Consider the following 72,089-nt stretch of genomic DNA (forward strand, 5'->3'; position numbering starts at 1 on the left):
AGTCAAAGATAATTGAAGTTGTTGGTAAGTTTATTGCTAAGGTGGCGAGATATGAAAGGTCCCCAATAACGATGACGAAAGGGCAACGTATCTATCGGGGTTATAATAAGACTAGTCCGACTGAAAAAGTTGAAGTTGACTTGCTGGAGATGTGACAAAACTGTCTACTTTGAAAAGGAATTGAAAAGTCATTTTAGCTAATAAATGCCAAAGGGTCTGACACGGATACGCGTCGAACTATGACTTTGGCTTCGAGAGCTTTTTAGGTACATAAATGTGGGTAATATGTGGTTGGATCATCATCTCGATTGTTCATTGTTTGAAGTGTCTTCAAAAACTTCGGAGAGTTTGAACACAGTTTATAATCGTTAATATACATATGATGTTCTAACACAGTTTTGAAGTCAAAGTATAGCTTTGAAAGATGTAGGAATCTAAGAGTGATGTCTTCTGTTAAATCATGACTTGGATTTTGATTTGTCAAAATCAGAATGCGTAATCAAATTTGGGTGAGAATGGTTGTTTTGATTTCTATACAAGAATGTATATTGTTATGAGATTTTGGGAGTATAGTTGATGATTTGCTTAATCAGATTCGAAAAATGTAACATATTAATTGTGAATTTATATATCTCTCGGGTATTACCTACCCATTAAAAAAAATTCACAATTAATATTTTGTACAACAGAATTTTATTACAGTCTTTATGAAAATATATATGTGCATATTTTCTTCAGAGATAACATAGATTTAATGACTTAATATTAAATTAAACTCATTTGATTTACGGTTGAAACTAGAACTGAATAATCCCTAAAGACTTTAGAAATTACATAACTTTTACGGAGTATTTATTCAATAAAATTGAAATTATGAATTAATACTTCGTTATTTGTTGGTCTTTGTGGAATTCTTGTGAATTTTGCAAGGTACGAATAATGTTATTTGAAAAGTTTCGAGTACATCGACGATGAAAGTGAAAAATCAAACTTATATTTGAATAATTCATTTGATTTATTATGAATTGGGATTTATTGAATTGAGGTAGAGATTGTAGTTAATGATGGTTAAGTTGTGGACGAAGGACGTACATTATTGCATATTAGTAACATGAATTAACCGAGTAGTTAAGATTCACACATAATAGCTTAGTACGGAAATATTTATTATGGTCTAAAAATTTTTATATATAAGACATACATATAAATCCTTCAGTGGAAATGAGTTAATACTTCATAACTCATTGATATGACATACTTGTTGTTGATTTATAATGATGTCCAAGGTGATTCTTGAACTGACGGAGTTTGTGATGTTATAGGTGCTGCTGATTCTGACAACGCTGATGGCACTGACTGTACTGGTGATGTTCATGGTACTGTTGATGCTGTTGGTAAATCAAGTCTAGCTTGTAAACCACACATCATTCTTGTCAGGGTTTCTACTCTTCCTTCTATCATTTGGGTTCACTCATCTAATTTATGGTTAGGGCTAGAATAGATAATCTCTAAGACTTTAGAGACTACATAATCGTCGCAAAATGTTTCTCCAACGAAGATATGAATCAATACATCATCGTTTGTTGTTGTTGGTATTCCTTGGTTTCTATAGAGTGTATGTCATTGGTACTCGTAGGATATAGGTTGTGATGTTGAAGTATGGGATGAGGATGTTACTGTTGGTGGTGGTGATGGTACTGTTGGTGTTGCTGATGGTGGTACTGGTTATGCTGCTGGTGCTGCTGTTGGTGTTTGTAACCCTTGCACCATATTCTCTAAAGCCACTACTCGAGCGCGAAGCTCGTTGACTTCTTCTATTACACCGGGGTGATTGTCGGTTCGAACGAGCGGATAAATAAAATCTAGAATTTGATGTAGTATATAATCGTGACGAGATACTCTGGAAATGAGAGAGAAAATGGTGTTTCGGACCGGTTCGCCGGTAAGTGCTTCAGGTTCATCGCCAAGAGGGCAATGTGGTGGATGGAAGGGATCACCTTCTTCTTGTCTCCAATTATTGAGGAGGCTACGAACCTATCCCCAATTCATCCAGAATAGATGATGGCTAATTGGTTGATCCATTCCGGTCACACTGCTTTCGGAGCTTGAGTGGGATTCCATATCAGAATTCGAGGGACTTGAACTAATGACGAATTCCATTTCGTTCGATTGAATAAAGGATTTTTCGATATGAAATGATTTTTCGGCTATCGGGTGGTATTCTAATTACATAGAATATCTATATATGTAGCGCAAAAGATTTCGTAGATTACGGAGGAATTTACGGGATATGTCAGGAAAAGTTTACAGTAACAGATACGCTAAGATATGGATTAGCAGATACGCTAAGATATGAATTTTGTCTATATACTATTCATGCAATCAATGCAGTAAGACGTGTCTAGACAAAGAATGATAAGCAGGCAATTTCCGACAAAAATGATAAGCAAAACTTTTGACATGCAGACACGGTCGAAGTCCAGGCTCACTAATTCATCCTAACGACTATCAGTTAGACACACTAATGCAGACCTGGTTCGCTAAGACCACCGCTCTGATACCAACTGAAAGGACCCGTTCATATACATTATAAACGATTCACAATAGTTGATTACATCGCGAGGTATTTGACCTCTATATGATACATTTTACAAACATTGCATTCGTTTTTAAAAGACAAACTTTCTTTACAATGAAAGTTGACGGCATGCACACCATTTCATAATACATCCAACTATAATTGACATAATAATAATCTTGATGAACTCAATGACTCGAATGCAACGTCTTTCAAAATATGCCATGAATGACTCCAAGTAATATCCTTAAAATGAGCTAATGCACAGTGGAAGATTTCTTTAATACCTGAGAATAAACATGCTTTAAAGTGTCAACCAAAAGGTTGGTGAGTTCATAGGTTTATCATAACAATCATTTCAATATATAAATAGACCACAAGATTTCCGTTTATAAAAATATGTAAACTCGCAAGTGTATAAAAGTATTCTATAAGTTGTAGGCACCCGGTAACAAGCCTTAACGTTCATGTTTTACCCTCTGAAGTACACCAGATCATGTGTGTTTAAAATAACCTCGAAGTACTAAAGCATCCCATAGTCAGGATGGGGTTTGTCAGGCCCAATAGATCTATCTTTAGGATTCGCGCCAACCGTACATAGACAAGTAATTTAATGTAACCAAGCTAAGGGTATATTTCTGGTTTAAACCCACGTAGAATTAGTTTTAGTACTTGTGCCTATATCGTAAAACATTTATAAAAACAGCGCATGTATTCTCAGTCCCAAAAATATATATAAAAGGGAGCAAATGAAACTCACCATACTGTATTTCGTAGTAAAATTACATATAACGTCATTTAACAAGTGCAAGGTTGGCCTCGGATTCACGAACCTATATTAATTATACATATTTATATGTAGGTCAATATTTGTCTAACAATTTTTGGTCAAGTCATAGTGTACCACAATCATAATGCTCGAGACTAATATGCAAAAGTCAACAAAAGTCAACTAGACCCAAAATGACTTCTAAAATTTATACGTGTTTATTATATAACTTAACTATAGTCGTTTTATATATTTAAATATATTTATTAGATTTTATAATAATAAAATTCATTTATTAAAAAAAATTTATATTAACGTTTATATATGATAAAATATACTTTTATATATCTTAAGTAGTAAAATTTATAAAGTTCACTTAATATCGTAAAACTATAGTGGTAAGTATTATTAATGTAATTATATTACGCGTGGTGAAAAATATCTTTGTATCCCCTATTTATTTGATAAAATAATATTGATCATAATAATAATAAGTAAAAGTTGTATTATTTTGTAATAATAATTATTATTATTCTATAAAAAAATAACAATATTTATATTTACTAAAAATGTTATTATGATAAAATGATAATACTAACATAATAGTAATAATGATATTTTATAATAACAATGATATTTCTATTAAAATAATAACGACGATAGTAATAATAATCATTTTAACAATAATACTAAAATTCAGTTGACTATAACTTCTAATCCGTTCATCAAAACCATTCGATATCTAAATGAAAAGTTCTTAATTTTTCGCTAGCTTTCCAATGACATGCATATCATATACCCTATCTCAGTAGCATATGTATCTAATTCAAGATTCAACAAACCTATCTAAGGACAATATCGAATGTACAAGCATGCATAATTCTATATACTCGAGCACTAGTCAGGGATACACTATTGATATATAAAAGTTAAGTTATGAGTGCTCACGTATCAATATTGAGATTAAATATTGCAGGAAAGTACGTAGACACAACGGAGATGATAAACACTAGATTGACCTCACGAGCATACCCATGAACCATACCCATCACCTCCATAGCTATAACCCATAATTTCCTTAGCTTCGACTCATTAAAAAAAACTATTTTGAAATCACTCTTACATCACTCCGTCGTAATATTTTATGTATACTAATAATATCTTGAAATAATACAGAGCAAATATATATATATATATATATATATATATATATATATATATATATATATATATATATATATATATATATATATGTGTGTGTGTGTGTGTGTAAATCGATTGAGAGAGTTTAGAGAAATATATTTTCAAGTTTCTATGAAATAATGAAACCTATTGAATTCTATTTATAATAGATTTTTGAATTATTAAAGTGAATTATTAAAGTATGAATTATTAAAATGAATTATTAAAGTATGAATTATTAAAGTGAATTATTAAAGTGAATTATTAAAGTATGAATTATTAAAGTAAATTATTAAAGTATAAATTATTAAAGTGAATTATTAAAGTTAAAGTAAAGTAAAAGTAAAGTAAAGGTAAAGTTAAAGTATAGTAAAAGCATAAAAACTATGTATGTATAATACGCCTATAAATATATATAATATTAATTTAAATCGTTATATATATTTAATGAAATAAAATATAAATATCGTTATATTTATTATACTGGTTAAGTAATGAGTTGTCAAAAGTGATTCTAGATATTTATAAAAGTTATATACGTTTTAATAATAAAGTTCTTTTTAAACTGAAAACGTTTTTGTACGTTTGAAAATAGATTAATAGAATATTATGGAAACCAATTCTCCACTAGCTTTTGTCTAACTTTCGTAAATGACACTTTTTATTTTTATTTATAAATAGCTTTACAAATTATTCTGAATATCGTTAAGAGAAATAGATTTTCTCAAATCATAGTGGACCTCTCAACAGAGACTTGTAATCATAATTCAATGTTTATGATAATTCAATCATTTAATATATATTTTTAATTTCGTCGATAATCATATTGAAACAAATACGTTCATATAAAGCATATATACGTTTAAATACTTTGTTGACATTTTCAATTTATAACATATACACATATACATACATATTCATATATGTTCATTTAATGGTTCATGAATCATTAGAATTTGGTCGAGGTTTAAATGAATGTATAAACATAGTTTAAAATCCTTGAGATTTATCTTAACAAACATTGCTTATCGTGTCAGAATAATATAAAGATAAAGTTTAAATTTAGTCAGAAATTTCCGGGTCGTCACATAATACAAGCAATTTATTTGGTGTGGGTGTAGATAAGAAGGATATCGAGTTTATGGCGGATGTGTTTGGTTGTAAAATGGGATCCTTTCCTATGACTTATCTCGGGTTACCCATTGGTGCAAACATGAAAAAGTTATCAAGTTGGAAATCGGTGATTGAGAAGTTTGAAAAAAGGTTATCAGATTGGAAAGCGCGTACAATTTCTTTCGGTGGATGTTTAACTCTCGTGAATGCGGTTCTTAATAGTTTTTCGTTGTACTTCTTTTCGCTCTACCGTACCCGCCCTCCGTGCTTAAAAAACTTGAGTGTGTAAGACGTAAATATTTTTTGGGTGGGTCGGGTGATGTTTTAAAATTTTTGTGGGTCAAATGGGATGATGTCATTTGTCCTCGGGCGGATGGCGGACTAAATTTGGGTTCTCTTAATTGTAAAACTTAGCGTTAATCGGCAAGTGGTGGTGGAGGTTTCACACCGAAACCACTTCCTTGTGGGTTAAGGTTATCAAAAGTATTTACGGGATTTCGGGGCTTCTTAATATGGGTGGGAATTTTTTATCTACTAATTCTACTTGGAGTAATATTGTTAAAGCAGGGCTCGAGATAAACAACGCGGGTGTCGATTTTACAAATTCTTTTGCAAGGGTGATTGGAAATGGCAACAACACAAAATTTTGGGAGGATGTTTGGCTAAAGGACAAACCGCTTAAGGATATTTTCAAGGGATTGGTGCGGCTCGAATCAAACCCCCATATCTCGGTCTCTAACCGTATTCAATTCATTGATGGTTCGGTCATTTGTTCATGGGAATGGTCCCAGTCGATTTCGGGGCGCACAAAAGACGAGTTGGATAATTTAACTCTACTACTTTCATCGATAGTAATGAATCCGGATAAAGAGGACTCCTTTTCATGAAAGCTAAGTGGTTGCGGTTCTTTTTCTAGAAAAAAAATTAACAAAGCTTATTATGGAAAAAATATATCCTTCAAGTAATGCAAACTCGATGACTATGAGAAATAATTTTGTTCCAAAAAAGGGGAAGGATGGCGTGGTTGAAAATAAATGGGGTACCTGCTCATTGTTGGTCCAAAGATACATTTTGTTAAATTGCTGAATAGTAGGGAACACCCTACGAATTGGAGAACTGTGAACTCGAAGGGCACCAAATCTTATCATATGGTAGGGTACTTATCAAGCTGTTCAACCCTGAGATGGTTAAAGACTCAATAACACTTAAGCATAGATCGTCCTTTTACTTCATAAATGTGATGGAAGAATCAAAACACTTTCCTAAATGGATGGAAGTGGATGAAGATGATAGTGAAGAATGTTCGAGATCTGAGTCATCTTGTTCCGAAGAATGTTATGGTTCATTGGACTCTGATGATGATGCAACAGACAATGATGAAGATTGGGTCCCACCAATCGGGGAACACGACACCGAGAATGTAGCAAAAACTGATGGTGATGATGTCTTTGTCAACCCAAGGTTTGTATACTCTGACAAGGTGGCCGGTGATGTGAAGGAGGATAACAATTCCGATGAGAAAAATCAAGATTCCGGTGAAGAAGACCAAGAGTCTAGATGTCATGGGATGGATAAATTGTTTGGGGAAAATGAAGAGGCTGTAGCAGAAACCATTAGTAATTCGGCTACAAACCCTAGTCCCAAGAGAGATAAGGTAAACAATTGCTGTGATAATATTACGGATCCTGGTGATACGCATATCCATGGCGCGTGTGACAGCATTAATTCGGTTGGTATTAATATTCATTCTTCTAAGAATCCAGCTGTGGGCCTGACTCAAAATACCGGACATCCTTTTAGGCTCAGTTCATGTGGGGCTTGTCATCTAGTTGGTCTAGACTCGTGTGGGCCTTGTCATGGTAACGTTCTAAATGATGATGGTCTTATTAGATCAGGTGGCCAAGGAAAAAATACCCAACCCATGGAAAACAAAGATAAATCGCGATGTACACAACAAAGTGTTAATTCTGAAGAGGTCTCCCTCTGCAATGGCTGCTACTGGGACGCGATTGGCAACTGGAAAGCATCCTCCAGACTGTTGCGTCTAAAGAACATGGCTAGAAGTGGGGTGGATATCTCCAAAGACAATCGCTATAAGTGCAAAAGGTGTCGTAACAAATTGAAAGCAAAGGTAAAAGCAAAATCAAAGTTGTATGTGAGCAATCCTCAAAGGGCGGTTCAAGTGGTGCAGGAGTATCGGAGGAACATTCAATCAACAATGAGGAGCTAAAAGCATTCGGGGAACAAATCGGGTTGAGGTGGCCAAACCTCAACCTTATGTAAGTCTTTCTTGTGTATCTCGTTTGTTGTAGTTATTGATGAAGATTATTTCATTAAACATTCGCGGTTTTGGGGTCAAGGGTAAATTTGGGTGGGTTAAAGAAATTTGTTGTAAAGAAAGGCCGGATTGTAACGACCCGCCAAAATCGCTATTGATGCAGTACGTTATTCACCGGTTTCATTGCGAGGTATTGACCTCTATATGATACGTTTTGTAAACATTGCATTCTTTTAAAAAGGCACACCATAAATGAATATCTAAATCCAAGGTTTTCGACATCTGATGATTTCTACATATAGACATTCACCGTAAATAATAGTTTACAATAATACATCCGTTGACAATGCAGTCAAAATAAGATACATGGTGATGATTTTGTGAATGCAAAGTTTTCTCGAATAAAGCATGTATGACTCCATGCACATAACTTTTATAATGTATAAGCAAACAGCGGAAGACTTCTAGGGACCTGAGTATAAATATGCTAAAAGTGTCAACACAAAAGTTGGTGAGTTCATAGTTTTAATATTGCGCATAATCTGTATATAAAGGTGGACCACAAGATTTCAGTTATTTCATCCAAAACATTTATCAAAATATTCTACGAATTTGAGCACTCTGGTAACTAAACTTAACGTATATATAATAAGTACCCCTGTTTAAACATACATGCAACCAACATGTACAATACACGCAAACCAACGTGTACTAAACTCAAATAGCATACGTCCGTTTATAGTTCAGTTTAAGGTCTCTATACCTGGAATGGATGGGGATGTCAAGCCCCATGGATCCATATATAACTATTCACGCCCACCAGTTCTTCTAACCGGCAGTTACTAGTTACCAAAGCTAAGGGATTTTTGGTTCAAACTCGGTGTAGAATTTAGTATGTACTTGTGTCCATTACGTTTAAGATAAAGTGCATGTATTCTCAGCCCAAAAATATAGATTGCAAAAGCAATTAAAAATGGAGCAAATGAAACTCACCTGAAATCTTCAAAAATAAATCACAGAGATGTGACCGAAAATCGGAATGCAAGTAACCGTAGACCTCAACCTAGAGAACATATGTTGGTCAATAAATGTCTAACAATCTAGGTCAGTCCATAGGGCTCGTATAGTCCTATTGCTCAAGTCCGACTCATAAATTTAGCAAACTTTAGCAAAAGTCAACAACAGTCAACACAAGTCAAATGTAAGTCAAACGCAAGTCAAACACAGTCAACATGGTCAACACAAATAAATAATCTCATAATATTACCCAAGTTGGTCAAATAATCAAACATAAGTCAAACTTAAGTTATCTATTTTTACTTAGAAAAAAAATATTATTTACTTATATGTACTTTTTTAGGTATTTTGCAGCTGATTCCGGGTCACACCAACTTTGATATAATACCTTAGGTCATGACCATTGAAAAGTATATCATCCCACCTTTCTATAGACAGTTTATTTGACAAAAATGGAGTTACGGTTTTAAAGTTATGACCTCGCGAAAACAGTCTCTCGAAACATAAAATGCTGATAAAAATGTATGTTCAAAATCAGCAACGATTATCCATTTTCTCGCTTCTTTTAAACCTGTTTAGACTTAACAAAATTATACATATAATATATCGTTTTAAAGCATGTCGTAAATAATTTCAATATCAATAAATAGTTTTTATCCAAACTTAACTGATTTCAACTTACGAGTTCGCAAACTAGACCCCAGAGTCATTTTTGACACTTTACCAAAACTAAAAGTCAGCCCCAACATCCTGTTTTCATGCTCGTTTTAAACTAGTTTTGACTCAACAAAATCATACATATCTTATATTATTTTGAAGCATCTCATATCTACTTTCTGATTTAATTATTAGCTTTCACCATAACTTAATCATTTACAATTTACGAGCCTACAAAGTGAGCCCGAGAGTCATTTTGACACTTTCACTAAAATAATAAAAATTTTCCATTTACAACTCAAATTCCAAACCATAATACTTGAGCATGTAAAAATCTTGTCATAAGTTTAAAAATGATATTTTAGACGTGTTACATACCTTTGATCCTCGAAATTTCCCATATTGGTCAAAGTAGACGCGTATGACCCAAATGGGTCATAAATACCCATTTTGATCAAAACATGGCAAAACTCATTTTTAAAACATTACAAGCTTCAAACTTACTTAAATTGATATATCGGACGTGTCCAAGTTGCCCGTTACTCATTTCGATACTTTTTGGCTTAAATGGGTCAAGTGTCCAAACGGACGGTTTAAATTACATGGTTTATACTTATACAAAATTATCACTTTAGAATACCGAACACTATATGAAATAGTTAATATAAGTGTATTAAGTTCGTACAAAAAGTCTCCAGTCTCTAGCATTGGTCATTATTTTTATAACCCGAAACATTTGCAAAAACACACGTTTAAAATCGTATTTACAGCAGCCACTTCTGTGATTTTTATAAAAATCATCGCAACTCCAAATCAGTCACTGCCAAGTGGAGATGTGGCGTTTTTAAGTGGAGAATCTACCCAATTTTTCGTATAGTCTCATTCGACCCAGAACAGCCCCAGAAACAGCAAACGTACCAGCTGGTCGAATCAGTTTTTAACAGCACTTTTAATAAAATGTACAAAACTTTGAACGAGTGTATAGGGTTCAAGAAAAATCGAAATGACCCGATTCTTAAGTCTAAATTTAATAGCCTTTCGACGTCTACAATCCTATCAACCCAGGTTTTTAATTACACCTCGTTAACCATGTCAAAAACGTACTTTTTCAGCCTATCCCGAAATGTACCTTATTTTAATCATAACTTTTGACCCGTTCGCCCAATTTACGCAATATCTATATGAAAATTTAACTACTTTTCAAGTGTAATTCATCTAACAACTTATCATAATCAGTTACTAAGATTTACCTGCTCAGAATCGGATAAGCAGTTACGAATTTTTATATCAAAATCTATTTACGCGTAGTTTTTGATCCGTTAATCGAAATCAAACGATTCTTAAACCAAAAGTTATTAATTTTTCAAGCTCTTTTAAAATATCATCATGTCAAGAACAGGCTGTAAATTCAATTTTTCCAGAATCCCAATTTTAAATACGAATTTTCAATCCGAAATCAATTAATCATAACTTTTGATCTAGAAATTGAAATCACATGATATCTTAATGAAAAGTTATTAATTTTTCAAGAGCAATACATTTATACACATATCATAAACTGAAAATATCATGTTCATATCAGTATCATACTGTGACGACCCAGAAATTTCTGAACAAATTTAAACTTTATTCTTTATATGTTTCCGACACGATAAGCAAAGTTTGTTGAGTTGAATCTCAAGGATTTTAAAAGATTTTCATACATTCATTTAACCTCGACCAAATTCCAATGATTCATGAACCATTATATGAACGGATTTGATTATATATGTATATATGTATATATTATAACTTGAAAACGTTAACAAAGTATTAGACGTATAATACTTTACATGAACGTAATTGTTTTAAAATATATTCAAATGATTATCGATGGAATTAGAAGATGATATCAAATGATTGATTTATCAGATACATTGATTACGAGTCTCTGTTAAGAGGTCCACTTTGATTTAGAAAACCTTTCCTTTTTAACGATATTCGGAATAAATGGTAAAGTGATCTTCGAGTAAGGACAAAGTGTCAAGTAGTGAGAGCAAGTCAGATTGGTGGAAATTTTTGTTAAATTCTAATACATGCCTTACAATAATTGTCTCATGACTTTTGATAAGATAAATTAATTAACCTTCATATTAAGTATTGTGTAAGTGAAATTAAAGAATAGATATTGACAAGTTAAATAGATCGACATTTTACATTAAGATGATTCCTTACGTTTGATTTTCCTTTAGACTTAATTCTACGAGTAGTGATTAAACTGGAAGTTAAACCCTTGAAACCTGATATAATTTATATATGATTTTTACTTTCATAAACGAAAATGTCATTTTGATATAATAGACTTTTTAAGAACGTCTTATGACATAATAACTTCTACTAATATAACCTTTGTGATAAAATGATTTGGAATATTAAGTAATTGGAATATTAAAATGTCTGTGTAAACATTTTTTTTTATATAAATAAAGTATATCAATTTTAAACTTTAAAAATACAAATGTTACGAAATAATATTTCTTATTACTTAAACGATTTCAAGATATATAAATTTGAATATTATTAGTTTTGAAAAACTATATATTATAAATTGTCCCAAATTTATATTTCGAAATGAAAATATAAAAATATATATATATTAACTTAGTCATAAAACATCCTGATTTAAAATAATATATTTTGATAAACAACGAGTTACTGATTTATAGAAGCAAATGACCACAACGCTCAATTTTATAAATCACATTTTTTATAAGGTAATTTATTGATGAGTAAGTCAAATTATAAATAAGGGTATAAGTCGCGTAACGTAAAAGGCTAGTTTTCTAAACGTACGAAAATGCGTTTGAAAAACCGAAAGTGGTACATAAGTCGAGTGACAACGTATGACTCATTGGAACTAAAATTACAAATTAACTATGCACGAGAATATAATATAATATTTAATTAATTCTAAAGATTAAATATATTATTTATTAAATAATATATATATTAAACATAAGAGAGTGTCGGCATACATGATTGATCGATGTGAGCTGTAGAAGACTCTCATGCGATCGCATGGAATCTTCTACACTAAGCCATGTGATCGCATGGTGAACAGGTACCAGAATTATTGAGTTCCTTTCGCATGATGCAGTGTTTGTGTGTGTGTGTGTGTGTATATATATATATATATATATATATATATATATATATATATATATATATATATATATATATATATATATCCTTCTGCTATCGAATTCTCACACACATACATAGATAATCAATTACTCTGTAATACATATTATTATTGATCATTACTTTTATTATTTTTAGTACTAGTATTATTAATGAGTGTTATTATTAGTATTATACATAAAATATTACGATGGAGTGCTGTCCGAGTGATTTCAAAAAATGATTTTTCGAGTGGGATAGGGCTAAGAAAATTATGGGTTATAGCTATGGAGGTTATGGGTAATGTTCGAGGGCATGCTCGTGAGGTCAACCTAGTGTTTATCATCCCCGTTGCGTTTACGTACCTTTTCTGCAATATTGAATCTCAATATTGATATGTGAGTACTCATAATTTAATTTTTACATACTAATAGTGTATCCCTGACTAGTGCTTGAGTATATAGGATTATGCACGAGTATATAGGATTATGCATGCTTGTACTTTTGATATTGCCATTAGATAGGTTATGTTAAATTCTGAATTAGTTACATATGTGGTTAAGATAAGATATAAGATATGCATGTTGTTGGAAAGCTAGCGAAAAATTAAGAACTTTTCATTTAGATATCGAATGGTTTCGATGAACGAATTAGAAGTTATAGTCAATTGAATTTTTGTATTATTATTAAAAATGATTATTATTATCGTCGTTATTAGTTTTTATCTAATTATTATTATTATTATTATTATTATTATTATTATTATTATTATTATTATTATTATTATTATTATTATTATTATCATCATTATCCATAAAAAGTATTATCATTAAAAATTGTTATTTTATTATTATTACTATCGTTATTATTGTTAAAGTTATAATTATATTATTATCGTAATATTTATTACCATTAGTACTATTATAAGTAGAAACTAATATTATTAACACCTAATTATTATAATTACTATTATTATCATTAATATGAACGCGATATAAAAGACGATTAAAAGTTATTAAATGAATCAATTAGGAAATAATGAGTATGAGTATCATGATGAAATTAAAATATTGTAGGATATGAAATTAGATAAAATTATCGTTCTTATTATTTTTATCATTACTATTATTATTAAAAGTATCGTTAGTATTAAAACTATCATTTTAACAAAAATTATCATTTTAATATAAATATCATTGTTATTATTATTATCATTTTAAATAAAATTATTATTTTAAAGTCAATATTAAAAAGTATCGTAAATATTAAAGTTATCATAATTAGAATTATCATTTTATCATAATATCCTTTTTAGTAAATATTGATATTCTTATTAATAGAATAATAATTATTATTATTACAAAATAATACAACCTTTACTTATTATTATTATCAATGTTATTTTATAAAATAAATATGTAATACAAATAATATAATTACCTTAATAAAACCTATCATAATATATTATGATATTAAATGAACGTTATAAATTTTATTACTTAAGATATATAAAAGTATATTTTTATATAAAGTTTTATTTATCAATAAATGAATTGTATTATTTACTCTAATAAATCTTTTAAAAATATTTAAAAATATATAACGACGATATTTAAACTATATAATAATCATGTATAAATTTTGGAAATCATTTTGAGTCAAATTACCTTTTGTTGACTTTTGCATATTAGTCTCGAGCATTAGGATTGTGGTACACTAAGACTTGACCTAATTTGTTAAAAAAAATATTGACCAACATATAAATATATATACTTAATTTAGGTTCGTGAATCCGAGGCCAACCTTGCACTTGTTCAGTGCCGTCATATGCATTATTGCTACGAAATACAGTTTTGTGAGTTTCATTTGCTCTCTTTTTTTAAATGCTTTTGCAATATATATTTTTGGGACTGAGAATACATGCGCTGTTTTTATAAATGTTTGACGAAATGGACACAAGTACTAAAAACTACATTCTATGCTTGGATTATCGAAATCGAATATCACCCCCTTTAGCTTGGTAACCTAAGAATTAGGGAACAGTACCCCTAATTGACACGAATCCTAAAGATAGATCTATGGGCCTAACAAACCCCATCCGAGGTACGGATGCTTTAGTACATCAATTATTATACAGACGAGAGGATTCTGTTATACAGACGAGAGGATTCTATTTTGGGGATATTCTACATGCATTATGTTAATGTCGGTTACCAAGTGTTCACCATATGAATGATTTTGCCTTAATGCAGCCGAGAGGATTCTGCTTGAGGATTATGTTTATGAAAAATGAAAATCTTGTGGTCTATTATATTATTGGAAATGGTTTTACCTTTATGTAGACGAGAGGATTCTGATATTGGAATTATGTTTAATAAAAATATTGTGGTTTATTAAAATAATGGAAATGAATGATTATTATAAACTAATGAACTCACCAACCTTTTGATTGACACTTGAAAGAATGTTTATTCTCAGGTTTGAAAGAAATCTTCCGCTGTGCAATTGCTCATTTTAAAGATATTACTTGGAGTCATTCATGGCATATTTCAAAAGACGTTGCATTCAAGTCGTTGAATTCAGTAAAGATTATGATTAAGTAAATGACAGATTAAATCATTTATAGATGGATATTATGAAATGGTATGCATGCTTGTCAACTTTCGATGTAATGAAAGTTTGTCTTTCAAAAAGAATGAAATATTTGTAAAATGTATCATATAGAGGTCAAATACCTCGCAATGTAATCATATGTTATTGTATTCGTTCTTATGGATTAGGACGGGTCTTTACACATACCATTCAATTTCGTGATCATTCATAAAAACGAGTTAAAACTTCAATTAAACATAACATGACCATACGGTAACGAAAATTCAAAATTCCAAAGCCCAAACTTATTAGTTTTTCAAGAGGATTCTGATTATCTCATAATATTATACATTTAACAAGTTCAAGTTTCTGACCTCACACAAAACAAATTCGTGATTCATCAAAAAGTCATCAAACGATCAAATTAACGAATAATATCATGCATACATACAAGGACTTGAGCACTAGATACTATATCTACCCTAAAATGTAACAAAAATATGAAAACCCAAAAATTATAGTTTTTGAAACTTACCCTAATCAAGAAATTGTTGGTATAGACGTGTAGAGCTCTTCGAGAGGAGTCCGAATATGTAAACGATTTTATGATCAAGTGATTTCTTGAAGGTGTTCTTGAGGAAAGAAGATCGATGATGATGATGAATAGTGGATGGGTGTTCTTGTATGTGTGTGTACATATGATTGAAGTGAAAAGAATTTGATATTTAGATGGATAGATATGTCACGGATATATATCTATCTCAATAATAGGTATCACGGATGTAATAATTAATAAACACGGGTATTAAATGTGTAGTCACGAGTAAATAGATATATCACGGGTCTAATAATTAAATAAACACGGTTTATAGATTTTAGTAGTCACGAGTTTAATAGTAAGAAAAATAGTTATTATATATAGTCACATGTGATAAATAAATTTTTATCCGTTAGCTAAAACTCAATGTATTTTATCTTAATATGATTCAATAATTGGTTAATTTTATATTTATAAAAAAACATCTATATATATTGTTTGAAACCTTTTATATTTAATTCCAATCAATTATTAAGAATATAATTAAATATCATTTCTATATTTAAATTATATAATAAAGTAATTATAATGTTCATGATCATGTGTTATGTAATTTATGGGAGTAGTTGGCAAGTGAGTCACGAATTTTGAATCTATTATCTAATATATAATAGTATAATAATAACATGAATTATTAGTTTGAATTTTTAAACCAAATTATTAATTTGAATTATTAACTCAATTATTAGTTTGAATTATTAGTGTATAAATTTATTTATCTAGAAACCTTCGTATAATACGCTTATAAATACTTGTTGAATAGAAATATAAGTATTATCATCCTACTTAATTAAAATGAATTTTTTTTAAAAAAAAAAAACTCAATTGTTATATAACATAATTATTTAAATTAATAATGATACATTTTGTTGTTTTAAAATATATTTTTCCCGTTTTCACTAATCGTAGTGTTTAATTTATAACTAGTATATTCTAAAAAAAATTGAGTGAAAAAATCATTGAATCTAACAAATGATGGATAAGTTTTTAATGGAAAGTTAACGAAAAAAGTTGGGTTATTACACAGATATTGCGGTATTTCAAGAAACGAAGTGTAGAAACTTAAGAGATAGTTGGGTGCGTAATCTGTGGGGTAAAGATAGTTGTGGTTTTATTCAAAAAGACGTCATTGGGAACTCGGGGGGACTACTAATGGTTTGGGATACATCGAGCTTTATTGTGGAGGAGGCGGTTACCAACGAATTTTTCATAGCTATTAGGGGAAAATGGTGCGGGTCGGGTCATGAATCAATTGTTGTGAACGTCTATGGTCCACATAATGATGAAAAGAAAAAAAAAGATGTGGAGTGCCTTAGAGGACATTATTTAAAAGATCGAGTCCGCTTGGGTGGTATGCGGGGATTTCAATGAAGTAAGATGCCATGAGGATAGTTTGAATAGTGTTTTTCATCCCTCTAGGGCATCACGATTCAATGAATTCATTCTCAAGAACAATTTAATCGAGATACCGCTACTTGGGAAAAGGTTCACACGCATTAGTGACGACAGTTTGAAGTTTAGTAAACTAGATCGTTTTCGTGTAAATGATAAGTTTATTAGCCTTTGGGTTGATCTTTCAGTGGTTCCAATTGATCGTAGAGAGTCGGATCATTGTCCGATTATGCTTAGAGACCGGGTTATTGACTTCGAGCCTAAACCGTTTAAGTTGTTTGATGAGTGGTTTAATAAGGAAGGGGTGGACAAGGTTATTATGGAAGCTTGGGGGAAACCGGTAAGTAGTTCTAGAAAAGATTGTGTGTTTAGAGATAGATTGAAAAATGTTAAAAATGATTTAAAGATCTGGAGTAAAAGAGAATTTGGGAATTTAGAGGACGAAATTATTGAGTTAAAAAAGAGTGTTGCTATGTTGGAAGACTTAGCAGAGTCGGGGAAGATACGTGATGAGGATCATGCACGTTGGTTAGAAAATCGAATACGTTGGGTTGAGAAGGAAAAAACTAAAACCGGTATGTTAAAGCAAAAGGCTAGGATTCGTTGGATTTTAGATGGGGACGAGAACTCCAAATACTTCCACTCCGCCATTCGTAGAAAACTCAATAAATGCAATATCCAGGGATTGTGTATAAATGGGTCGTGGTGTGATGAACCACCTTTGATAAAACATACTGTTCTTGAGCATTTCAAGTCGATATTTGGGAGAAAAAATGTGCCCAGGCCGTCACTTGTGGGGGAAGTAGGTTTAAGGCGAAATGGGTTTGGTAGGCCTGGCAGTCTGACTCCAAGCAATTCTGTCCAACCCGTGTACAGGTCCTCATCGACATACACTCAGATGGGCTCGGCTGGTTTATTGAATTTAAATTCGAGTGGGCTGGCTACAGGTATTGGGCAGGGGAATTTTGTAGAAGAGGTGGGGGTCAGCTGTGATGCAGGGAGGAAAGGATATGATCTAAACAGATTATGTGAAACAGAATTGATGGCACTTGAGGAAAGGTTTAGTGAATTGGAAATTTGGGAAGCGGTTAAAGGTTGTGGTAGCTCTAAAGCCCCCGGCCCGGATGGTTTTATCATGGGGTTTTATAAGAAATTTTGGTACGTCATCAAAGAGGAACTAATCGAGGCAATTAATTTATTTTGGGATACTGGGGAAATTTCTAAGGGGTGCAATGCTTCCTTTATCACTTTGGTTCCCAAAAAGCAGGATCCACTCGGCTTAAGTGACTACCGCCCAATTAGTTTGATTGGTAGTTACTATAAAGTCATTGCGAAGATACTTTCAAACCGCCTCAAAAAGGTGGAACCAAATCTTGTGGGGACCTAGCAAAGCGCGTTTATAAAAGGGCGAAATATTCTAGATGGTGTGCTAATAGCAAATGAATCACTTGCATTCCTTAATCGCAAAAAAGAAAAGTGTTTTGTGTTCAAGGTGGATTTCAAAAAAGCCTTCGACTATCTCAATTGGGATTTCCTACTTGAAGTAATGAGTTTAATGGGATTTGGACCAAAATGGATGAAATGGATAATGGCATGCTTCAACTCAGCCTCCATTTCCATACTTGTTAATGGGTCACCGACATGCGAATTTAAACTTGAAAGGGATGTTCGACAAGGCGACCCACTATCCCCGTTTCTCTTCATTCTTGCGACGGAAGGCTTAAATGTGTTAGCCAAAAATGCGGTTGAGAAGAATGTATTCAAAAGGGGTGGAAATCGGGAATGATAAGATCATGGTCTCACATCTTCAATATGCAGACGATACGATCTTCTTTGGCACATGGAATGAGAGTAATATTCGCAACCTCATGAAGCTACTCAAGTGCTTTGAGCTTACTTCGGGCCTTAAGGTTAATTATCACAAGAGTAATCTAATTAGGGTTGGGGAGAATAATGTGGCGGTTGAGAATATGGCGAACTTGTTCGGTTGTAAGGTTGGGTCACTCCCCTTCATGTATCTTGGTCTCTCGGTTGGAGGTAATATGAGAAAGGAAGAAAATTGGAAGTCGGTCATAAATAAAGTTGAGAAAAGACTCGCGGATTGGAGATCCCGTACAGTGTCATTTGGTGGACGTTCGAATCTTGTGAAATCAGTTCTTAATAGTCTCCCGTTGTACTACTTCTCGCTCTTCCGCGCTTCGCCATGTGTGATTAAACATCTTTGTAAGACCCAAATAATTATGGTACATTGGGTTAAAATGATGTATGTATAGTGGGCGAAGCGTAGTGTAAATTAAAAGCTCAGAATCTGCTCAGACTGTTGTGCGCGCCGCGCACCATAAGGTGAGTGTGTCGCGCACCATGCCAGCGACAGAATTCTGCTTTTTCTATTTTTGAGTTTAATGAAGGGCATTTTGGTATTTTCACTTGAGGCCGGATCTGAAGCTTTATCAGCTGGATTAGATCTAACTTTGGATCATTTTGACATCCACCAAGCACTTTCATCAATCCTAGAGAGAGGGAGAGTTTTAGAGAGAGGAAGCTTCATTTGGAGAAGAAGGAGTTGGATTCTCACCAACGCTCGAGTGTTAAAGTTGTTCACCTCGTTCCTAGCTACGTTTTGGTTGTTGTGGTAAGTTCTAACTCCGAATTTCATTGTTTGATTTGATGTTCAAAGTTAGGGTTTGAACTTGGATTGTTGAGAAACCCATTTGAACTCTTGAAGTGAGTTCATTGATGCTTGTACTCGGGTTTATCTTTGTTGTTGGTGGGTTTTGGGTGGAAACCAACTTGGCCATGATTAGGACTTGAAATTGGGTTTAATCACTAGGTTTAGTGATTATGGAAGTGTTGAAACCTATTTTAGGGTATTTGAAAGACTAATTTTGAAATGAGTCAAAATTAGGGTTTATGGGTGATTTTGAGAATGATAAGTGTTTAACACTTGTATTTGGGTTTAATTGGCGTATTAGGACCATTTTCACTAGTGTTAGTGATTATTGGTTAGTTTGGGGGCGTTTTGTGCTTGGAAGTGCAATTGGTCAAAATTGCACTAAGTGTCGTTTAGAGTTGGTTTGTAAATCCACTCTAAGTGTGTTACTTGTATTGTGATATTGGAATATGTACATTCCATCGGCGAGTTGCGGATCATTCGGTAGCATTTATCAAGACGACAAGGTGACTGTTAATATCCTATGTACATATGTATGTGTAGGATGGGTGCGGGTCGGGTGAAGTGGTTCTCGGTTATTGAGCTCACTTCACATATAGGTGGATTTGATGGACTTGTGTAATAGGTCCAATTAGCAAGGTTGTGCGTTTTGGTTGACCACCCTTGGCGAGGTGCACACTTTGTGTGTACGTTATCACATGTGCTTGTGATGTGGATTATATAACCCCAATGGCGAAGGGTTGATATTGTGTTGTGGATTGGAATACCCCGATGATGTGGGTTGCGATTGGAGAAGTGGATCACGTATGGATGCGGATTCACGATGACACGTGTAGTTCGGTCATCTTATCGAGGAAGTGAGTCTCGTGTAGTTCGGATTCACGATGACGCGTGTAATTTGGTCATCTTATTGAGGTAGTGATCTCATGTGGTTGCGGATTCACTAAGGCTCGTGTAGTTCGGCCAACCTCGATGTTGTTGTGATAGTGAAGATAGTAGTCTCATGTGGTTGCGGATTTACTAAGGCTCGTGTAGTTCGGCCAATCTTCATTGCGGTAATTAACTTTTGGGTATTTTGGTTAAGTGGTTAACCTTGGGCGTTTATATATCGTTATATATATTGTCGTATTGTGGACTAATCGTTTTGCATTCTTTAGAATGACGATGCTAAACGAGATCGAGACGAATGACGAGGAGTTTAACTCTAGAGTTGCGGCCGCCGTTGTGGAACAAATGAGTGCATTTCGGGAAGAAATGGATAGGAGGTATTCCGAATTTCGAAATAGTGGTGAAATGGATCATTGTCTTAAGAGCTTCATGAGGACTAAACCTCTGAAGTATGACGGGAAACCGGATCATTTGGTAAGCACAACTTGGATCTCAGATGTCGAAGGGTGTTTTCGTACTATTGAATGCCCTCCCGAGAAAAATACAAGACTCGCTACTAGTTTGTTGCGGGGTAGGGCGAAGGATTGGTTGGATGGTAAGATTGATCTTGTCGGTGGTGAACCGTTTATGGCGTTATCGTGGGACGAGTTTAAGAAGGAATTCTTCGAGGAGTTCTGGACTTCGGACAACTTGTCGGAATTGCGTAATGAGCTGTGAAATTTGCAACAGGGTTCTATGGATTTGAATGCTCTTAAGACGACCTTTATGGCGAAGGCTCGTTTTTACCTGGAGTATTTGGGGAATGATCGTTTGTTGATGGAGGATTTCTATCGACCTTTGAATGATGACTTGAAGAATAAAATTAGCCGGGGTTACGCGAAGTCGTTTGCGGAGTTATTCGCGGTGGTGTAACGTCCCAATTATTTAAGGTAATATTTTATGTAATTCAAAATTGTTATTTATATATTGTTGGTATAATTTCATATAAATAAGTGGTTAATATTTAAGGTTTGTTAGTTAAGTTGGAAGGGACTAGAGATGCAAAGTTAGATAAAAGGACCTCTCATAATATGGTTTTGGTGGGGAGGGTAGAAAGTGCATATAAGGCAAAGTTAATTAGTAAAAGAGTTAAAATGCTGAAAATGGTATCAGTTGCAAAAAATAAAATACAGAGTGTTAGTGTGTGTGTGTGTGTGTGTGTGTGTGTGGTGATCCAAGCAAGAAGAGAAGGAGAAACCTTCTCTTGAATGAATAGGGTACATGCAATTGGAAATTTATGTAATCTAGTGTGCTCTAATCATCATAGCAAGTTACAATTCTTCAATTTCTTCTCCTTTTTTGTGCACAATTAAGGTTCTTAAATAACTAAAGACAAGGTATGAACTTTTATGTCTAAGTATCACTAGAATTGGGTGTTTTAGATGAATCTCAAGCTTAAAAGTTGTTGTATGTTGAGAATGTGCACACTTATATGATTAAAAACTAATTTGTAATTGATATTGGAAGTAAGTTCATGTATGAACTTGCATTTTGAGTGTATGTTGTGAATATGATGAATTTGATGTTATTTATAGCTTAGAATCAAGTCATGCACACTAGGTGTTTGATGAAATGCCTCAATGGAAATGCATATGAGATTTAGTTAATTTGTAAAGAAGAAAGTTTATGTGTGAATTGTTGATATTGTTATAAGCATTGGTATTTGGATGTATGGTGGTTTTAAGGTTGCTAGTAGTTAAAATGGGTTTATGTACATTTGATGTTTGATGAAATGTTTGAAAGAATTGCAAGTCATGATTGTAAGAGATGAACTAGAGAAATTGTGTAATTAAGGAAATAATGTTTGTATGGTAATGTTGTTATATTAAAAAAGTGAAAAGATAAGTTAAACATGTTATGTATGTAAGTGTTCATGTGAATGTTGGAGTAAAAAGGGGATTAAGTCAATGTCACACCCCCAAATAGGGCCAGGAGTATTTGTGACCATTTATATCATAACACAGTTGTATAAACGAGAACGACTCTATATGAGACGTTTTGAATAAAACATTCATTAATAAAACAGCGGAATCATTAAAAGTTTTTACATCAAATTCAAACTGACATAATAATAATAGTCTTAATGCAAAGTAAATGTAATGAAATGAAGACTCGATGTAGCAGCATTCAATTCATCAAGTTGCAGTCATGGCAATCATCTTATTCGTCACCTGAGACAAAACATGCTTAAAGTGTCAACCAAAAAAGTTGAGTGAAATTCATAGGTTTATATAATATGCATTAGACCACAAGATTTAGTTTAAGGTTGAATGATACCAAATATATCAATCTAAAAGTGTTGCTGCAGTTTGTAATATCGCGACTAAATAAAAGTTACCCCTTGACACCTTGTACTGTCAGTGTCGTTGAATCATTATTATGTAACCAAAGACCAGAGGTCAAATGGTTAGAGACGTTACTCTCAATAGGCATACTCATAATAATTAAGTTTGCGTTATACCAAGCAATTAACGATATTACGGTGAGGATTTGCATGACAAAGCAAGACAGCATAATAACATTTGAGTACTTGTATCTAAACATAAAATAGTTATAAAGCAAGCATGTGTCTCACCCCAAAATTTATAAACAGTTAAGTAAACAGTAAAAGTGGGGCTATGAAAATCACCTTAAATAGCAGTTGAAGTATTCCACGCAAGAAAGGAAAGTAAAGCAAGTAAGTGACCGGGATATCAACCTAGAGGTATAATGTTCGATTAGTAAATGTCTAATAGACCAAGTGTATGTTTATTAATATAATGAATTATATTAATAGTGACAGTCTAAAATAGGAAGGTTTCAACTTATGGAAAGTTTATAAGTTCAGGTTATATTCATTAGTAAGACGTTGTACAACTTTACTCAAACTTCGTTGCTATCAAATAAGTCAGGAATGACCAGATGTAACCGGGGGCCCAGGACTCTTGACCAAAATCTAAGTCATGGCATTCGAGATCCACAAGCTTACCCATAAATGGTAACCTAGACATCATTCATTTACGACTATAAGTAGCGATGAAGTTTGTATATAGTGCACGTTATCTTTAGAGTATAACCTTCACGTTATGTGCGTATAGAATTACGATACATTGATATAATTTACTTATATAGTAAATATATATTATATTAAGTTTGAATATATTTAATATTATTAATGTATTATCATTATTAATTTATTTTAAAATTAATCTTATAACAAAGTATTATAAGTTTAATTATGTAGATAGGTTAAATATATAATAATTATGTCTTACATATTTATTACAGATCTTAAATTTATATACTATTATTTGATTAATATAAATCTTATATTTATTATATATATAGAAATTTATATACATAAATTATCTAAATTCAAATTTATATATCAATAAATTATCTAATAATTCTAATTAGTATTTTATTGACTTCAAATCAGTAGATAATTTGTACAAAATTTTATAAAATAATCTATACGATATTACTAGTTTTTATCTATTAATTATTATTTTCAATAATCGTTTAATACTTGAAATACAAAAAAATAGGGAAACGAGTTTAAAATTATATTTTATATTTTTCTTAGTATCTACTAATCTTAATAAACATACAAAAATTTTATAAAATATTTTTATCACGTTTTAGTATTTATTTCTAATATTGTTCTCAGTTTGCATTAAATCAAAATTAATTGTGTAATAAATACCAAATCGACTTAAGTAAATTAGTTTATAATTTTCTCAGGCTTCTATATGTTTAATAAACTCAAAAAAAATTATTTATATATTTTTATTGCTGATAAACATATTTATTACGAATTTTATATATCTTTTAATATATAATTGAAATTAATTATAAATAATAATCCACAAATTCTAAAAATCATTTTTATAACTTTCTTAACAGTTCCTAACTATTTTCTATTCATTCATATAGTTCTAAATACTTTACACCAATTAATTCTATTTTTATATACATATATAATAGTTACCGATAAATATTAGAGAATAAATATATAAAATAGTAAATAAATTACAATTTCGATTCTACAGTTACTTTTATGTTATGTATGACCTGCAAAAATTATCTTTACACATTTTAAGTATATAAAATATTTTCTATTGATTTATTTTGTTATATATATATATAATCCGTATATGATATATATATTCTTAAATTCTTTTTTAAATAAAAAAAATATTAAATCCGTACATATAATTCATGAAAATAATTTTTATATCTAACATAATAGTTAATACTAATTATCAAGTGTTTACTTGATTTTTTTATAATTGTTTCATATTTTCTATAATTAATATCGGCTAGTACAATAAAATAAATAAATAAAAAATGTATAAAATAAAAAAATAAAAAAAACAAATGTAGAGAACTTACAATATTTCTCCAGAGGATTTTGAAGGTTCTCCTATTTTTTTGTGGCAAAATTTGTGAAGATTGAGTGTAGTATTTATAGTTGGAAAAATGGATAAAGAAATAATAAAAAATAAAAAGAATTCCTAGTTAATTTGCAAATAGGTTTTAAAAAAATAAAAAGTATACATGTCTAGTTATTTTTGGCATGTTACTAATTAAAATATGGAAAAGTAATTTTTATCTTTTTTTATTTATTAAAAGTAGATCTAAAAGTTAAAATAAGAAAAATAGTTTGTATTCTTATTAAAAGTAAATCTTAAAAGTTAAAATAAGAAAAAGTAGTTTGTATCTTTATTAAAAGTAGATCTTAAAGGTTAAAATAAGAAAAAGTAGTTTGTATTTTTATTAAAAGTAAATCTTAAAAGTTAAAATAAGAAAAAATAGTTTGTATTTTTATTAAAAATAAATCTTAAAAGTTAAAATAAGAAAAAGTAGTTTGTATCTTTGTATTTATTTATTAAAAGTAGATCTAGTTTTGATTTTCTTTTTTTTTTAATTCTAAAAATCGTTTAATACATTTCTAAGAACATTTAACATTTTATTTCTATTTTTGTTTAATTATTAAATATAAATTTTATATAAAAAAAATTATTATTATATTCGGTTTTTATAATTAAAATTAAAATTTATGATTATTACTTTATAGTTTTTATTAGTTTTATAAGTGTTATAATATTATTTATTATTTAGTTAATTATATATTCTATTAACTAAATAACAAAAGTAATATAAATATTATATATATTCATTGATGTAATTATGTTATATTATATAACAAAACCTTATTTATAATATTTATAATTATATTATTTATTTTAAGCGTACGTTTATTCGATCAACGTTAAATTTATTCGTATATAATAACTCTAGGAATTTTATTAAAATCGGAAGTCGAAAAGTGAGGGTTGTTATAGTACCTCCCCGTTATTAAAAACTTCGTCCCGAAGTTTTAGGTAGACTTCTCGGATGCATCAGCGGTTGAGAAGAGATGGGGATATTTTAGTTTCATCTTGTCTTCATGTTCCCAGGTATACTCGGGGCCACGTCGTGAATTCCAATGGGTTTTAACAATAGGTATGGTGCTTTGTTTTAAGCATTTAGCAGATCGGTCCATGACCTCTACGGGTTCTTCTATGAAGTGCATTTTATCATCAATGCGAATGTCATTCAAAGGAATAATGAGGGTGTCATCAGTGAGACACTTTTTAAGATTCGAGACATGAAATACGTCGTGTATGCTGCTAAGTTCAGCAGGTAGTTCTAATCGATAAGCCACAGGTCCGATCCTTTCAGTAATCTTGAAGGGTCCAACAAAACGCGGACTTAATTTGCTTCGTTTACCAAAATGAACGATGCCTTTCCAAGGGGATACTTTCAACATGACTTTGTCACTAACTTGAAATTCCAAATCTTTCCGACCTTTATTAGCATAGCTCTTCTGTCGACTGCAGGCAGTTTCTATTCATTTCTTAATCTGAACTATCTTTTCGGTTGTCTCGTGTATGATTTCAGGACCGGTTAACTGTCTGTCCTCTAATTCATCCCAGCACAGTGGGGATCTACATTTTCGTCCGTATAAGGCCTCAAAAGGTGCATCCTTAATACTTGAGTGGTAACTATTATTGTAAGAGAATTCAACCAAAGGCAAATGTTTATCCCAGCCTTTGCCGAAGTCAATAACACAAGCGTGAAGCATATCTTCCAACGTTTGAATGGTTCGTTCACTTTGACCATCGGTTTGTGGATGATAAGCAGTACTCATGTCGAGTTGAGTTCCAAGAGCAGTTTGTAGTGATTTCCAAAACCTAGAAGTGAATCGGCTATCACGATCAGAAATGATAGAAATGGGAACTCCATGACGTGAGACAATCTCCTTAATATAAAGTTGCGACAATTTCTCCATTTTGTCAGTTTCTTTGATCGGTAAGAAATGAGCAGATTTAGTAAGACGATCTACTATGACCCATATAGTATCATTGCCACTAGAAGTCTTGGGCAATTTAGTAATAAAGTCCATAGCGATATATTCCCACTTCCACTGCGGAATATCCGGTTGTTGCTGTAAACCAGACGGCTTTTGATGCTCGGCCTTAACTTTTAAACAAGTTAGACACTTGCTCACATATTCAGCAATATCAGATTTCAGATTAGGCCACCAATAAAATTCTTTCACATCGTGATACATCTTACTGGAGCCTGGGTGAATAGAATATCTAGTCTTATGTGCTTCATCCAAGACTAGCTTTCGCAGGTTTTCGAATTGAGGAACCCAGATACGGTTGTTGTAATACCGTGTTCCATTCTCCTTGATTTGTAATTGGTTTTCAAAACCTGAAGGTCCTTCATGTTTGATATTTTCTTGTTTTATAGCTTCTAGTTGTGCTTCTCGAATTTTAGCTGTCAGATTTGTATGAATGATCATATTCAAAGCTCGCACTCGAATAGGCTTGACTTGATCCTTTCGACTGAGTGCATCAGCAACAACATTTGCCTTACCAGGATGGTACTTGAGTTCATAGTTTTAGTCATTTAGTAATTCGACCCAACGTCTTTGTCTCATGTTCAGTTGCTTTTGATCAAAGATGTGTTGGAGACTCTTATGATCGGTGAATATGGTGAATTTGATTCCATAAAGATAGTGTCGCCACATCTTTAATGCGAATACTACAGCTCTTAGTTCCAAGTCGTGGGTAGTATAGTTCTTCTCATGCTTCTTTAATTGTCTGGATGCATATGCAATGACTTTCTGGCGTTGCATTAACACACACCCAAAACCTTGGTTTGAAGCATCACAATAGACTACGAAGTCTTCAGTTCCGTTGGGTAGTGATAAGATTGGTGCGAAAGTCAACTTTTCTTTTAGGGTCTGAAACATGGATTCCTGTTCACTAGACCACTCAAACTTCTTATCCTTATGAGTCAACTTGGTGAGTGGTTTGGCAAGAATGGAGAAATCTTTGATAAATATCCGATAGTAACCGGCAAGTCCTAAGAACTGACGAATGTGTTTCGCGTTCTTAGGTGTCTCCCAGTTCTGAATAGCCGAGATCTTCGCGAGGTCGACATGTATTCCATTATTGTCAACTACATGCCCTAAAAACTGAACAGTCTTCAACCAAAACTCACACTTGGAGAACTTAGAATACAACTGTTCCTTCTTTAATAACTCCAGAATTTGTCGGAGGTGTTGTTCGTGTTCTTTCTCACTCTTAGAGTAGATGAGAATATCATCGATGAAAACAATCACAAACTTATCGAGATAAGGCTTGCATACACGGTTCATGAGATCCATGAATACAGCAGGAGCGTTAGTTAACCCAAAGGGCATTACCAAAAATTCGTAATGTCCATAACGAGTACGGAAGGCAGTCTTGGAAACATCGGATTCCTTAACTTTAAGTTGATGATATCCAGATCTCAGGTCAATCTTGGAATAGATGCTTGATCCTTGTAACTGATCAAACAAGTCATCGATTCTAGGGAGAGGATAACGATTCTTGACAGTCAACTTGTTTAGTTCGCGGTAGTTGATACACATCCTCATTGAACCATCTTTCTTTTTGAGGAACAATATAGGCGCTCCCCACGGTGATGAGCTAGGACGAATGAATCCTTTCTCCAGAAGCTCTTGTAGTTGCATAGATAGATCTTTCATTTCTGATGGAGCTAGCCGGTATGGTGCCTTTGCAATAGGTGCAGCACCGGGGATCAAATCGATTTGAAACTCAACTTGTCTTTGTGGTGGAAGACCAGGGAGTTCATCAGGAAAAACTTCAGGAAAGTCTTTAGCAACAGGAACATCTTCAATACACCGTTCATCTGGCTTGACTTCCTTTATGTGAGCCAAAATGGCTTGACATCCTTTCATAAGGTACTTTCGGGTTTTGATGCATGAGATAAGATTAAGTTTGGAACCACCCTTGTCTCCTTGGATGACAAGAATTTCACCAGTTTCGAGAGGACTATTAATTGTCTTATCAAAACATTGGATACCCACCTTCATCGGGGATAACCAATCCATTCCTAAGACTACATCAAAGCTTCCTAGTTCAACAGGCATTAAGTCAACCTTGAAGGTTTTATTGGCTAGAGTCAGATTACATTCCTTGTAGATCCGGTCAACTTTTACAAATTTACCGTTGGCCATTTCTACAAGATACTTAGTGTCTAAGGTTTGGGGTTTCTCGTCAAATAAGGCACAAAATTTAGTAGACACATAACTTTTATCAGTACCAGTATCGAATAAAACAGAAGCATAGCAGTTGTTGACAAGAAACATACCAGTGATGACGTCCTCATCGTCCCTAGCTTCTTCAGCAGTCATGAAGAATGCTCTTCCCTTAGCATTACCAGCTGTTGCATTATTGTTCTTAGGATAGTTGTTTTTATAATGCCCCTTTTCCCCACAACCGAAACAAGTAGGCACGGTTGGAGTTGTATTTGTAGCAGGCAGAGCAACTTTACAATTCTTGATCGAGTGACCAATCTTCTTACACCTTCCGCACTCAGCAGTGCACAACCCATGATGATGCCTATCACAGCGCTTACATAGCGGCTTTGTTCCAATATAACCACTTTTTGTAGTATCACCAACCTTCTTGTTTGAATTCTGACCTGAACCTTGAGTAGGCTCAAACTTCCTTTTGTTATCAGTAGCCTTCACTTCAGTTTGTTTTTTCTTGGCATTTCTTCTCGCAGCCATAACCAGATTTTGGGTCATCAACATCGTAGCCTCAATGGTTTCTTTACCAGCAGCTATAACATTCCCCTGAATCTGAGGAGGAAGACCGATGATATACTTTTCAATCTTCCTGCTTTCAGGAGTAACCATACTAGGGCATAGAGCAGCTAGCTCTAGAAATCGGTTGTTGTATTCTTCAACTTCGAGATTTTTCATACTTAACTCCCAGAATTCGACTTCAAATTTCTGGACTTGATTCCTGGGACAATACTTGCCAGCCAGCATGATTTTTAATGTTTCCCATGATATGGCTAGGGCAGCAGTCCATCCAACTGTACCAGCATATGCAGTCCACCAAGTTAGAGCTCCATCAGATATATTTCCAGTAGCATACTTGACCTTGTCAGCTTCACCGCAATTACTCGGACGAAACACAGATTCCATCTTTTCAAACCAACGGTTTAGTTCAATTGGTCCTTCGGTCCCTTCATAGCTTGGTGGCTTACAATTCATAAATTCTTTATGTGAGCATGAGTTCAAAGGGTTTCGGTTTCCGTTGATGTTGTTTTGATTATTGTTGTTGCCTTGAGCGGCAGTAAGGAGTTGTCGAAATTGTTCATTTGTGAGAGTAACGTTATGAGAGTTGGTGTCGTTACTTGGTTGTTGTTCCCCAGCCATTGTTCTTCAATACATAATTACAGTAGTAATTGAAGAGTTATGGTGCAATATAATTTGTAATTATAATCAATAATCATCACAAAATCACACACATGTGGCTAAGGCAGGATAAGTCAAAATATAAAAAAAACAACCACTTAACTTCTTATTAATAACGAATGGATAAATCATCCTTATTATACAAAGGAGATGAGAAGTACAATAGGCAATGCCTTTATAGAAATAACGGATGAAACAAAAATCCTAAGAATTATCAGTCTTTCTTTGAAGTGGAGGTTTTGTGTTGATCCATGAAGTAGCTCACAAAATACATTATAGATTTCTCGACGTTTTTCCATCTTTACCCATTGTTCGTGAAATGACTTCTTCATGTTGTCAACATGCATTTGTAGGTTCATAATATCGCACCGGATAGTAGTGTTGTCATATTCGGTGTTAGCGAACTCGGACGTTTTAGGCTGTTTGGAAAAAGTAGCAATATTTGCGGCAGGTGTCTCAGGTTCCTTCCTTTTTAGTGATGGATTTTTGGTAATAATGGGAGATTCGGGTTCAACTTTAGAGGGTTCCTCTTCCTCCTCCTTCTCCTCGATAATCTCTTCTACCTCTCCCTCATATTCCGAGTCCGAAGCGTCATTCTCGATGTCACCATCATAAGCTTCATTTTTCGGAGAAGACTCGTCCTTAGGTGGGGTAGCTGGAGTATAAGTTGGAGAAACAGGTGGTGTAGCAGGGGTGTAAGTAGGTGATGTCGGTGGTGAAATAGGAGGGTAACTAGAGGTGTGGACAGATCTCTCAAAATCAGATTCCTCGGTGTCGGTAATAATGATAGGGTTTATGCTAGTCATTCTAAAAAATGAAAGAAGGAAGGTTACAAGCGTTCTAAGGAAGACGTAAGGTAAGAGGTAAAAATATAGGTAACAGATAGCAAGATAATAAGAGATAGGCATTTACAACTAAGGCAGGAAAGGCTATAGTCCTAAAGATTGCTAAAGCACCCTAGCTAACACATAAGGCACACATAAAATGGAATCATGGTTCTCTATAGCAAAACTACTCTGATACCACTCTGTCACACTCCCAAATAGGGCCAGGGGTATTTGTGACCATTTATATTATAACACATTTGTATAAACGAGAACGACTCTATATGAGACGTTTTGAATAAAACATTCATTAATAAAACAGCGGAAGCATTAAAAGTTTTTACATCAAATTCAAATTGACATAATAATAATAGTCTTAATGCAAAGTAAATGTAATGAAATGAAGACTCCATGTAGTAGCATTCAATTCATCAAGTAGCTGTCATGGCAATCATCTTATTCATCACCTGAGACAAAACATGCTTAAAGTGTCAACTAAAAAGGTTGAGTGAAATTCATAGGTATATATAATATGCATTAGACCACAAGATTTAGTTTAAGGTTGATTGATACCAAATATATCAATCTAAAAGTGTTGCTGCAGTTTGTAATATCGCGACTAAACAAAAGTTACCCCTTGAAACCTTGTACTGTCAGTGTCGTTGAATCATTATTATGTAACCAAAGACCAGAGGTCAAATGGTTAGAGATGTTACTCTCAATAGGCCTACTCATAATAATTAAGTTTGCGTTATACCAAACAATTAACGATATTACGGTGAGGATTTGCAAGACAAAGCAAGACAGCATAATAACATTTGAGTACTTGTATCTAAATGTAAAATAGTTATAAAGCAAGCATGTGTCTCACCCCAAAAGTTATAAACAGTTAAGTAAACAGTAAAAGTGGGGCTATGAAAATCACCTTAAATAGCAGTTGAAGTATTCCATGCAAGAAATGAAAGTAAAGCAAGTAAGTGACCGGGATATCAACCTAGAGGTATAACGTTCGATCAGTAAATGCCTAATAGACCAAGTGTATGTTTATTAATATAATGAATTATATTAATAGTGACAGTCTAAAATAGGAAGGTTTCAACTTATGGAAAGTTTATAAGTTCAGGTTATATTCATTAGTAAGACGTTGTACAACTTTACTCAAACTTCGTTGCTATCAAATAAGTCAGGAATGACCAGATGTAACCGGGGGCCCAGGACTCTTGACCAGAATCTAAGTCATGGCATTCGAGATCCACAAGCTTACCCATAAATGGTAACCTAGACATCATTCACTTACGACTATAAGTAGCGATGAAGTTTGTATATAATGCACGTTTGAATATATTTAATATTATTAATGTATTATCATTATTAATTTATTTTAAAATTAATCTTATAACAAAGTATTATAAGTTTAATTATGTAGATAGGTTAAATATATAATAATTATGTCTTACATATTTATTACAGATCTTAAATTTATATACTATTATTTGATTAATATAAATCTTATATTTATTATATATAGAAATTTATATACATAAATTATCTAAATTCAAATTTATATATCAATAAATTATATAATAATTCTAATTAGTATTTTATTGACTTCAAATCGGTATATAATTTGTACAAAATTTTATAAAATAATCTATACAATATTACTAGTTTTTATATATTAATTATTATTTTCAATAATCGTTTAATACTTAAAATACAAAAAAAAAGGTAAACGAGTTTAAAATTATATTTTATATTTTTCTCAGTATCTACTAATCTTAATAAAAATAAAAAAATCTTATAAAATATTTTTATCACATTTTAGTATTTATTTCTAATATTGTTCTCAGTTTGCATTAAATCAAAATTAATTATGTAATAAATACCAAATTGACTTAAGTAAATTAGTTAATAATTTTCTCAAGCTTCTATATGTTTAATAAACTCAAAAAAAAATTATTTATGTATTTTTATTGCTGATAAACATATTTATTACGAATTTTATATATCTTTTAATATATAATCGAAATTAATTATAAATAATAATCCACAAATTCTAAAAATCATTTTTATAACTTTCTTAACAGTTCCTAACTATTTTCTATTCGTTCTCACAGTTCTAAATAGTTTACACCAATTAATTCTATTTTTATATACATATATAATAGTTACCGATAAAAATTAGAGAATAAATATATAAAATAGTAAATAAATTACAATTTCAATTCTACAGTTACTTTTATGTTATGTATGACCTGCAAAAATTCTCTTTACACATTTTAAGTATATAAAATATTTTCTATTGATTTATTTTGTTATATATATATAATCCGTATATGATATATATATATATATATTCTTAAATTCGTTTTTAAATAAAAAAATATTAAATTCGTACATATAATTCATGAAAATAATTTTTATATTTAACATAATAGTTAATACTAATTATCAAGTGTTTACTTGATTTTGTTATAATTGTTTCATATTTTCTATAATTAATATCGGCTAGTACAATAAAATAAATAAATAAAAAAACGTATAAAATAAAAAAAAAAAAAAAAAAAACAAATGTAGAGAACTTACAATATTTCTCCAGAGGATTTTGAAGGTTCTCCAATTTTTTTGTGGCAAAATTTGTGAAGATTGAGTGTAGTATTTATAGTTGGAAAAATGAATAAAAAATAATAAAAAAATAAAAAGAATTCCTAGTTAATTTGCAAATGGGTTTTAAAAAAATAAAAAGTATACATGTCTAGTCATTTTTGGCATGTTACTAATTAAAATATGGAAAAGTAATTTTTATCTTTTTTTTATTTATTAAAAGTAGATCTAAAAGTTAAAATAAGAAAAAGTAGTTTGTATTTTTATTAAAAGTAAATCTTAAAAGTTAAAATAAGAAAAAGTAGTTTGTATCTTTATTAAAAGTATATCTTAAAAGTTAAAATAAGAAAAAGTAGTTTGTATTTTTATTAAAAGTAAATCTTAAAAGTTAAAATAAGAAAAAGTAGTTTGTATCTTCGTATTTATTTATTAAAAGTAGATCTAGTTTTGATTTTTTTTTAATTCTAAAAATCGTTTAATACATTTCTAAGAACATTTAACATTTTATTTCTATTTTTGTTTAATTATTAAATACAAATTTTATATAAAAAATTTATTATTATATTCGGTTTTTATAATTAAAATTAAAATTTATGATTATTACTTTATAGTTTTTATTAGTTTTATAAGTGTTATAATATTATTTATTATTTAGTTAATTATATATTCTATTAACTAAATAACAAAAGTAATATAAATATTATATATATTTGTGATGACCCGGAAAATTTTGACTTATTTAAACCAATTCTCTATATGATTTAATATTTTCGACATGATAAGCAATGAATTTTGACAAGTTTTAAAACTTTTGAAAATGTTTTTTTATATAACGGTTGACCACCCTGTTTGTCCAACGATTCACGAACGTCATAACATGTATTATATACATATTTTAATAAATATAAGAGTTTTCGATATATACGAAATCATGCGAATAATATTTATATACGAAATGATTAAAAATTTACTATTAAACGATGCTATTTCAAATTAAAAATTTTACGTATTAAGTCATTTTATTTTTATGATATAATTTTTGTATTTTTTTTTTTAAGAAACGAAGTTAAATTAATAATGTACAATTTTTAAAGCACAACGTACAACGTGTAGCTTAAATAGTTGAATTTAAATTAATTTATTTACTATTCACATGAAAATGACATGATAAAAATTATTAGTTATAAGTTACATATAATACCCCTGAAGTATTTAATAAATACGACTTTTTAAAATTTTAAATTCGAGTTACGTATTTTATTATTATGTCGACGAGGTACACGATAAAACATTGTGAGCTGTAAAACCAATCCATGCGATCGCATGGGAATTGGTCATGGGAGCCATGCGATCGCATGGTGACAGATCCCAGCAAACATCTATAAATTTCGACGATTTTTGTTCATTTGTTGCACACTTACATCTATATTACTCCCTCTGTTATATAATTATTATTATTATTATTATTATTATTATTATTATTATTATTAAGATTAATATTATTATTAATCTTATTATTATTAGTAGTATTTGTATTATTATTAGTATTATACATAAAATACTACGACGAGGTTATGACCAAACGATTTCAAAAATGGTTTTCGTGCGAGTTAGAGCTAAGGAAATTATGGGTTATAGCTATAGAGGTTATGGGTATGGTTCAAGGGTATGCTCGTAAAGTCAAACTTAGTGTTTATCATCTCCGTTGCGTCTACGTACTTTCCTGCAATATTGAATCACAATATTAATACGTTGAGGACTACGGTTATTTGATAATCCGAGTTTCGATCACATTTCAGTGAACAACTTTATGTACTGCTAAGGTGAGTTTCATTTGCCCTTTTTTACCCTTTACATTTTTGGGCTGAGAATACATGCAAATGTTTTATTAACTGTTTTACAATATTTATATGCGTGAGTTTCATTTAATCCCTTTTTAATTGCTTTTGCAATCTATATTTTTGGGCTGAGAATACATGCACTTTATTTTAAACACAATGGATACAAGTACATACTAAATTCTACACTGAGTTTGAACCAAAAATCCCTTAGCTTTGGTAACTAGTAACTGCCAGTTATAAGAACTGGTGGGCGCGAGTAGTAGTATATAGATCCATAGGGCTTGATATCCCCATCCGAGCTAGAGCACTAGCCTTTTAACGGATGTATGCTATTGGAGAAGCGTACACGTTGGTTTGTGTGTATTATTAAGATGATTATACAAAGGGTATAAATTATATATACGTTAAGTTTAGTTACCATGGTGCTCAATCTTGTAGATTATTTTCATAAATGTTTCTGGATGAAACAACTGAAATCTTGTAATCCACCTTTATGTACAGATTATGCAAAACATTAAAACTACGAGCTCACCAACCTTTGTGTTGACACTTGTTAGCATGTTTATTCTCAGGTTTCCAAGAAGTCTTTCGCTGTTTGCTTATATGTTAGACAAGCTATGTGCATGGAGTCTTACATGGCATATTTTTCAAGGAAACGTTGCATTCACCAAATCATCACCATGTATCTTATTTTGACTGCATTGTCAACGGAAGTACTATTGTAAACTATTATTTACGGTGATTGTCAATATGTAGAAATCATCAGATGTCGAAAACCTTTGATTTAAATATTCATTTATGGTGTGCCTTTTCAAAAGAATGCAATGTTTACAAAACGTATCATATAGAGGTCAAATACCTAGCTATGAAATCGATGAATGACGTGTTTGTCCATATGAATTTGGAGCGATCGTCACAGTTGGTATCAGAGCCTTGGTCCTAGTGAACCAGGTCTTGCATAAATGTGTCTAACTGATAGTTGTTAGGATGCATTAGTAAGTCTGGACTTCGACTGTGTCTGCATGTCAAAAGTTTTGCTTATCATTTCTTGTCAGAAATTACCTGTCTATCATCTTAAGTCTAAACGCGTCTTATTGCATTGATTGCATAGATAGTGTATAGACAAAATTCATATCTTGGCATATCTATTATAGTAAACTTTGACTGCCATCTTCCGAAAATTTCTCCGTAATTTACGGAATTTTGGTATTATATATACATATGTAAATTATGTATTGAAGAGTACCAATCTAAATTATATAATCTATTTCATATCAAAAATCATCTATCTAATTATACAAGATGGATCCCGTATCTAGTTCAAATTCCTTAAATTCCGACAGCTATTCCGATATGGATATTCACCTGAATTCCGAAGACAGTGTAACTGAAATGGATCAACCAATTAGCCATCATCTATTATGGATGAATTGTGGATGGGTTCGTAGCCTACTTAATTATTGGAGACAAGAAGAAGGCGATCCCTTCCATCCACCACATTTCCCTCTTGGCGAAGAACCTGAAGCACTTACCAACGAACCTATTCGAGACACCATTTTCTCTCTCATTTCCAGAGTGTCTCGTCACGATTATATATTATCTCAAATTCTAGATATTATTCGTCCACTCGTCCGAACCGACAATCACCCCGGTGTAATAGAAGAAGTCAACGAGCTTCGCGCTCGGGTAGTGGCTTTGGAAAATATGGTGCAAAGGTTACAAGCACCAGCAGCATCACCGGCATCAGCAGTACCACCATCATCAACACCAACAGTACCATTACCACCACCAACAACAACCTCCGCATCCTACACCTCAACTTCACAATCTGTACCTCGAACAACAACGTCATAGATACCAAGGAATACCAACAACAAGAAACGATGAAGTATTGATTCATAACTTCATCAATGAAATATTCTACAGAGAATATGTAGTTTCTAAAAGTTTTAGAGATTATATATTCTAGTCCAAGTCGAAAACCAGATGAGATTAATATTATGTTAACTCATTAAATCCATGATTACGTCTAGAGAAAATATATATGTAGGTATATTTTCATAAAGATTGTAGTTAAGAAAATTCTTTTGTACAAACTGTTAATAGTGAGAATATTTTAACGGGTAGGTAATACCCGAGAGATATATAAATTCACAATTAATATGTTACATTCTTCTATTCTGATTCAGCAAATCATCAACTATACTCACTACTTTCACAACAATATATATATTCTTTTATAAAAATCAAAACAACCATTCTCATCCAAATTTGATTACATATTTTGATTTTGACAAATCAAAATCCAAGTCAAGATTTAACAAAAGACATCATTCTTAGATTCCTACATCTTTCAAAGCTATACTTTGACTTCAAAACTATGAAAGATCCTTTAGCATTGTTATTACCGAAAATAATCTTGCAATTCCTTTTCAAAGTATCCAGTTTTACCACACTTTCAACCAATCAACTTCAACTTTTCAGATTAACCTTATTATAACCTTGACATATACGTTCTTGTTACTGGGGAACCTTTCATGTTCCACGACATTAACAGTAAATGTACCAGCAAATTCATTAATCTGTGACTTAAAGTCACTCCGAAAAACCATTATAATTGTTCATTGAAACCCTATCATGTACTCATCCACGTCTTGTAACGGTAATTGCCATACTAACTACCGGGAATTAGCAATCAGTATTTTGAATTTCGCAGCAATTCTACGCCAACAGTTATATATAAACATATAATGTCTATCTCCTAGACTTATTTACTCCGAATGTGAAGTTTCTGAAAAACATCCCAAACTATGAACTAGTTCTCTGAAATTGGAACAATGCTGATGAAGCAGCAAAAACTGTAAACGACCTTAACAGTCAAAAGTTTGATGATAAAGAATAGTATGGTGGTAAAGCTGAGAAAAACAGAAGGTTTGAAATTGGAAAATGGATTGAGAAAACCATGAAGGAGGCTGTGGACAAATCACAAGGACGAAATCTACCTTCAAAGGATCCAAATGAATCAGTGTCTGCCAAATTCGTTAGCAAACACCTTACTCCTCATTCTAAACTTTACAGACAGATTTTCCGCATCATCCTCTCATATTAGAAATTCTAAGATATCATCGTATCTTTCATTATAAATATCCTCGATATTTCTGGAGATATCTTTATAACTATTCTTATCTGAAATCATTCATCTCTTCGCGCTATCTGTATTACATCATAAAAGAAACTATTTTAGTTTCTAAATTCTGAAACCTTCAAGTTTAAAATATGAATATTTTGAAGTAGTGTTGGGAACTGAAGCATGAATTAGTATAATATAATGATACTTGATCAACGTGATTATATTACAGTAAGTCATGCTGAGTTTCTAATGGAACGTGATAAAGGTTCACAGATCCCACCCTCATCATGAACCATGTTACATAACTCTTTCATTCTATATAATCTCTAAATATATCAAGAAAATATATTTCTTGATGATTCGGTCTTTTTCGGATATTCTAGTAATTTAACAAATCAAGATCGTGCCATTACAATTCCCTTCTTAGAACATTAACTATGTTCATTTCAAAATCCATACCTACGAATTTTGGACCATTATTCGCTTGACTTGAAGGCAGGAAGAGAGAACGAAAGTATGAAGCTTCGAAATATAACGGAGAATATAAAGCCTGATAAAAACACATAAATTACAAACCATGAATATCAATAAGTATTGCAACGTAAAGACACGAGAGAACTAAAAACACTATAAAGCCAAGAGTATAGTAAAAGTGAATAGATTCCTACGGCGGCAGATGAAAAAGAAGAATGATAGATATGAAAGTTAGGAGTATATCAAGAATCAGAACTGGATGAAGCATTTACACAATCTATTAAGAAGTATTAAATAAGGAAGAAGATTATAGGGGTGGTGAAAATAAATGAAACGGAAGAGGTCAATTTATAGTGAAATATCATACATAGCAATCGAGGCAGATTACGCATTTAATCAAAGAAAATCTTAATTTCCACAAATTCCGAAGAATCAAATCTTATTTAGATTATGAAGATTTTCTATTCTTTAAATTCCGGAAATCAATCGTTACTACGTCAAGAGATAAGACGCATCTCTATTCTTCATTTCACTCTTTTACGATAACTTCCCTCATACGCTTCGAGTAATTGGATTGTTTTATCCATATTATTCAACGGTGATAGAAATTCTATTTTTCAACTCATATTCGTCATAAAAACATTTTTATTGTTAACCATGATGACCTCACTCAAATTTCAGGACGAAATTTCTTTAACGAGGAGGTACTGTGATGACCCGGAAAATTTTGACTTATTTAAACCAATTCTCTATATGATTTAATATTTTCGACATGATAAGCAATGAATTTTGACAAGTTTTAAAACTTTTGAAAATGATTTTTTATATAACGGTTGACCACCCTGTTTGTCCAACGATTCACGAACGTCATAACATGTATTATATACATATTTTAATAAATATAAGAGTTTTTGATATATACGGAATCATGCGAATAATATTTATATACGAAATGATTAAAAATTTACTATTAAACGATACTATTTCAAATTAAAAATTTTACGTATTAAGTCATTTTATTTTTATGATTTAATTTTTGTATTTTTTTTAAGAAACGAAGTTAAATTAATAATGTACAATTTGTAAAGCACAACGTACAACGTGTAGCTTAAATAGTTGAATTTAAATTAATTCATTTACTATTCACATGAAAACAACATGATAAAAATTATTAATTATAAGTTACATAGAATACCCCTGAAGTATTTAATAAATACAACTTTTTAAAATTTTAAATTCGATTTACGTATTATATTATTATGTCGACGAGGTACACGATAAAACATTGTGACTATAAAACCAATCCATGCGATCGCATGGGAATTGGTCATGGGAGCTATGCGATCGCATGGTGACAGATCCCAGCAAACATCTATAAATTTCGACGATGTTTGTTCATTTGTTGCACACTTACATCTATATTACTCCCTCTGTTATATCATTATTATTATTATTATTATTATTATTATTATTATTATTATTATTATTATTATTATTATTATTATTAAGATTAATATTATTATTAATATTATTATTATTAGTAGTATTTGTATTATTATTAGTATTATACATAAAATACTACGACGAGGTTATGACCAAACGATTTCAAAAATGGTTTTCGAGCAAGTTAGAGCTAAGAAAATTATGGGTTATAGCTATGGAGGTTATGGGTATGGTTCAAGGGTATGCTCGTAAAGTCAAACTTAGTATTTATCATCTCCGTTGCGTCTACGTACTTTCCTGCAATATTGAATCACAATATTAATACGTTGAGGACTACGGTTATTTGATAATCCGAGTTTCGATCACATTTCAGTGAACAACTTTATGTACTGCTAAGGTGAGTTTCATTTGCCCTTTTTTACCCTTTACATTTTTGGGCTGAGAATACATGCAAATGTTTTATTAACTGTTTTACAATATTTATATGCGTGAGTTTCATTTAATCCCTTTTTAATTGCTTTTGCAATCTATATTTTTTGGCTGAGAATACATGCACTTTATTTTAAACACAATGGATACAAGTACATACTAAATTCTACACTGAGTTTGAACCGAAAATCCCTTAGCTTTGGTAACTAGTAACTGCCAGTTATAAGAACTGGTGGGCGCGAGTAGTAGTATATGGATCCATAGGGCTTGATATCCCCATCCGAGCTAGAGCACTAGCCTTTTAATGGATGTATGCTATTTGAGAAGCGTACACATTGGTTTGCGTGTATTATTAAGATGATTATACAAAGGGTATAAATTATATATACGTTAAGTTTAGTTACCAGGGTGCTCAATCTTGTAGAATATTTTCATAAACGTTTCTGGATGAAACAACTGAAATCTTGTGATCCACCTTTATGTACAGATTATGCAAAACATTAAAACTATGAACTTACCAACCTTTGTGTTGACACTTGTTAGCATGTTTATTCTCAGGTTTCTAAGAAGTCTTCCGCTGTTTGCTTATATGTTAGACAAGCTATGTGCATGGAGTCTTACATGGCATATTTTTCAAGGAAACGTTGCCAAATCATCACCATGTATCTTATTTTGACTGCATTGTCAACGGAAGTACTATTGTAAACTATTATTTACGGTGATTGTCAATATGTAGAAATCATCAGATGTCGAAAACCTTTGATTTAAATATACATTTATGGTGTGCCTTTTCAAAAGAATGTAATGTTTACAAAACGTATCATATAGAGGTCAAATACCTCGCTATGAAATCGATGAATGACATGTTCGTCCATATGAATTTGGAGCGATCGTCACAATATTCATTGATGTAATTATGTTATATTATATAACATAACCTTATTTATAATATTTATAATTATATTATTTATTTTAAGCGTACGTTTATTCGATCAAATTTGAATTTATTCGTATATAATAACTCTAGGTATTTTATTAAAATCGGAAGTCGAAAAGTGAGGGTTGTTATAGTCAATGTGTAAGTGTATGAAAGTGTTGAAAGCTTTTGAAAGTTGTGATTTCGTTGAGTTATGTTATTGATGAAATTAGCTCATGTATAGGTGCTAATCAAGGCAAAGGAGCTTCAAGTGATCAAGGAACCTCGTTTAATCAAGGTGAGGTTATAGGGGGTAAATTGGGTGAGTCAAGAGTGACTTAGCGTTTCCGGATTGCATCCGTGTAAGAGGACAACGACTAAGTGTACTAGGTGGATAGCTTAGATAGAATTATTAGGCATGCCTAATAATTGTATCTATGGTTGATGATTAGCTTAGGCAAGGTCACTAAGCTTGCTTAGTGATTTTGTCTATGGTATGACTTAGCTTAGACACCTTGGGTGTCCATGTATGTATGTATGCAATGTGATTAAGGTAGCTTAGGAATATTGTATGCCTATGGTTATGTTAGCTTAGACATAATTACTAGGATTGGCCTTAGTAAGTTATGTCTATGGTAAGGAAAGGAGTCGGATCCGAAAGTAAGTAAGCAACCATTTGGGTTGGAAAGGCTAAGTGAAGAAATGGTTAAGCTCAATAATATGTGTTATTTTATTCGCCTATAACTCACTAAGCATAAAAGCTTACCCCCATGTTGTTTTATATTTTTTATAGGAACGAAAGGACACCGAGAAGGTAAGGAGCATATGTAAAGATAGCGGAGCATTGGGTTTTAGTAAGTGGTAATGCAAGTCTCTGTTTGAATCTAGCTCTAATGGTACCGCTTATCAACGCCAAGTCTTTTGTATTCATAAACTATGTTTCTTTTGAAGAAGTGGGACCAAATGTTGTGTTTAAGTTGTGTAAACGTGATGCTCATGATTAAAAGATTTTGAAGTATTTGATGATGTAAGAAATTATTTTAATTAAGTTAGTTTAAGTATTATGTTGTTAAAATATGTTGGTTGTTAATGAAATGGTAAAATATGGTTTTTATAACAAGTAGCAGTTCAGTACCAGCGAACGTGTAATGTCACGCTGCGACATCATTTGCCGCGCCGCGGCATATAACTTGTTTTGATTCCAGGAGGGCTGTTAAGCAGGATTGAATTTCTTTGAAAAGTCGCGCCTCAACCAAGAGTTGCCGCGCCGCAGCATATCACTTGGTCTGGGCGGTCACTCTTTTTAAAAAAAAAAAAATCTATCGTTTAAGGCCGTTAAAGATGGCTAGGGTTTTTGAGTCGTATTCGCGATCGAATATTGGTGAACCTTCAAATGAGAAAAGGGTTATTTCGTATGGTACTCCAAGTAAGAGGACTAAGGGTCCGAGTGTGAGCACGGGTGGTACACGGACGGGTATATCGGACTCTAGTGCGTCTAGGTGTTATAATCGTGGCGTGAGGGGTCACAAGTCTTGGGAATGTTCGGTGCCAAAGGGTGATGGCACGGTGTGCTTCAATTTCCAAGAGGAAGAACATCGTAAGCCAGAGTGTCCCAAGTTAGCGGGGACAGGTGCGGCAAGGAGACGTTAAGGTACGTTTCATTTTTGTAAATATGTCCTTTGAGTATTTATGTGCTGATGCGTTCGGGTTTGTTAAATGCCTTGTGTTGCGCATGAGATTGTTACGGGTTATGTTCCTAAGGGAATTACCCTACGGTGACGTTTTGATTGATGGGCGAAGGACGTAAGACTTGGTGCGACCAAGCATTCCTTAGTGTTGGGAAATGTTTCTACCAAGCCATGGGTATGGGCTTTGATGTTCGGTTGTTAAGCGTGCGATCGCTTCTGTGTTGCGGATGGTGAACCACGGGGTTCGTCGAGTGGATGGAACCCTAAAGATCGAGTGTTTGATCTCGATGTATGTTGGTAATGGAGTCTACGTGACGCGTGTTAGGTGCCTCTTTCATACCTACTAGCATGGCATTCGACTCCGATGGTATTGCGGTTACTTTGTACTTAGGGTACTGGTAAGAAACCCTTAGGTGCTTTAGTGACGATGTGGAAGTTACAAGTGATGGCAACTCGATGATTGCTAGAGCGACACTTGTACGGTTTGGTAATTACTTCAGTTGAAGTAGCGAAGGATAATCCGAAATCCTTCATATGCTCGAGGTTGGAGCAATGTATTGTGATGTGTGTGGTTGTGAGATACTTTTATCTCAATGATTCGGTTACGGAACAGAGTTCTAAGTGGGGGAGTTTGAACTCTCGCACAAAGATGTTCTAGTGTATTGTTATTGTACGATGCTCGTATGGATTCGGAGCTAGCGTTGAGACCGACGATGGTCGATTGTGGTAAGAGTACAATTTGGAATGAATTGTACTTATGGGTTTTGATTTAAATTATCACCGAGGTGGTAATGTGGTGAATCTCATTTACAGATAATGGACGTGTTTGACGAGCAAGTGAGATCCCTCGGTTAAGGGATGTTTGTGTCGGATTCTCTTTTGGAGAATTATTATTTTGTGCCAATGTGCGATATAGGTGGTTCTTGCTCGATTGTGGTGGCGTTTTGTACACGTACGTGTGATACGTGTACGTATGTAATGTATTTATTTGGTTTGATTGACATGTGGAATTGTCGCGGTGTTCAAGACACCACATTGTCATGGGGGTGTGTTTTTCGCGGTGTTTAAGACATCACCCGAGGGATTAGTGATTACGCGGTGTATATACACTAATGGATGGTTAGTGTAATCCATTAGGATTCACTATGGTGTAGCAGTGCGCGATGTTACGCTACTCGTTGTATGGGGTCAAAAGAGCGTGTGATTGGTGAGTTATGACCGTTGCCGTGGTCCGCTAACTTCATGTAACGACCCGGAAATTTCCGACCAAATTTAAACTCTAATCTCTATATGGTTCCGACACGATAAGCAAAAACCCTAAAGTTGACCCGCATTTTTTTTCGATCGTTCTATACTTATAAGATTAATATTTACATAAATTAAAACTTACCAACATGATAAGTAATCCAAATTGTCGAGATTTATATTTCCGAAAAGAGTTTTACACAACGTTTGACCGTCTAGTTTGACCGACGATATCACGAACTATACAATATATGATAATTATACGTTTGCGTATATATATGTATATATACATATTTAACATGATTAATGAATGTTTTAATATCTTATTTTGTATCAAAAACTATAAGTTATAAGTATATTTTGAAACTACTAACTTAAGTTTTCAAAACGATAACTATACGTAACGTTATTTGACATAAATACTTAAGACTTATAATGTTTATACATATATCGTATAAGTAATGTATTTACTCACTTTTAAGACTTAAATACATAAAATCATATAAGTGTATTCACAAAAGATAGCTATATTTGAATCCTCATTCCATTTTTCACAAAATTTCTATACGTATATCTAGAGTATTTGTACTCGTATCATACCTAGCTTCTATACGTATTTACTATTGGTATATACACATCAAATCACCACCTAACCAGCCCTTGTTACTACCCTAGGTATAAGGTAATTGCTTTTGTATTATTGTTTGACAAATACATAAGATTACAAACTAAAATTTTGTCATGTTATCCTTAAAGATCACATTTTTAGGAGTATATATGTATCATCATTTTGATTCATTTACTACTTCAATCTCCTAGCTAAAACACACACACTTATAACCCTTAAACACCTTCAACAATTCAGTAAAGTTCTAAGAAGATCTAGCTTCAAAAACCTTACATAAACACCATAAGAAAACCATACAAAAACACTTCAAGAAAACCTTCCAAGAACACCAACTTACTTCCAATCTTTCATCCACTTCTATCACCCTTTTGATTCTAGCTTCTTACTCCTCTTTTACAGCAAACTTATCCAAGGAACTTGAGGTAGAATCTATGTTCATAACCTTGTTCGATTCATATATATATAGCTATCTTATTTTGTGGTACAAAAGTTTAACAACAAGAACATAGTTTGAATGTTTTCAAACTTGTTTGCAAACTAAATAGATCCTTCTAACTTAACTTTTAAAATACTTCAAGACCTGTAATATAACTTAAATATATGCTAATTTAATAAGGTAAAACTTGGTTTTTCAAAGTATAAGTATTTTTAGAAAAATGGTCATTAAATGATTTTTTTTTTGTAACAAAATGTTTAACTTCATATGTTTCACTAATGTTTCACTTATGCCGTATGATTTTGAATACAAACCAAGGTATTTACAGTTCATAGTCTTAAAGAAGAACTCGATCCAAGAAGATGGCAATTTGAATCAACGAAAACGGACTTGTAACGAAGAAACTATGACCGAAACAAAATTGGTTATCCTAGATCATTTCAACTACGGGATCAATTGGAAAAAAAGATATAAATCACATATTTCTAAGATAACATGATATTTTATATATATGTACTCATAATTCAATTTCATATGGTTCAGGATCACCCGTAAACAACACGAGAAGATTAATCATAAGATCCCATGATTGTACGCAACACGTCATTTGACAACACCGGTACTTTATGTACGCAACACGTCATTTGACAACACCGGTACCATGGGTCAAGATTAATCTCGACCAACACATATACGATGGGGTTTTATGGGAGTTTTATTTATTTCGTTGGGGGTTTATTTATTGCGGGTATATTAAACATCTAAAAATGAACCATTAAAATTGAATTACTAACATCGAAACGCTAACTACGGACTAAAGAATTATTCAAAGTATTAAAAGTATTATAAATATATATACGAGATGTTTGTTTAAAATGAAAATATATTGATATATTATATATGGATAGGTTCGTGATATCAACCGGAAGACCAAGTCAAAAATATATATATCTTCGAGACAACAGTGAGTATATAGTCCCACTTTTAAACTCTAAGTATTTCGGGATGAGAATACATGTATTTTATGTTTTACGTTATGGACACAAGTAACTGAAAAATATATTCTACGTTGAGTTGTACCACTGGCATACTTCCCTGTAGCTTGGTAACTGTTATTTACAGCGGTATTGTAAACGCGAATCCTGTTGATAGATCTATCGGGCCTGACAACCCCAACCGGACTGGACGACCAGTATTCAACGGTTGCACAGTACTTCGTTTTGCGACTACACCTTGGTACGGTGTAGTAAGATTTCATATTAAAGGGAATATGCGACGTGATTAAATGTTAAGTATGGTTACCAAGTGCTCAACCACTTAGAATATTTTTATTGAAATGATTATATACGAAATCTTGTGGTCCATTGTTATAACGCTGCTAGCATCAAACCTATATATCTCACCAACTTTATGTTGACGTTTTAAAGCATGTTATTCTCAGGTACGAATTAAGTCTTCCGCTGTGCGTTAGCTCATATTAAGGATACTAGTTGGGACCATTTAAGCTATGATACAAGGACGTTGCATTCGAGTCATTGAAGATCATTAAAGACATTTATTAAGTAAATGACAGTTTAGGTCATTTGGATATCAAGAAATGTTTGACGAGTTTATTAATTTTTTTTGTAAAGATAGATTGCCTTTTAAGAATAAATGCAACGTTTGTAAAATGTATCATATAGAGGTCAAGTACCTCGCGATGTTATCAACTATTGTAATTCGTTTTTAATCTATATGGACGATGTCCGGATGATTAGTTTCGGATCCTTTCAGTTGGTATCAGAGCGTTGGTCTTAGCGAACCAGGCCTTGCATTAGTGTGTCTAACTGGTAGTTGTTAGGATACATTAGTGAGTCTGGACTTTGACCGTATCTACCTGCTAAAAAGTTTTGCTTATCATTTCTAGTCGGAAACCATCTGCTTATCATCCTTAGGGAGTTGCCTGCTTATCATTCTTTAGTCTAGACACGTCTTACTGCATCTAGTGCATCGATAGTGTATAGACAAAACTCATATCCTAGCGTATTTATTACTATAAACATTGCCCGACGAATTTCAAAGATTCTTCGTAATTCACGGGATTTCGGTATTATATATACATATGAAAATTATGTATTGAAGAGTACCAAACCCAACTCCTATAATCTATTCCAAACCAAAAAAATTCATTTCTCCAACTATACAAGATGAATTCTTCATCCAGTTCGAATTCCTCCGACTTCGATAGCTACGCCGACATGGATTTCCATTCGAGCTCCGAGAACAGCGTCACCGGAATGGATCAACCAATTTCCCATCATCTATTTTGGATGAATTGGGGATGGGTTCGTAATATACTAAATCTCTGGAGGCAAGAAGAAGGTGATCCATTCCATCCACCAAATTGTCCTCTTAACGATGAACCTGAAGCACTTACCGGTGAACCTATTCGAAACACCATTTTCTCGCTCATTTCTAGAGTATCTCGTCATGATTACATACTATCCCATATTTCGAATCTTGTTCATTCGCTCGTTCCAACCGTCAATCATCCCGGTATAATAGAAGAAGTCAACGAGCTTCGCGCTCGGGTAGTGGCTTTAGAAAATACGGTGCGAAGGTTACAAACACCAGCAGCAGCACCAGCAGCATAATCTATACCACCATCATCAACGCCGACAGTACTCTTGTCACCCCCAAAATCTCAACATCACAATCTGTATCTCGAATATCAACATCACACGACTCAATATCTGTACTTCGAGTATGATCTTCGTTCTATATATCGTTCTACATCGATTATCTTCGCTTTACGTATCGTATGACGATTATGTAATTTCTAAAGTCTTAGAGATTATGTAATCTAGAATTAACGATAAATCAAATGAGTTTATTATCTTATTGACTCATTAAATCTATGATTATCTCTGAAGAAAATATATATGCAAGTATATTTTCATAAAGATAGTAATTAAAAATTCCTTCGTACAAACTAATAATGATGAAAATATTTTAACGGGTGGGTAGTACCCGAGGAATATTTAGAATTCACATTAATAAGTTATATTGTACATTCTTGAATCTGATTCAACGGTCATTTGTTATTTTACTTACAACCATCGATATACGTATCCGTTCACCCCAGAATAACCATTTCCATTTAAATTTCATATTTGAATTTTTTTTTACCTATCCAAATCCAACAAGTGGCATAAAGAAGAAACATTGGACAATTAAAATGAAATAAAATGTTGATTATAACATATGAAACTAAACAATTCTTCAATTTTGCCACTTGATTTCATCCTAAACCTCATTTGTACTTCGACAATTATAATCCTCATTCAAATCTTTTCATGATTCTTGAAAACACCTCGATCGAGAAGTTGAACCAGCCGCACCTCGTTTACGGAAGAAAGATTTATGCATACAGTGATGCACCTGAAAAATTTTCGAAACCGAAGTTATAGTTAAAACGTATCCGCGTCAAATTCCTTATCATTCATTATCAAAAACAATCATACGATTCCTTTTCAAGAAGCTAATTTTGTCACAGCTCCACTTCGACTTCTCAGTGAGACTACTCCTATTATAATCTCGATATTTATACTTTGTCCTTTCGACGTTGTTACCGGAGAACCTTTTTCACAACATCATCAGCAGACGTACCAGCAACTCGTTATCTCTTTGGCGAAACCCGCAATCAGTATTTTGAAAATCTCGTAGAAATTCTCCCAGTTATACCGAGAACGACTATCCCTAAGAATTACATTTTTCGAATGTGAAGTTCTGAAAAACATCCTGGACTATGAAGTAGTTCTTGAAATGCTGAAGAAGCAGAAAAAAAAAAAAAAAAAAAAAAAAAAAAAAAAACTGTAAACGACTTTAACAGTCAAAAGTTTAATGATGAAGTACATTGTATTGGTAAAGCTTAGAAAAAGAGGAGAGTTGGAACTGGAAAACGGATTGAGCAAAGTATGAAGGAGGATGTAGATAAATCACAAGAACTGAATCTGCTTTCAAAGGATTCAAACGATTCAGTGCTTGCTGAAACCATTAGTAAAAAAAAAAAAAACCTACCCCTTATCCTAAACCTTTCCCGATGATATTCTTCATCATCATCTTATCTTAGATATTATAAGATATCTTCATATCTTTTGTTATACATATCCTCCATATTTCTGGAGATATTCTCACAACTGTTCTTATCCAAAATCATGTATTTCTCCGTAATATCTGCGTTACAATATAAAAGAAACTGTGTTAGTTTCTAAGTTCTAAAACCTTCAAGTTTAAAATAGGAATGTTTTGAAGTAGTGTTGGGAACTGATACATGAATTAGTATAATATAATGAAACTTGATCAACTTCATTATATTACAGTAAGTCATGTTAAGTTTCTAATGGAATGTGATGATTCACAGTACCGTCATCATGTGCCATGTTACACGGCTCTTACATTCTATCAAGTCTCCAAACATATTAGAACGTATCACCTTGATAGTTCTATTTTTCCGGAATATTCGAGTAATTTAACGAATCAAGATCGTGCCATTACAATTTTATTCTAAAACCAATAGCTAGGTTCATTCCAAATTTTATACCTACGAATTCCGAACTATTGATCGCTTGACTCAAGGACGGGAAGAAGAAACGAAGGGACAAAGTCCCAAAATAGAAATTGGGGTATAAATCACAGCAAATAGGAGAGAATATTAACTATGGATGACAATGATTATGGAAAACAGAAGCAGGAGCATCGAAGTATAAGGAAAGATATCAAACCCAACAACCACCCAGAAACTACAAACCATGTATATCAATACGTATGGCGACGTAAAGACACGGGAGAATTAGAAACATTATAATTCCAAGAAAATCATAAAAGTGAATAGATTCTTCTGGCGGTAGATGGAAGAGAAGAATGAAAGATATAAAAGTTAGAAGTATAACAAAAATCAGAACGGGATGAAGCATTTCAAAGGATACCTTAAAGTAGGAATTAAGGAGAAAGAGTAGAAGATGCGAGTTGTGAAAAATAAGGAAACGAATGGGTGGATTTATAGTGAAATATCCGACAGAGAAATCGAAACAGATTACCGCATTAAATCAAAGAAGATTCTGATCGCCGAATAACCAAATCTTATTACGTAAGATTTTTCCTAAATCCCTTAAATCCCGGAAATCAATTCTAAACCACGTCATCGATTAAAAACGATTCCATATTTACTCATTTCATTTTTTTTTTGTGATAGCTTCGCTCGTGCGTCTCACATAACCAAATCGTTTTATCTAAATCTTTCAATAATGATAAAATTTCATTATTACCTCATATTCGTCATGAAAACATTCCTATGGTTATTTATGACAACCTCTACCAAATTTCGAGGACGAAATTTCTTTAACGGATGGGTACTGTAACGACCCGGAAATTTCCGACCAAATTTAAACTCTAATCTCTATATGGTTCCGACACGATAAGCAAAAACCCTAAAGTTGACCCGCATTTTTTTTCGATCGTTCTATACTTATAAGATTAATATTTACATAAATTAAAACTTACCAACATGATAAGTAATCCAAATTGTCGAGATTTATATTTCCGAAAAGAGTTTTACACAACGTTTGACCGTCTAGTTTGACCGACGATATCACGAACTATACAATATATGATAATTATACGTTTGCGTATATATATGTATATATACATATTTAACATGATTAATGAATGTTTTAATATCTTATTTTGTATCAAAAACTATAAGTTATAAGTATATTTTGAAACTACTAACTTAAGTTTTCAAAACGATAACTATACGTAACGTTATTTGACATAAATACTTAAGACTTATAATGTTTATACATATATCGTATAAGTAATGTATTTACTCACTTTTAAGACTTAAATACATAAAATCATATAAGTGTATTCACAAAAGATAGCTATATTTGAATCCTCATTCCATTTTTCACAAAATTTCTATACGTATATCTAGAGTATTTGTACTCGTATCATACCTAGCTTCTATACGTATTTACTATTGGTATATACACATCAAATCACCACCTAACCAGCCCTTGTTACTACCCTAGGTATAAGGTAATTGCTTTTGTATTATTGTTTGACAAATACATAAGATTACAAACTAAAATTTTGTCATGTTATCCTTAAAGATCACATTTTTAGGAGTATATATGTATCATCATTTTGATTCATTTACTACTTCAATCTCCTAGCTAAAACACACACACTTATAACCCTTAAACACCTTCAACAATTCAGTAAAGTTCTAAGAAGATCTAGCTTCAAAAACCTTACATAAACACCATAAGAAAACCATACAAAAACACTTCAAGAAAACCTTCCAAGAACACCAACTTACTTCCAATCTTTCATCCACTTCTATCACCCTTTTGATTCTAGCTTCTTACTCCTCTTTTACAGCAAACTTATCCAAGGAACTTGAGGTAGAATCTATGTTCATAACCTTGTTCGATTCATATATATATAGCTATCTTATTTTGTGGTACAAAAGTTTAACAACAAGAACATAGTTTGAATGTTTTCAAACTTGTTTGCAAACTAAATAGATCCTTCTAACTTAACTTTTAAAATACTTCAAGACCTGTAATATAACTTAAATATATGCTAATTTAATAAGGTAAAACTTGGTTTTTCAAAGTATAAGTATTTTTAGAAAAATGGTCATTAAATGATTTTTTTTTTGTAACAAAATGTTTAACTTCATATGTTTCACTAATGTTTCACTTATGCCGTATGATTTTGAATACAAACCAAGGTATTTACAGTTCATAGTCTTAAAGAAGAACTCGATCCAAGAAGATGGCAATTTGAATCAACGAAAACGGACTTGTAACGAAGAAACTATGACCGAAACAAAATTGGTTATCCTAGATCATTTCAACTACGGGATCAATTGGAAAAAAAGATATAAATCACATATTTCTAAGATAACATGATATTTTATATATATGTACTCATAATTCAATTTCATATGGTTCAGGATCACCCGTAAACAACACGAGAAGATTAATCATAAGATCCCATGATTGTACGCAACACGTCATTTGACAACACCGGTACTTTATGTACGCAACACGTCATTTGACAACACCGGTACCATGGGTCAAGATTAATCTCGACCAACACATATACGATGGGGTTTTATGGGAGTTTTATTTATTTCGTTGGGGGTTTATTTATTGCGGGTATATTAAACATCTAAAAATGAACCATTAAAATTGAATTACTAACATCGAAACGCTAACTACGGACTAAAGAATTATTCAAAGTATTAAAAGTATTATAAATATATATACGAGATGTTTGTTTAAAATGAAAATATATTGATATATTATATATGGATAGGTTCGTGATATCAACCGGAAGACCAAGTCAAAAATATATATATCTTCGAGACAACAGTGAGTATATAGTCCCACTTTTAAACTCTAAGTATTTCGGGATGAGAATACATGTATTTTATGTTTTACGTTATGGACACAAGTAACTGAAAAATATATTCTACGTTGAGTTGTACCACTGGCATACTTCCCTGTAGCTTGGTAACTGTTATTTACAGCGGTATTGTAAACGCGAATCCTGTTGATAGATCTATCGGGCCTGACAACCCCAACCGGACTGGACGACCAGTATTCAACGGTTGCACAGTACTTCGTTTTGCGACTACACCTTGGTACGGTGTAGTAAGATTTCATATTAAAGGGAATATGCGACGTGATTAAATGTTAAGTATGGTTACCAAGTGCTCAACCACTTAGAATATTTTTATTGAAATGATTATATACGAAATCTTGTGGTCCATTGTTATAACGCTGCTAGCATCAAACCTATATATCTCACCAACTTTATGTTGACGTTTTAAAGCATGTTATTCTCAGGTACGAATTAAGTCTTCCGCTGTGCGTTAGCTCATATTAAGGATACTAGTTGGGACCATTTAAGCTATGATACAAGGACGTTGCATTCGAGTCATTGAAGATCATTAAAGACATTTATTAAGTAAATGACAGTTTAGGTCATTTGGATATCAAGAAATGTTTGACGAGTTTATTAATTTTTTTTGTAAAGATAGATTGCCTTTTAAGAATAAATGCAACGTTTGTAAAATGTATCATATAGAGGTCAAGTACCTCGCGATGTTATCAACTATTGTAATTCGTTTTTAATCTATATGGACGATGTCCGGATGATTAGTTTCGGATCCTTTCACTTCACCTTGGGAGTAGCGTTATATCGGTATGGTATAACGTTATCGGGAAATGCGAGTACCGATGGGGAATGGGAGTACCATTCCTGTGTTGAGATTTGGAGGTGGATCACGTGTGGATGCGGATTCACGATGACACGTGTGGTTCGGTCATCTTATTGTGGAAGTGAGTCTCGTATGGTTACGGATTCACAATGACTCGTGTGGATACGGTCATTATATTGAGGAAGTGAGTCTCGTGTAGTTCGGATTCACAATGACACGTGTGGTTGTGGTCATTCTTTTGGGATAGTGACTCCCGTGTAGTTCGGATTCACTAAGGCGCGTGTAGTTCGGCCAATCCCGATTGTTGTTGCGATGGAGGTGGTGAGTCGCATGTGGTGCGGATTGAAATGTCCCGTTCTTATTGATTAAAAACGTTCCATATTAATTGATTTCGTTGCGAGGTTTTGACCTCTATATGAGACGTTTTTCAAAGACTGCATTCATTTTTAAACAAACCATAACCTTTATTTCATCAATAAAGGTTTAAGAAGCTTTACGTAGATTATCAAATAATGATAATCTAAAATATCCTGTTTACACACGACCATTTCATAATGGTTTACAATACAAATATGTTACAACAAAATAAGTTTCTTGAATGCAGTTTTTACACAATATCATACAAGCATGGACTCCAAATCTTGTCCTTATTTAAGTATGCGACAGCGGAAGCTCTTAATAATCACCTGAGAATAAACATGCTTAAAACGTCAACAAAAATGTTGGTGAGTTATAGGTTTAACCTATATATATCAAATCGTAACAATAGACCACAAGATTTCATATTTCAATACACATCCCATACATAGAGATAAAAATCATTCATATGGTGAACACCTGGTAACCGACAATAACAAGATGCATATATAAGAATATCCCCATCATTCCGGGACACCCTTCGGATATGATATAAATTTCGAAGTACTAAAGCATCCGGTACTTTGGATGGGGTTTGTTAGGCCCAATAGATCTATCTTTAGGATTCGCGTCAATTAGGGTGTCTGTTCCCTAATTCTTAGATTACCAGACTTAATAAAAAGGGGCATATTCGATTTCGATAATTCAACCATAGAATGTAGTTTCACGTACTTGTGTCTATTTTGTAAATCATTTATAAAACCTGCATGTATTCTCATCCCAAAAATATTAGATTTTAAAAGTGGGACTATAACTCACTTTCACAGATTTTTACTTCGTCGGGAAGTAAGACTTGGCCACTGGTTGATTCACGAACCTATAACAATATATACATATATATCAAAGTATGTTCAAAATATATTTACAACACTTTTAATATATTTTGATGTTTTAAGTTTATTAAGTCAGCTGTCCTCGTTAGTAACCTACAACTAGTTGTCCACAGTTAGATGTACAGAAATAAATCGATAAATATTATCTTGAATCAATCCACGACCCAGTGTATACGTATCTCAGTATTGATCACAACTCAAACTATATATATTTTGGAATCAACCTCAACCCTGTATAGCTAACTCCAACATTCACATATAGAGTGTCTATGGTTGTTCCGAAATATATATAGATGTGTCGACATGATAGGTCGAAACATTGTATACGTGTCTATGGTATCTCAAGATTACATAATATATAATACAAGTTGATTAAGTTATGGTTGGAATAGATTTGTTACCAATTTTCACGTAGCTAAAATGAGAAAAATTATCCAATCTTGTTTTACCCATAACTTCTTCATTTTAAATCCGTTTTGAGTGAATCAAATTGCTATGGTTTCATATTGAACTCTATTTTATGAATCTAAACAAAAAAAGTATAGGTTTCTAGTCGGAAAAATAAGTTACAAGTCGTTTTTGTAAAGGTAGTCATTTCAGTCGAAAGAACGACGTCTAGATGACCATTTTAGAAAACATACTTCCACTTTGAGTTTAACCATAATTTTTGGATATAGTTTCATGTTCATAATAAAAATCATTTTATCAGAATAACAACTTTTAAATCAAAGTTTATCATAGTTTTTAATTAACTAACCCAAAACAGCCCGCGGTGTTACTACGACGGCGTAAATCCGGTTTTACGGTGTTTTTCGTGTTTCCAGGTTTTAAATCATTAAGTTAGCATATCATATAGATATAGAACATGTGTTTAGTTGATTTTAAAAGTCAAGTTAGAAGGATTAACTTTTGTTTGCGAACAAGTTTAGAATTAACTAAACTATGTTCTAGTGATTACAAGTTTAAACCTTCGAATAAGATAGCTTTATATGTATGAATCGAATGATGTTATGAACATCATTACTACCTTAAGTTCCTTGGATGAACCTACTGGAAAAGAGAAAAATGGATCTAGCTTCAATGGATCCTTGGATGGCTCAAAGTTCTTGAAGCAAAATCATGACACGAAAACAAGTTCAAGTAAGATCATCACTTGAAATAAGATTGTTATAGTTATAGAAATTGAACCAAAGTTTGAATATGATTATTACCTTGTATTAGAATGATAACCTACTGTAAGAAACAAAGATTTCTTGAGGTTGGATGATCACCTTACAAGATTGGAAGTGAGCTAGCAAACTTGAAAGTATTCTTGATTTTATGAAACTAGAACTTTTGGAATTTATGAAGAACACTTAGAACTTGAAGATAGAACTTGAGAGAGTTCAATTAGATGAAGAAAATTGAAGAATGAAAGTGTTTGTAGGTGTTTTTGGTCGTTGGTGTATGGATTAGATATAAAGGATATGTAATTTTGTTTTCATGTAAATAAGTCATGAATGATTACTCATATTTTTGTAATCTTATGAGATATTTCATGCTAGTTGCCAAATGATGGTTCCCACATGTGTTAGGTGACTCACACGGGCTGCTAAGAGCTGATCATTGGAGTGTATATACCAATAGTACATACATCTAAAAGCTGTGTATTGTACGAGTACGAATACGGGTGCATACGAGTAGAATTGTTGATGAAACTGAACGAGAATGTAATTGTAAGCATTTTTGTTAAGTAGAAGTATTTTGATAAGTGTATTGAAGTCTTTCAAAAGTGTATAAATACATATTAAAACACTACATGTATATACATTTTAACTGAGTCGTTAAGTCATCGTTAGTCGTTACATGTAAGTGTTGTTTTGAAACTTTTAGGTTAACGATCTTGTTAAATGTTGTTAACCCAATGTTTATAATAACAAAAGAGATTTTAAATTATTATATTATCATGATATTATGATGTACGAATATCTCTTAATATGATATATATACATTAAATGTCGTTACAACGATAAACGTTACATATATGTCTCGTTTCAAAATCATTAAGTTAGTAGTCTTGTTTTTTACATATGTAGTTCATTGTTAATATAATTAATCATATGTTTACTTATCATAATATCATGTTAACTATATATATAACCATATATATGTCATCATATAGTTTTTTACAAGTTTTAACGTTCGTGAATCACCGGTCAACTTGGGTGGTCAATTGTCTATATGAAACTTATTTCAATTAATCAAGTCTTAACAAGTTTGATTGCTTAACATGTTGGAAAAATTTAATCATGTAAACATCAATCTCAATTAATATATATAAACATGGAAAAGTTCGGGTCACTACAGGGATTCACTAAGGCGCGTGTGGTTTTTGGCCAGCCTTCATGTGGTTTGTGTTGTGAACTATTGGTTGTTTTATACACCAATGGTGGGGTCGTGAGGACCATGTTGTGTTATTAGTGATGCGATAGCCGTGTTTCGCTCACATGTTGTTACGGGTGTGACAATAGTCGATTTTTTACACCTTGGGGTTTGCGTTGCCATAGTCGTTTGGGACGCTGTCGGTTTTTAGCCGTTGCTTATGATGTTACGATAGTTACGTATTTGTCGTATTACGCACTACAAGGGATGTTATGTGGTGAGCGTATCCGTAAGGATTCGTTTTTGTTCAGTCTTCATCGTTTCGGGTTGTTGACCTTAGGTTGAGACGTGGTTGCTTTTAGCATTGTACTCCGTAAGGGTACGCTAAGGGATTGATATCTCGGTAAGAGATTGGTTGAGTTTTTCCCGATGTGAGGGATTGAGCAAGTTTTAGTGCTCGGATTTGCGGATTTGAAAAATCGCGGATGACGATTTAGTGTTAAAGGCGGTTCATTAGGGAGGATTGCCTAGAGAAATTGGAAGGAAACATGATGTTTTCGCGTATGTTAAGCGAGTGTAGTAGTTTTCAGATGTTATGTGCATTGCATGTCTCGAAATGCGTGCACGTGTGTAATTGGTAAATGGTTTAATCTTCGAGTTTATGATAATTATGGTAGAAGTCGGTTTAGAACGTATATTTGAGGACCTTTGAGTGTGGGTCCGGTTGGTTAAGTGATGAGGATCACGAGGACGTGATCGATTCTAAGTGGGGGAGAGTTGTAAGACCTAAATAATTATGGTACATTGGGTTAAAATGATGTATGTATAGTGGGCGAAGTGTAGTGTAAATTAAAAGCTTAGAATCTGCTCAGACTGTTGTGCACGCCGCGCACCATGCCAGCGACAAAATTCTGCTTTTTCTATTTTTGAGTTTAATGAAGGGCATTTTGGACTTTTCACTTGAGGCCGGATCTGAAGCTTTATCAGCTGGTTTAGATCCAACTTTGAATCATTTTGACATCCACCAAACACTTTCATCAATCCTAGAGAGAGAGAGAGAGTTTTAGAGAGAGGAAGCTTCATTTGGAGAAGAAGGAGTTGGATTCTCACCAAAGCTCGAGTGTTAAAGTTGTTCACCTCGTTCCTAGCTACATTTTGGTTGTTGTGGTAAGTTCTAACTCCGAATTTTATTGTTTGATTTGATGTTCAAAGTTAGGGTTTGAACTTGGATTGTTGAGAAACCCATTTGAACTCTTGAAGTGAGTTCATTGATGCTTGTACTCGAGTTTATCGTTGTTGTTGGTGGGTTTTGGGTGGAAACTGACTTGGCCATGATTAGGATTTGAAATTGGGTTTAATCACTAGGTTTAGTGATTATGGAAGTGTTGAAACCCATTTTAGGGTATTTGAAAGACTAATTTTGAAATGAGTCAAAATTAGGGTTTATGGGTGATTTTGAGAACGATAAGTGTTTAACACTTGTGTTTGAGTTTAATTGGCGTATTAGGACCATTTTCACTAGTGTTAGTGATTATTGGTTAGTTTGGGGGTGTTTTGTGCTTGGAAGTTATAACACCCCGCCAAAATACCATCTGACGGCGTGTTAATTCCGGTCCCACAGTTAACAGTTACGCCCTCTATATGAGACGTTTAAAGCAATCGCACTTAATATTTATTTTAAAAAAAATAACTTTCAAAAACAAAAGTCAAAAATCCCAAAATAGAAACACTGTTGTGATCATAACCACAAGCCAACAGTATTTAAACAGTATAAAAAGTTTAAATGCGAAAGTAAATAATGTTCTTTAAAATCAAATGCTGACTCCACGGCCAGTCATGCAGCAAACACAGCGAAAGCATACCTCTTAAGGACCTGAGAATAATAACACGCAAAAATAGGTCAACAAATAATGTTGGTGAATCTACAGGTTTAAAATAATGTAACAGTATCTGAAAAACAGTTAACAGAAAAATAGTTTAGTATCATTGACCACGAGATTCTATCGCTTGCATAAACCGAGCACCTGAATACTAGCATTAACCCGAGTATAGAAACCACTACACTTGCCTTACCTCGTAAAATATTATACACTTGTTCAAATGTATTTAATGTTCAAAATAAATGCACCACTGCTTTTATAGTGGGTGAGGTTGTCAACCTAACGGATCAGTCCATCTAAATTGTGCTTACACCGATGGTATTAAAAGTATTCAAGCTAGAGGCTTTTTGAACAAACTCATTATGCATATGTGTAGTACTCATGTCAATATAAAAGTAATTGAAAATGTAAATATAACAGCGTGTATTCTCATCCCTGAAAACATGTAAAAAGTGGGACTGTAGACTCACCTTTGAATAAGCTCGAAATGAAAGACAAATGACTTGTACAGTTTAGACCCGAGTAATGTAACCTAAGTATACGTATGTAGGTTGGTCAATATATGTATCTTATATAAGTGTGGTTTCATAGCGTACGTTGTCTTATTGCTCGACTCGACGCGTTTCAAAGTAAAAGTCAACTATACCATGCAAGTCAAACAAAGTCAACCGAAGTCAAACCCAAAGTCAAACTTGGTCAATGTAGTCAACTAAAGTCAACATCAGTAGGTTCATGTCAAATGTTGGTCAACATGTCAAACCTAAGTCAAACAATACGTTTCAGGTCATGAATAATCATTTTCACAATTTCAGTTTATCGTCATGCCAAAATTTATGAACACGTAGCATACTTAGCACATTATCTCATAGTAAAAAATTCAAGTAAATATGAAAAACTCCAGATCATAATTAGACTTAAAATCGATTCCAAAAAGTCTGGCCAGGGACTCATACGACAATTAAAAGTCAGGAATCAGAAGGGATACATTTGGGGTTTGCCAAGTTAGTTTCTGACCGCGCACTGATTTCATTTCGGCTATAACCGGAGTTAGGAACATGAAATTGATACAAGACCAGTGGCCATAGTTCAAGGACAAATAAAAGTAACACATATCAAAAATCTAGAAACTTTTGTTTAGCCAATTTGTACAGTTTATTCGTGCAAGTTGAATATTCAGTTTTCAGCTCAAATCAGAATTCACATAAAGTATGGCTCTATTGTGCCCAATGCATAAGGTTTCAGAGATTGACATAAGCTAACAATAAGTCACATATCATATTAAGTTTCATTTTCCAGAAGCATACATGCTCAATCAATAAAAAAAAATTCACAAAGTACAAAACCGTGTTCAATTTACAGATTCGATTCCCATTTCATTAGTCATATTCGCATACGATTATCCGAAGATCTAGATACAATTAACCTATGATATCTATATGAAAGATGAAGAACTTTTTGTCTAATTTTCAAATATGCAAATATTTAATCACAGAAGTTTCCATATTTTATCATACAAGGTTATTTTCATGCAAGTGCTGTATAAAACTTCATTTACACTAATTCTAGCATAACTCGGGCTATACATAAGTAAACGACATGATATCCTAGTCTAACTTGAGTGTTTTTAAATTATATTTTCAGTGGCATAAGTCGCACATGCCAATTCATTGTCTATCAATATCAGATTTCTGATCAAGCAACAAAAACACAACGATAATTCAAATCGACATAACTTAATCATACGGAAACGAAATCAAGCGAATCCAAAGTCTAAACTCAATAGTTTTTCGCAAGGAATCTGATTATAACATCATAATTAACATTTGAAAAACTTAATTTTTCTGATCAAACAAATACAAATTCGTTTTTAAACCCTAGCGCATCAAACAATCAAAATAACGATTACAATTAACACGTACGCGTATAGACTTGAGCAATTGACAACATAACTATGAAACTTTAATAAAATTCAGATTTTAAGAATTAGGGTTTATTCAATTATACCTTTGATCGCTAAACTAAATACACCAACGCGTAGAGGAGATCGAGAATTACAACTTTCGTGTTCAAGGTTTTATCAAAAGATTGAAAATTGATGGTATGGTGGTGGTGATGTTGGGCGACGGTCAAGAGGGCCAGGGAGGGAGAGATCGACTGTATTTTTAGGTTTTGGGAAAGAATGCAAGTTACTAGTTAATTTATACATGGACAAAATACCCCTAATTGCAATTAAATCCCTTAATTAAATTAAAATTAACAAATAAGGGGGAGGGGGTGGGGTTCAGCTGAATGGGGCCCACTATGGGTTCTTGGGCTCTCGTTTTCTAATCCCGTGTATTCGTGGTCCGTTTTAAGTGCCGTTTAGTCGTACCAAAGGCCCGGAACGCTAATCCGATCGTTAAACGCAACCAATCGCTTAATTTATTAAAAACTCAATAAATTAAATATTTTAAAAAGTTAATAATTAATTAAAGTAATTATTAAAATAAACCCGAGCGTTTCGTTGCTCAAAAAGCTATTATCAAAATCGTATCGTTTTTATCGTATTTCATTATCCGAAATATTTATTTGAATTAATATCAACCCATATCAATTATTGAAACCCTCCAAAGGTCAAGTACGCATTTAATACACGAAAACACATAAAAGTTAAATAATCGCCGTTAAATAAACTAACGGAAGGTTAACGAAAGTAACGGAAAAATCAGGGTTGTTACATTACCCACCTGTTATTGAAAATTTCGTCCCGAAATTTTAGTGATCGTCCGCTGAAGTGGTTTTCTCGGGAAACAATTGCGGATACTTCAGCCTCATCTGGTCTTCACACTCCCACGTGAATTCTGGTCCTCTTCTCGCGTTTCACCGAACTTTAACGATAGGAATTCTGTTTTACTTCAACTGTTTGACCTCACGGCCCAAGATTTCAACAGGTTCCTCAATGAAATGAAGTTAGTCATCAATACGCAGTTCCTCTAAAGGAATGATTAAATTATCATCGGCTAGGCACTTCTTTAGATTGGATACATGGAAAACGTCATGAATACCGCTGAGTGCTTGTGGCAGTTCCAATCTGTAAGCTACTGGTCCAACTCTTTCAATTATCTCAAACGGTCCAACATATCTAGGACTCAGTTTAACTCGTTTCCCAAATCGTATAACACCCTTCCAAGGTGATACTTTAAGCATAACCCTGTCACCAACTTGGAACTCTATGTCCTTCTGTCTAACATCGACGTAACTCTTTTGACGACTTCGAGCCGTTCTCAATCATTCCTGAATCTGTAGAACTTTCTCAGTTGTCTCTTGAATAATCTCAGGACCTGTCAACTGACTATCTCCCAACTCGCTCCAACAAACGGGAGATCTGCACTTCCTTCCATACAGTGCTTCGAAAGGTGCAGCTTTAATACTCGCATGGTAGCTGTTATTGTATGAGAACTCAACTAGTGGTAAATACTTATCCCATCCGTTTCCGAAATCAATGACACATGCTCTCAACATGTCCTCAAAAGTCTGAATAGTTCGTTCGCTCTGGCCATCCGTCTGGGGGTGATATGTTGTACTCACATCTAAACGAGTCCCCATTGCTTTCTACAATGATTGCCAAAACCTGGAAGTAAATCTACTGTCGCGGTCGGATAAAATGGATATAGGCACTCCATGCCTAGAGACGACTTCCTTAATGTATATCTGAGCCAACTTCTCCATCTTATCAGTTTCCCTTATCGGTAAGAAGTGTGCGGACTTAATGAGACGATCCACGATAACCCAAATAATATCGTGACCTCCCGCCGTTCTCGGCAGTTTCGTAATGAAGTCCATGGAAATACCTTCCCACTTCCACTGGGGAATCTCTGGTTGAATTAATAATCCTGATGGCTTCTGATGTTCAGCCTTGACTTTAGCGCAAGTCAAGCACTTCCCGACATAAGTAGCAATGTCAGCTTTCAAATTTGGCCACCAATAAAATGCCTTCAAATCCTGGTACATTTTATCTGATCCCGGATGAATTGAGTATCTCGACTTGTGTGCTTCCTCCAACACTAGTTCTCTCAATCCACCAAACTTTGGTACCCAAATTCGGTTAGCAAAATACCGTGTTCCGTCCTCCTTGATGTCAAACTTCTTATCCATCCCTTTGAGAAATTCAACACCAACATTCTCCTGTTTCATGGCTTCTTGTTGTGGGTCGTGAATTTGTGATGTGGGATTCGTACGAACAACTATATTAAGCGCTTTAACCCTAAGAGGTTTCTCTCGCTCCTTTCTGCTCAAGGCATCTGCCACAACATTCGCCTTGCCCGGATGGTATTGAAGTTTGCAGTTATAATCGTTAAGTAGTTCCATCCAACGTCGTTGTCTCATGTTGAGTTGCTTCTGATCGAATATGTGCTGTAAACTCTTATAGTCGGTGAAGATAGTAAACTTGGTTTCAAACAGGTAGTGTCTCCACATTTTAAGTGCAAAGACAACTGCTCCTAACTCAAGGTCTTGCGTAGTGTAGTTCTGCTAGTGAATCTTTAACTGACGCGATCCATAAGCAATAACCTTGTTTCGTTGCATAAGCACGCAACCCATTCCTTGAGGTGAGGCATCACAATAAACCACAAAATCTTCACTTCCATCGGGTAGAGACAATACTGGTGCAGTTGTTAACTTCTCTTTCAACAACTGAAATGCAGTCTCTTGCGGTTCTGACCACTCAAACTTCTTGCCCTTATGAGTCAATGCGGTTAATGGTCGGGCGATCTTAGAGAATCCTTCAATGAATCTCCGGTAGTAACCAGCTAGACCCAAAAATTGCCTAATCTGCGTTGGCATCTTTGGAGTTTCCCAATTCTTAACCGACTCAATCTTTGCTGGATCGACCTGTATTCCATTAGCCCCTACAACATGGCCAAGAAATTGTACCTCTGGTAACCAAAAGTCACACTTAGAGAACTTTGCATACAACTGCTCTTCTCTAATCATAGTCAATATCGAACGTAGATGCTATTCGTGCTCTTCTCTGTTCTTGGAGTACACCAATATATCATCAATGAATACGATGATGAATTTATCTAGGTATGGCTTACACACACAGTTCATGAGGTCCATGAACACTGCTGGTGCATTCGTCAAACCAAACGACATCACTGTAAACTCATAATGCCCATAACGTGTTCTAAACGCTGTCTTCGGGACATCAGCTTCTTTGACTCTCAATTAATGATACCCGGATCTCAAATCGATCTTCGAATAACAACTGGATCCCTGCAATTGATCAAATAAGTCATCAATCCTCGGTAGCGGATACCGGTTCTTGATTGTTAATTTGTTCAATTCTCTGTAGTCAATACACAATCTCATCGACCTATCCTTCTTCTTAACGAACAGGACCGGAGCTCCCCAAGGCGAAGAACTCGGTCTAATAAATCCTTTATCTAACAACTCTTGCAATTGACTAGACAACTCTTGAAGTTCTGGGGGTGCAAGTCTGTACGGTGCGCTAGCCACCAGTGCCGCTCCTGGCACTAAGTCTATCTGAAACTCAATTTCTCGATGCGGTGGGAGACCAGGTAATTCCTCTGGAAAAACTTCAAGAAATTCCTTAACTATAGGAACGTCTTCGGGTCTCCTTTCTTCCGGTACAATTTGGCTTACATGAGCCAAGAACGCGATACATCCCTTTCTCACATACTTTTGGACTTTCAAGCAGTTAATGAGATGCAATTGTGAGCCATTCTTTTCACCATAAATCATCATAGGTTCACCATCAGCAATAGGAATACGAATAGCCCTTAGGTCACAGACCACCTCGGCTTTGTTATGTGCTAACCAGTCCATTCCAACCACAAGGTTAAAACTTCTCAGTTTAATAGGTATCACATTAATGCTAAAAGGCTTACTCTCTAATATCAGGGTACAATCACGATAACTCTTATCAGCTCTCATCAAGTTACCATTCCCTAGTTCTATGGAATACACGTTATCTAAGGAAGAAACAGGTTTCTTAACATTGTGACAAATATCCTTTGATATAAAACTTCTATCAGCGCCAGTATCAAACAAAACATAAACAAGTTGATCATTAAGTGAAAACGTACCCGTGACTAGCTTTGGATCATCACGAGCTTCCGCAGAATTAATGTTGAACACCCTTCCTCGAGCATTCCCATTATTGTTCTTAGGACAGTCCTTCTTGAAATGACCCGGCTGTCCACAACTATAACAGTTCTTACCACCATTAGCATTGTTCGCGTTGCTTGCGGTGCTGTTGTTGTTGGTGTTGCCGTTGAGATTAACCTTGCAATCCTTTGACAAATGACCAAACCTCTTACAACGGTCACAATTTAGAACAGAACAATTTCCAGTATGATGCTTGCCACACTTCTGACATTGTGGCTTCTTGCCCTTATACCCGGAGTTAGTTCCTGTGGTTCCAGTGTCGTTACGGTAAGAATCTTGCTTTTTGAATGGCTGTTGATTGAAATTCTTATCCTGACCACCGTTCCACTTCATTTTACCATCGTTTGACTTATTCTCATTTACTGTAGTGCCCTTCTCTCTCTGGGCAATCTGATCCAACAGCAAACTAGCCATGTCAATAGCTTCCTGCACATTTGCGGGTTTTGAAGTAGTGACCCCGCCTTGAATGTTCTTACTCAGACCTTCAATGTACAGTTCTACCTTACGCCTTTCCGGAGTAACCATTTCAGGACACATTAACGCCAGCTCAAAGAACCTCTTGTTATAGGCAGTGAGATCGTTGCCTACTAACTTCAGCTCTCGGTACTCGCGTTCCATTTTCTTAACCTTGTTTCTCGAACAATACTCCTCGATCATTCTTTGCTTTAGGGTGTCCCAAGGTAGGACATAAGCCTGATCACGACCTATGGATTGAGCATAGTTTTTCGACCAGGTGAGCGTACTGTCTGCCAGTGTGCCCGTTGCAAAGCCTACCCTGTCGTTATCATTACAACCACTAATGCAGAAAACCGATTCGAGCTTCTCAAACCACCTAGTGAGACCAACTGGCCCCTCAGTTCCATTGAAAGAATGTGGGTTGCAACTAGTGAACGTTTTGTAGGAACATCCATTACGGCCTTGTGTGCCGTTTCCATTGGTGTTGCTCGAGCCACCACGATCATTACTGGTTCGACCGTTGTTGAATTCTCTCAGTAGTTCAGCTCTTTCAGCCGCGATTCCTTCGGTGACCATTCTCCTGATTTGGGAGGCGGTTGATTCCTTCGGAGGCATCTTCAACACAGAAAACACACCAGGTCAGTGTCAAAACAACGCTATATAGGAAAATATACTAGCAACGAATGTTGAAGACTAGTAAATAATAGTACGAAAAGATTCGCTAGTAGTGAGAAGTAGTGTAAGTAGTGATAGTAGTGTTAGTAGTGTTAGTAGTAACACTAGTGATAGTAGTGGTGGTACTAGTGTCATGTAGTGATAGTAGTGATAGTAGTAACACTAAGTAGTAACATTAAGTGGTAACATTAATGGCAATAGTAGTAGTATAACATAACACAAGTATTATGATCATACAAGTTACTAAATACAGAATATTACCGCATGCAACAAAAGATACTAGTTACTAATAGCATAATCCACCATTAATATAAATATAAAAAAATATAAAAAAAATCCGGAAGTGATAAACCAATTTCCAAAGTAGTAAACCAAACAATAAACATAATGTGCTAATAGCCCGGTTTATAACACTCGGTAAGTCTTATATAAAGAAAGTATGGCGGATGGAAAAGGAAAAGAAATTCATGGTCAACGACCCTTCACTTCCTCTTCTGTCGGGTACGGAAGGCAGGTCCATCATTCCTCGGCCTATTACGTTCCGCCTCTAACGCAGCAACCCTGGCAGTTAAGGCTGCTATCGATCTCGCCATCTCAACGAACCTCGCTTCAGCCTCGTACGTATAAGTATTTATACTTGTGACTCTTTCCTCCATCCTTTCAAGATCATCGGGGTGCGGATATGTCCTAGCAATATCGCTCAAAGCGTTAACACGATCAACAATATCCCTGTTACGGTTAGTATGAACCAAATCCAATGCATAAAGGTTCACGGGATGGTTAGGTATCCGATGCGGAGCAGGTGCTGGTGCTGGGGCTAGAGCATTCACCTCAGCCACACTGGAGTCGCTGTCACTGCTTCCTGAATCCTGTGACATCTAACTCATAGTACAAGAACACAAACGAAACAGATTAGTCAAGTAAATAACATTAGTCACAAAGTACTCATGTAATAACTAAGTCCCGGTCGTAGTCTAGACTCATCAAGGTGTCCTAATGACCAAATCAGACACACTAATGCAAGTCCTAGTTTCCCTACGAACCGTTAGCTCTGATACCAACTATAACACCCCGCCAAAATACCATCTGACGGCGTGTTAATTTCGGTCCCACAGTTAACAGTTACGCCCTCTATATGAGATGTTTAAAGCAATTGTACTTAATATTTATTTAAAAAAAATAACTTTCAAAAACAAAAGTGAAAAATCCCAAAATAGAAACACTGTTGTGATCGTAACCGCAAGCCAACAGTATTTAAACAGTATAAAAAGTTTAAATGCGAAAGTAAATAATGTTCTTTAAAATCAAATGCTGACTCCACGGCCAGTCATGCAGCAAACACAGCGGAAGCATACCTCTTAAGGACCTGAGAATAACAACACGCAAAAACAGGTCAACAAATAATGTTGGTGAATCTACAGGTTTAAAATAATGTAACAGTATCTGAAAAACAGTTATCAGAAAAATAGTTTAGTTTCATTGACCACGAGATTCTATCGCTTGCATAAACCGAGTACCTGAATACTAGCATTAACCCGAGTATAGAAACCACTACACCCGCCTTACCTCGTAAAATGTTATACACTTGTTCAAATGTATTTAATGTTCAAAATAAATGCACCACTGCTTTTATAGTGGGTGAGGTTGTCAACCTAACGGATCTGTCCATCTAAATTGTGCTTACACCGATGGTATTAAAAGTATTCAAGCTAGAGGCTTTTTGAACAAACTCATTATGCATATGTGTAGTACTCATGTCAATATAAAAGTAATTGAAAATGTAAATATAACAGCGCGTATTCTCATCCCTGAAAACATGTAAAAAGCGGGACTGTAGACTCACCTTTGAATAAGCTCGGAATGAAAGACAAATTACTTGTACGGTTTAGACCCGAGTAATGTAACCTAAGTATACGTATGTAGGTTGGTCAATATATGTATATTATATAAGTGTGGTTTCATAACGTACGTTGTCTTATTGCTCGACTCGACGCGTTTCAAAGTAAAAGTCAACTATATCATGCAAGTCAAACAAAGTCAACCGAAGTCAAACCGAAAGTAAAACTTTGTCAATGTAGTCAACTAAAGTCAACATCAGTAGGTTCATGTTAAATATTGGTCAACATGTCAAACCTAAGTCAAACAATACGCTTCAGGTCATGAATAATCATTTTCACAATTTCAGTTTATCGTCATGCCAAAATTTATGAACACGTAGCATACTTAGCACATTATCTCATAGTACAAAATTCAAGTAAATATGACAAACTCCAGATCATAATTAGACTTAAAATTAATTCCAAAAAGTCCGGCCAGGGACTTATACGACAATTAAAAGTCAGGAATCAGAAGGGATACCTTTGGGGTTTGCCAAGTCAGTTTCTGACTGCGCACTGATTTCATTTCGGCTATAACCGGAGTTAGGAACATGTAATTGATACAAGACCAGTGGCCATAGTTCAAAGACAAATTAAAGTAACACATATAAAAAATCTAGCAACTTTTGTTTAGCCAATTTGTACAGTTTATTCGTGGAAATTGAACATTCAGTTTTCAGCTCAAATCAGAATTCACATAAAGTATGGCTCTATTGTGCCCAATGCATAAGGTTTCATAGATTGACATAAACTAACAATAAGTCACATATCATATTAAGTTTCATTTTCCAGAAGAATACATGCTCAATAAATATAAAAAATTCACAAAATACAAAACCGTGTTCAATTTACAGATTCGATTCCCATTTCGTTAGTCACATTCGCATACGATTATCCGAAGATCTAGATACAATTAACCTATGATATCTACATGAAAGATGAAGTACTTTTTGTCTAATTTTCAAATATACAAATCTTTAATCACAGAAGTTTCCACATTTTATCATACAAGGTTATTTTCATGCAAGTGCTGTATAAAACTTCATTTACACTAATTCTAGCATAACTCGGGCTATACATAAGCAAACGACATGATATCCTAGTCTAACTTGAGTGTTTTTAAATTATCTTTCCAGTGGCATAAGTCGCACCTGCCAATTCATTGTGTATCAATACCAGATTTCTGATCAAGCAACAAAAACACAACGATAATTCAAATCGACATAACTTAATCATACGGAAACGAAATCAAGCGAATTCAAAGTCTAAACTCAATAGTTTTTCGCAAGGAATCTGATTATAACATCATAATTAACATTTGAAAAACTTAATTTTTCTGATCAAACAAATACAAATTCATTTTTAAACCCTAGCGCATCAAACAATCAAAATAACGATTACAATTAACACGTACGCGTATAGACTTGAGCAATTGACAACATAACTCTGAAACTTTAATAAAATTCAGATTTTAAGAATTAGGGTTTATGCAATTATACCTTTGATCGCTAAATTAAATACACCAACGCGTAGAGGAGATCGAGAATTACAACTTTCGTGTTCAAGGTTTTATCAAAAGATTGAAAATTGATGGTATGGTGGTGGTGATGTTGGGCGACGGTCAAGAGGGCTAGGGAGGGAGAGATCGACTGTATTTTTAGGTTTTGGGAAAGAATGCAAGTTACTAGTTAATTTATACATGGACAAAATATCCCTAATTGCAATTAAGTCCCTTAATTAAATTAAAATTAACAAATAAGGGGGGAGGGGTGGGGTTCGGCCGAATGAGGCCCACTATGGGTTCTCGGGCTCTTGTTTTGTAATCCCGTGTATTCGTGGTCCGTTTTAAGTGCCGTTTAGTCGTACCGAAGGCCCGGAACGCTAATCCAATCGTTAAACGCAATCAATCGCTTAATTTATTAAAAATCCAATAAATTAAATATTTTAAAAAGTTAATAATTAATTAAATTAATTATTAAAATAAACCCGAGCATTTCGTTGCTCAAAAAGCTATTATCAAAATCGTATCGTTTTTATCGTATTTCATTATCCGAAATATTTATTTGAATTAATATCAATCCATATCAATTATTGAAACCCTCCAAAGGTCAAGTACGCATTTAATACACGAAAACACATAAAAGTTAAATAATCGCCGTTAAATAAACTAACGGAAGGTTAACGAAAGTAACGGAAAAATCAGGGTTGTTACAGAAGTGCAATTGGTCGAAATTGCACTAAGTGTCGTTTAGAGTTAGTTTGTAAATCCACTCTAAGTGTGTTACTTGTATTGTGATATTGGGATAGGTACATTCCATCGGCGAGTTGCGGATCATTCGGTAGCATTCATCAAGACGACAAGGTGAGTGTTAATATCCTATGTACATATGTATGTGTAGGATGGGTGCGGGTCGGGTGAAGTGGTCCCGGTTATTGAGCTCACTTCACATATAGGTGGATTTGATAGACTTGTGTAAAGGGTCCAATTGGCACGGTTGTGCGTTTTGGTTGACCACCCTTGGCGAGGTGAACATTTTGTGTGTACGTTATCACATGTGCTTGTGATGTGGATTATATAACCCCAATGGCGAAGGGTTGATATTGTGTTGTGGATTGGAATACCCCGATGATGTGGGTTGCGATTGGAGAAGTGGATCACGTGTGGATGCGGATTCACGATGACACGTGTAGTTCGGTCATCTTATCGAGGAAGTGAGTCTCGTGTAGTTCAGATTCACGATGACG

General features: G+C 33.5%; 2 protein-coding genes across 2 annotated transcripts; one reads left to right on the top strand and one right to left on the bottom strand.

The window, feature by feature from the left end:
- The first annotated feature begins 17,095 nt into the window (after positions 1-17,095).
- LOC139858970 (uncharacterized) lies at positions 17,096-18,722 on the top strand. The gene is made up of 2 exons (XM_071847795.1): positions 17,096-17,294; positions 17,524-18,722. The coding sequence occupies exons 1-2, from the start codon at positions 17,096-17,098 to the stop codon at positions 18,720-18,722; spliced, it is 1,398 nt and encodes a 465-aa protein (XP_071703896.1).
- A 5,200-nt stretch (positions 18,723-23,922) lies between these two features.
- Positions 23,923-30,471, bottom strand: LOC139858971 (uncharacterized). Its single transcript, XM_071847796.1, has 3 exons — positions 29,119-30,471; positions 27,638-27,837; positions 23,923-23,989 (listed from the first exon to the last, which is right to left on the bottom strand). Exons 1-3 carry the CDS (start codon positions 30,469-30,471, stop codon positions 23,923-23,925), a joined length of 1,620 nt encoding a protein of 539 aa, XP_071703897.1.
- Between the last annotated feature and the right edge of the window lie 41,618 nt (positions 30,472-72,089).

The sequence above is a fragment of the Rutidosis leptorrhynchoides genome, chromosome 7 (assembly GCF_046630445.1).
Source record: "Rutidosis leptorrhynchoides isolate AG116_Rl617_1_P2 chromosome 7, CSIRO_AGI_Rlap_v1, whole genome shotgun sequence".
Classification (NCBI taxonomy): Eukaryota; Viridiplantae; Streptophyta; class Magnoliopsida; order Asterales; family Asteraceae; genus Rutidosis; species Rutidosis leptorrhynchoides.

Bases quoted from the DNA above. Each gene is read 5' to 3' on its own strand.
- LOC139858970 (XM_071847795.1), top strand. From the start codon at position 17,096: ATGGTTTGGGATACATCGAGCTTTATTGTGGAGGAGGCGGTTACCAAC. The intron at 17,295-17,523 runs GTATGCGGGGAT...TTGATCTTTCAG, and splicing joins AGATCGAGTCCGCTTGGGTG to TGGTTCCAATTGATCGTAGA.
- LOC139858971 (XM_071847796.1), bottom strand. From the start codon at position 30,471: ATGGAATCTGTGTTTCGTCCGAGTAATTGCGGTGAAGCTGACAAGGTC. The intron at 27,838-29,118 runs GTTTTTCCTGAT...CATCCTGGTAAG, and splicing joins TTGCTAAAGACTTTCCTGAA to GCAAATGTTGTTGCTGATGC. The intron at 23,990-27,637 runs GTATTACAACAA...CATAACGTGAAG, and splicing joins ATCAAGGAGAATGGAACACG to GTTATACTCTAAAGATAACG.